This window comes from Nycticebus coucang, chromosome 3, assembly GCF_027406575.1.
Source record: "Nycticebus coucang isolate mNycCou1 chromosome 3, mNycCou1.pri, whole genome shotgun sequence".
NCBI lineage: Eukaryota > Metazoa > Chordata > Mammalia > Primates > Lorisidae > Nycticebus > Nycticebus coucang.
Window position 1 is genome coordinate 152561442 of NC_069782.1, and position 71882 is coordinate 152633323.

A 71882-nucleotide genomic window follows, 5' to 3' on the forward strand; every position below is an offset into this window, starting at 1 on the left:
CCTCTGCCACACACCCCCACCCAGGGCATGCACCCCACACCCTTCCCAGGCCAGGCAAAGTCCTTGTCCGTCCTTTACATCTGGAGTCCGCCCTTTCTCTGCACTCTCTCCGCCCTACCCCAGAGAGGTCCTTGTCTCCTCTCACCTAAATCAACCTAAGAGTCTTCCAGAGCCCATCTGGGAGGTCTGGGTGACTCATGCCCATAGGAGGGGACCCAGGACTGGGGAAGGTTAGCAAGGGTGTCTTCCAAGGTGCTCCAAGGAGGTGTCACCTCACTTCCTCCATCAGCTTCAGGGCTCTGGCGATGCATAGCACCCTCCCCCCTCCCACCCCCTGCACAGTCCCCTGACCTGGGCCACTGCCACATTTGCCCAGCCTCCCCTCCACAGCCTGGTCATGCACCAAGCTATCCTCCACCCTCACCCACCTCCCTACCATGGGGGCCGCTCACCAGTCCATCTCCCTTGGCTCTCTCCAACTTTTGCCTCTTCTAATCCCCAGGTCCTGCCCCAGGGACCCCTGTGACCGATCTTCAGCACCCACCTCCTGTACACACAGCCCCAGTCAGCCCTGCAATCCCAGGGCCTTGCTTACACTGGTGGTCATCTAATCACACAGCAGCCCCCTGTGATTGCCCACCCTGTGCTGGGCACTGCCTGGGGCACTTCACATGCATTATAAGTTCAAACCACCTCAACAGGTCATGTGTTTATTATCTCCATGCTATGGATAGGGAAACTGAGGCCCAGAATTGAGTTTTAAAAGCCACCAGCTACTAAATAATGGGTTTAGGCCGCTTGGCAGCAGGGCTGGTTCTACTTAGCTGTGCTGCCTCTTGGGCAGCTGGCCCTGGTGGGTGCCTGTGTGTGTGTGCGTACACAGGTGCACTCATGCCTGGAAGGGTATGATCTTGGGGGTGGCCACAAGCTGGGACATCTGTTTGTGCCTGAGGCCTCTACAGCACCAAGACACAGTTTACACCGGGCAGGCTGGCCCTCAGTAAACAGGTCGACCACTCCCCCATAGGGCGTAAACCCTGAATGGCAGCCACTTTGGTGATCACAGAGGCAAACAGAGCAGGCCCTGCTCCCCTGAGACCTCTTCCTGCCGCTCTCCAGGCCAGAGCTCACCCAATTTCACCCATGGCTCCAAAGCCCTAATGCCCAGAGAAGTGAATCAGAGACTGTTTTGCCCCCTGCACCGCTGGAGCCCAGCACAGGCGGCTCTCAGACAGCTCATGGGCCTTTTGCTCATGACGAGGGCTGGAAATGAGGCTTCCAGTCAATCGCTGAGTCTGCAGTGGCTGGCAGAGGAAACAAAACAGACATGTTCTCACCAAGAGGGTGTTCTTTCAGATAACTTGCGGTTAGGATGTTGTTTTAGGCCAAGGAAGCATAAATTTCAGGTCTTACCTTTTTATTTCTGTCATGAGCTCTGATCTCATAGAGGTGTGGGGCACGTGGGATGCCCCCAGCATTTGCACATCTAAACCTGCTCAGGGTAAGTGGGCAGGAGAGACCGTGCTGAACCAAACAGGCTCTCTCTGCACAGGGCTGTTTGGCCGCAGGGGCCAGTCAGGCCAGGAAGTTGGGTGCTGACAGCCCTGGGAGACCCAGATACAGGGATGGGCAGAAGGGCAGACACAGTCACAGGGAGATCCTGCCATAGATTCATGGGCAAACCCCAACGACGTCTCCAAACAATGTGCAGGTGATGGGGAGCGTTCATGGAGACCTACTGTGTACTAGGCCCTTGGTGCACACTGTTATTTAATCCTTGCAATAACTTGGGAGCTTGTCTGTATTTCACAGAGAAGAAAGCTGAAGTTCAGAATGGTGAGCTTACTAGCCCAAGGCCCTGCCTCCAGTGAGCAATGCTCTTGATTAGGCGTGCATTCAGCTGCAAGTAAAAGAAAACTCCAACCCATAGTGGCTTAAAAATGGACAGCAAACAATGTCAAATAAGTCTGGAGGTAGCCAGGGGCACATGGCAGGAAGTTTCTGTGATTCTAGGCTAGAACTGGACTTGCTTTCCCTGGGACCAAATAAAGTTGCAGTGCTTCACATGGCTTTGGTGCTCTGAGATGGGCCCTATGTGAGCCATGCTAAAGAGATAGCACCCACCCAGAAGGGCGACCACTGCAGAGCTGAAAAGGTTATACTCATGCTCCTTGAAGACACTTCCCACAGCTGTTCCTTGAGACCTTGCCTGTCCATCAAAGCCATTTGAACTGCAACTTCCCTAAAGTGCCCAGTTCCGCCATAAGCCCCTTCCCAGTCTGCTCCCCACATAGCAGCAAACAGACACAGCCCCACATGCACCATGAGTCTTCCTGGAAAGGTCTGTCCCCTGTTCTAGAGTACACCCCGTCAGAGCTCCACTGAGCTGGTCTGTAAAGAGGTGTCACTGAAAAGGCAGTTCAGACATGGGCTATGATGCCACCTGTGGGAAGGGCTGAGGTCATTGGGGGCATGTTTTCTCCTTTCTTTAAAAAGGTCGTACATGTAATACATAGTAGTTACTGAACTATTAAAATAAAGGTAAAGAAACATAATCCCACCATTTCATTCTGATGTATAGCCTTCCAGTCTTTTCTTTCTATACATACCTAGACCTAGACATAGATTTTCTGTCTCAACTCATTTTCTGTTGCTTATAACAGGATGTCTAAAACTGGGTAATTCATAAAGAAAAAGAATTTTTTATGGTTATATATAGAGGCTGAGAAGTCCAAGGTCAAGGGGCTGTATCTGGTGAGGGCCTTATTGTGGGGTGGGGACTATCTGCAGAGTCCTGGGGATGCAGCGCATCACACAGCAAGGGGACTGAGTGTGCTGGCTCAGGTCTCCCCTCCTCTTTTATAAAGCCACCAGGCCCAATCCTGCAACAACCCGTTAATCCAGCTATTTTCAACATAAGTGTGCTGTGAGAGGATCTTAGGTGTGCTGTGAAAATTTAAAGATCATTAATTAAATTATTTTCAAAAGACGTTCAAAGCACATTAAGCATATTCCTTTTTTTTTACTCTTTGTTTTGTTTTGATCAACATAATTTAAGTGTGCCGCGGAAGTTTAACTATAGGTTCAAGTGTGCCATGAGATAAAAATGGTTGAAAAACCCTGCATTCATCCATCAGTGGGTTAACCCATTTGTGAGGGTCTGCCTCTTACAGGCCCCTCTCCCAGTGCTGCCATATTGAGGATCAAAGTTAAATATGAATTTTGGAGGAGACAAATATTCAAGCCACAGCAAAAAAAAAATTTTTTTTTTGAGACAGAGTCTCACTATGTCACCTCCAGATAGAGTGCTATGGCATTGCAGCTCACAGCAACCTCAAACTCTTAGGCTTGGTTAAGCAATTCTCCTGAGTAGCTGCCACAATGCCCAGCTATTTTTTAAACCATAGCAATTCTTTAAAATGAAACTGAGAGGGGGGTGACACCCATAACTCAGTGGTTACAGCACCAGCCACATACCCTGGGGCTGGCAGGTTCAAACACAGGGGCCCAGGCCTGCCAAGTTACAATGACAACTACAAGAAAAAAAAATAGCCAGGTGTTGTGGCGGGCACCTGTAGTCCCAGCCACTCAGGAGGCTGAGGCAAGAGAATCACCTAAGCCCAGGAGTTGGAAGTTGCTGTGAGCTGTGATGCCATAGCACTCTACTGAGACTGTCACAAAAAAACAAAAAAATGAAACTGAAAGCCTACTACCTATTCTGTTTTGCTGCTTTACAAAAACATGAAAGATATTGCAAATATCTTTCTCTATCAGCAACTGTCCTGCACCAACGCTTCAGCGAGGGGATAGGGCTCTGCGGCCACATGCTCCGTGATTTACATAAACCACTCCCAATTGTTTGGCACATTTATTAACCATCTCACTACTTCGACCATACTCAAACAAGCGGCCTCATAGATACACCTCTGAACACATGTTGAATTGTTTCTCTTGGGTAAATTTCTAGATGTAGGATTGGGTCAGAGGGTAAGTACATTTCAAAGGCTCCAGTAAGTACCAGCAAATCGCCCTCCAGAACAATTAGCAAGGCTCGTCCTCCTCCCAGCAGTGGATGAGAGGGGGAAAGAAATCTGTTTAAGTATTAGCCATCTTCTTGAATCCTTCTTACCTAAAAAAAGAAAACCAGAATTCTCCCTCCAGGAGCCCTAGAGGGCTTAATGAATGTGTTAATTTCTTGTCTAAATTATTTGTGAAATCAAAACATCACCAAGACACATGTAGCAGGCTCTGAACATTGTGACAAGGGCCGGCAGGGGGTGTCGTCCCAGGAACCAGCGAGGAGGTACAGTCAGGCATAACAACAGTCTCCCACAGACCTGGCCACGCTGGGGGTCATTAACTTCGGAATATGGAGACTGTGATAAATTGAGGGCCCCACTGGGGATCTCCCAAGTTTCTAAAATGTGGGTCACATTTGTGGACCCAACCAACAGAGGCCCATTCTGGCCTGCCAGTGTGCCAAGATTATGACCTAATAATGTGCTTCTCAAGGGGCAAAGGGATCTAACTTCAAAAACCCAGATGGGCTGCCCCTAGGGTGTGGTGTCCTAGGCAAATATTTTTTAGGCTTCTGTCTATGCAAACAATTTGAGTCACCCCAAAATCAGTGGGTCAAACTCACATAATACCATGCCAGCCAGTGGGAACAATCCCCTTAGCAGGTAAACTGGACCCCAGGATGACCCCATAGGTGGGAGTCCCATAGCCCCTTGGGTCATCCACTTCACCCAACACATGTGGGAAGAACAGAGGGTAAAAGGGAAGAAACAGAGTCCAGGGCCCACAGCGATCCAAGTGCAGGCTTTGGGCTCCCTCCCCAGACAGCACAGTCAGCCACAGCTGTTCCCAAGCACTGGAGGGAGATTCATAGAGGCTCTGAGCCTGGGTAGGAGCACTACGTACAGAGGTCTAAGGGTCACATGGATGACAGGCTTCCCTAGGACACCCACGGTGGGTAAACCAACCACCCGTTATGTAGCAGGCAAGGCCAGGCCCAAGGACGAGCAATTGCCACATGGGTGGAGGTTTCCCTGGGGTCCTCCCTACCTCTGGGTACAGGAGGCTGACCTCTGTAGCAGCCATAAGCCAGGCACCCCCATTCCAAGATGTCCCCTCTGGGACAGATACTGGCTGTGTTGAAGCAGGGGCTGGCTCTGAAGCTATGAATTCAAAAGGCCCCTGGGCCAGAGAAAGCAATTAGGAGCCATGCAGCAGGGTTGGAGGGGAGGGCACTGGAGCGTCAGTCAAGGGAAATCAGACTCCATGTCATCATCTGTGACTCTCTTGTCAATGCAGATGGCTTGACAATTTCCAGTGGGGTGGGCAGTGGGTTCCCAGCAACTTCGGCTGTCAGAGGGCTCCCTCCTCAGTCAGGAGTTGAAAACAGGTGGACACCAGCCGTTAGCACTGGCATGGGAGGAGAGGTGCACGTCCAGCTAAAGACTGCCCATCTGAGGCCACTCGGAGCACTTAGCCTGCTGTGAAGAGATTATCTGCCCGGGACCTGCTGATTCAAGTCTAGCAAATGCAGAATCTGTGACGAGAAGAGCAAGGGGGAATATTGAAGATTCATACCATGTAGTCCAGCCTCCCATCTGCCCCTCCTTATGGAGGGGTGGGCTTTACCCGAGCCCCCTCACCTACCTAAGGACCATGGTTCCTGCCAGGAGCTGTGCTGAGGGCAAGACACAGTAGCTCTGGAAGGGATCACCTTGCCTCTCGAGTACTCAAGGAAACTGAAGCTTAGTAACTGAGGCTCAGAGAGGTTACCCAACCTGCCCAAGACCACACAGCTGCACGCAATTGCCCCTGGCATGTGAGCTTTGCGTCCACGCTCATGGTGCTCCCAGACCTGGGACTAGGCGTTTACATTGCACTGACTGTGACTTAAGCATAGGAGGCTCCTGGGAGAAATCAGTCACTCACCTAGGGGCTGACTAGACTATCTCTACATGTAAACCAAATTCCTCCAGGGCCAGGGGAAACCCATCTCCTTTGGGACCCTTTGCTGACATTAAGATCAGCTAAGTAAGCAGCCAGAACCCTGCGCCACTTCTGTGCACACACATGCAGCTTCTGTCCTGGCCTCCAAGAGGCCGCTGTCCTACACGCTCCCCGCTGCCCATGCCTCCTCCAGCCTGGCTCAGACCCGGACCAGCAGCGATCTGACTGCACGCACAGCCAGCAAGTGCCCCAAGGACAGCTGTTTCCACCTTCCTTTGCCTGGACTCTGGGGACCCTCCTGCCCACAGAAGCCGGCTGTGCTGCCCGCCCCTCTCTGCTCCCTGTGCCCCTGAATCTATTCGCTTCTTCCCTGGGCCCCAAACTCAGGGGCCCTGCTCTCCTCGTCTGGGGTCTCTTTCCCAACAGCCCTGGGGGAACCCAGCAGGAGGGGGCTGAGAGAGCAGGTGGATTGCTGCTCTGCTGAGTATTAGCCTTGGAAGCCTGGACGAGCGACCCAACCTCCCTGCCTGGAGTTTGTTCTAACCACACCAGGTTGTGATGGATAAATGAAATAACACGTGTGACGGGGCTTTGGCCCAGGGCAGGGACTCAACACCTCAAATTCTTGTTTCCCTTAATACGTGTCTCAAAGGAATGCAAAGAGGGTTAAATGGAATTACAAAGTTCCTAGCACAGTTCCTGGTTCCCACAGACGCTCAGTAATTCTTCCCACCACCCCAGCCTTCATGTTAGCTCTTGCTGTGAACAATGTGATGGGATAATTTCTGGGGCATGCCAGCCTGCCTTGGCAGCAGGGTGGGAGTGGGTGCCATGGGTGTGGGCTGCAGGTCAAGGCCAGGCCCTTGGCCCCTCCGGCCTCTCCCCAGCTGTAATCTGAGCGTCTGGGCTCGGGTGGCTCTGAGGCAGCCAGGCCCACAACCCCAGAGTGATGGCCGCCAGCCCGTTTTCCATCCCTGCCTGTCTTCTGAGAAGCCTCCCAAACCTACCTCCACCCTCACGCTGCTCTTTAATGGAAGCCTGTCTTGTCGACTCACTAGTGGTGCACTCTTACTAAAAATAAACGCAGGCGGCACAATCCCTGAGACAGGAAGCTCAGGTTAGAGGTCAAATTCCTCTCTCTGGCACCATCTAGAACTCCCAGCGCAGATCAGTAGGGTGGGGAGCCTCTGCCAGTCTCGTCGCTGGGCAGGGGGCCCAGGAGAGGCGGTGGACAGGTCTGCCATTTTCATGAGGACTGGCCACAAGGCGTCAGCCTTTTGTCCCCAGTGCTAGCTCTGCCTTGATTCATGTCCTCCTCATAGGCAGCTGCAACAAAAACCTTTTGGCTTCTGCCCAGTTTCCTCCACCACCTGAACCCACTGACAGCAAAATGGTCACCTCACTGGGGCCTTCATCAGGTTCTGATCTCCGAGGGGGCTCCCCCACCACGTTGTTGTGCAGAGGACAGAGGCTATGTTGGGGCATGGGAGTGGTGTCTGTCCATCCCTGAGCTTTGTCATCATCTGGTTCTGGCCACTCGCTGTTCAGTCCCCTTCTTCTAGAGGGCAACTGACCAAAGAGTTGATATATGGGTCTGGGAATCAAACAGAACTGGGTGTGAGGGCGGCGCCTGTGGCTCAGAGGAGTAGGGCGCTGGCCCCATATGCAGGAGGTGGTGGGCTCAAACCCAGGCCTGGCCAAAAACCGCAAAAAAAAAAAAAAAAAAAAAAAAGAACTGGGCATGAGTTCAGCCTCAACTCTGTCATCTGTAAAGTGAGACTCATGCAGTGAAGAGGTGGAGACCCACCTGGCGGGATAGTATGAGTGTGGCTCTGGGACAGAGAGAATGCGTCAGGGAGTTTTCCTTGTCATTGTTAATACTCTTACTACTAAAAGGTACTTGAAGGGCCCAGAAGGGGTATATTTCTTTTCCTCCTTGGATCCCAATTAGGAAGTTACACTTTAGGCAAAGGGGTATCCTCCCACCTTCGTCCCCATTGCCAAGAGCTGCAGAAAGGGAAGCAGAAGGCATTTCCAGTGATTTGTGCAGGTGGCAGGCACAGGACCAAGAGCACAGGGGAGAGCAGAGTGGAACCATCTCTGGGCAAGTTTACATAATTACTGATGAGGGCTAATGTGAAGCAGGACAGGATGGGGAACAAGTAGGGAGATGTTCAGAGTAAGGGCAGGGGCCTGCAGAAAGGGCCGTCCTGGCAGAGCAACCATGGCCGGAAGCAGAGGGATGCGTCTCAGAGCCCAGGTGGAGGCAGACAGCCCATATCTGCCTCAGCTCCGCTACACCAGCAGGATGACTGGGGCACTAGGCTGAGCCTCCTATTCGTTGTAAAAGCCGTGTGACAGCACAGCCTTTCCCACGGGGCGGGGATCAGGATTTGGTGAGCACAGGCATGGCAGTAAATGGAAAAGCCTCTTGCAGCTTCGATGGCAACCTCCTTCTGCAACCCCAAGTGGCCTTCTGTGGCCTCTTCTGCCCTTCCTGTCCTCCCTGCCACCCACCTGCACCACACAAGTTCCTGTCCTCCAACTTTCAGACTAGTATGACAGGGCAATTCTGAATTGTCACATTTCAACTGGTCATCCAATTCTCTTTCCATTACAATGCACAAACCCTGCCAGGGCCTGCCAGCATACCCCCAATGACATCAAACTCACTACCTTCCAAGGCAGTGTACGGCATCTCTGCAAAGTTCTTGCCCCCTATAGCTTCACCTGTGAGTTGAAGTTATTTCAGCTGCTTCCTAGATGCCAGACGGATACTTCTCCTCTAGATCAGGAGTCCCCAGAACGAGGTTTTTGTTAACCCAGAGCTCTGGAGCTGCCTTCTCGAAGCTTCAGCTTCCTCATCTGTCCAGTGCATCTCCCAGGTTCTGTCCAGTGTGAATGACCCCATGACTCACCCAAGGGACATGGAAATGGCTCCTGGATTCCATAGGGACATGGCCAGGGTTCAAGGACAATCAGAGCTATAAGGGCAGAGCTGAACTGCTCCATCTCCTAGTGAGCAGACCCTCCTGCCCAGGCGCCCACATCTCGTGATCTATAGCTCAGGAATACGAGCATAGCACAAAAAATGCTGCAGGCCCAGACCCGTGGCCTCACTTCACACATACGGCAAATGGAGCGTGTACGCGTCATATTACATTTTAATGGTCTGCTGCAGACTCTTTCCTGTGGCAGCAAAGGATTAACTCCTCGTTTTCTGGAGACTTCCAGAGTCTTCTAATTAAATGAATTAGGGAAGAAAGTGTGTGTGGGGGGGGGGGGTGGCCTATAAAGGTGGTGAAGACAGTGAGGTTCTGGAGTGTGTGGCTGATTTACATGCAATCTTCTGGGGGTTCCTTGGTCTACACCACCTGTTCATATGCAGGAATGACTTAGACTTTTAATCAGAGCCAGCTGGTTCTCCTTCCCTGCCCTCCCTCAAAGTCTAGCAGGAGATCAGCTTCACTCAGCACTGCCCGAGCCCAGGATTAATAATCCTCCCTCAGACAGGAAATCTCTGATCCCTGCTGTGAGGGGCATGGGCAGGTAAGCGGTAGACTCTCTTAAATGAATAGCTCGAGGGCCCCAAGGGAAGCCGGCAGCCATCTGCTCCTTCTGAGGTCCAGAGAGGAGAGGACACTCACACAGGCACACGAGTCAGTATAGAGCAGAGATCTGAGCCAGAGACAGATTATTGCCCCCCCCACCAAGTGTGCTCTTCCCTTGGGGGTACACACCCTGGCACCCTGAGCCCCACACAGAGGTGCGCTGGCAAAGGTCTGGGACACTGAGTTGTAGCACTTTCCCATTTCCGGGGTGTTAATATGCCCTCCGTGCCCATCTGTAAGCTGCCAATGAGAGGCCACCAGAGCCGAACCAGGAAGAGACGCTGGGTCCCCACCATCACGTGGCTTCTCCATCCACAGATGCAGTAGACAGAACCACCTCAAAAGCACAGTTATAATAAAAATCAGGCGGTGATATGTTTGGAGTGTTTATTACCTTTGGCTTTTAATATGATTTCTTTAATTAAGAGTTTATATAATTTATTTTTTAATAGTGGCTACATTTAACAACCAGCTTTCAAAAACCGCTAAAACATAACAATGGGCTCTTGTGAAGCAGTGTGGGTTGGCTTCAGCACACCATTGCTCCCACAGCAGAAAGTTGGTCACCTTATGTCACTTTTAAAAGTGACACACACCTGCCATTCGATCCTACAATTCCTCTACTAGGTATATATCCAGAAGACCAAAAATCACATTATAACAAAGATATTTGCACCAGAGCGTTTATTGCAGCCCAGTTCATAATTGCTAAGTCATGGAAGAAGCTCAAGTGCCCATCGACCCACGAATGGATTAATAAATTGTGGTACATGTATACCATGGAATATTATGCAGCCTTAAAGAAAGATGGAGACTTTACCTCTTTCATGTTTACATGGATGGAGCTGGAACATATTCTTAGCAAAGTATCTCAAGAATGGAAGGAAAAGTATCTAATGTACCCATCCCTACTATGAAACCAATTTATGGCTTTCACATGAAAGCTATAATCCAATTATACCCCAAGAATACGGGGAAAGGAGAGAGGGAGGAGAGAGGAGGAGGGAGGTGGGTGGAGGAAAGGGTGATTGGTGGGATTACACCTGCGGTGCATCTTACAAGGGTACATGTGAAATTTATTAAATGTAGAATATAAATGTCTTAACACAATAACTAAGAAAATGCCATGAAGGCTATGTTAACCAGTTTGATGAAAATGTTTCAAATTGTATATAAAACCAGCCCATTGTACCCCACGATTGCATTAATGTACACAGCTATGATTTAATAAAAAAATAAAATAAAATTTTTAAAAAGTCCAGACACATTAAGGAAATAACCACTGTACCAGTTTCCTGGACCCGGATAGGCTCAGCTATGGATAGGTACTGGCCCGGCCTAGAAGGAAACACCCCTTTCTCCAGCCTAACTGTTGGAAGATACCTTATATTCTCATTAGTCAGCCTAGGTAAGTGTCAGTCCTAATGCTCTAATATCTTCTGTTCCCTCTCCAGATGAGACTGGGTCCTTGAAGGCTATGCCCAGCACTCTGCAGGAAGGGACACTTGGGTTCTCACCACTCCTCCGTAAGGCGTGGGGCCTCTTCCATCTGATAATCTCTAATGTGGTCCTTTATCAAATCATGGCTCCATCCCACCTATCCAAGGGAACATGACGCCCCTGTGGCACCCCTGGCTTAGACTCTCTTTTGAGGGAGCTGTAAAAAGAAGAATGGGCGCCCTCCCTTAGGACGGGGAAGGGTCTCCACGATGAGATGAGACAGGATCAGACAGGTTCCAAGATAGACCTCAGTGATTCTAGCCTTCTGGTAGCAGCACACTGCATGGTTCCCTTCCAAACTGAGTAGGCTGGACTAGAATAATGTGAAAATAGCAGGGAGGACTTCTGAGTCTAGGTCATAAAAGACGCGAAAGACACCGGCTTCTACCTGCATTCTTTTGGATCACTGTCTGGAGAAGCCAGCCCCCATGTCCTGCGGACCCTCAAGTCTTGATGGAGACATCCGTGTGCCTCATGCCAGCAGCTGGCACTAATTCACTAAGGGAGTGAGATCTCAGCAGCATCTCAGCAGCACCCCAGCCTGACTCTGCAAAGTTGGGGACAGAGTGGATATAAAATAAGTCAAAGCATGATCAAGTTGGTGGTGTGCGGCTCACTGCTATTAGTAACACAGTAACAATAGCTTCAACAGGGTAGACTTTCGCATCTCTTAAGTAAATAAAGTCTAGTGGTAGATTGTCTGTTTCTCTTATGACCCTCCATCAGGCCAGTGACCCAGGCTCCTTCTACTTTGTTACTTTATCATTACTAGCATAAAACTTCCCCTTCCCGGTCCGAGGTGGCTACTTGGGCTCCAGCCATCATGCCTGCTTTTAGCCAAAAGAAGAAGGAAGAAATAATGTATATCTTCCTTTAGAGAAAACAAATGTTGGTTACACACACCCCTTCTGCTTACTGGCCACAACTTAGTCAGATGGCCAAGGATTTTTTTCATGGCTGTCTTGTGTCCAGATAAACCTTGGGGATTCCAATATTAAGAAAGGAGAGAATGGGTTTTGGTGGGTAATTAGCAGTTTCCCAGGGCCTGTTTTTTTCAGCCAACAGATACCCTAATGCGTCAGTCTCTTTGCTGCCCTTGGCAGTTGGCTGAGAGGGTGTTCCTTCCACCACACTTCATCTGAATCATGTCCCATTCTTATTCTCTAACCCTGCATTCTATTTACTTGTTTCCTTCTTAGTTATCTGTCTCTCCCACTGAAAGACAGAATCCATGAAGGCAGGGACTTTGGCCCTGCTTTGAATTCCCAGCTCCTGAATATTTGCTGAATTAATGAATGAAGAAGCCAAGTATAGACCCCTCCTCTTTTCCTAATGGGCAACAATAACAAGTTCACACAGGTGCACCTGATCAGGAAACAACGATTCAAACATTCACACAGGTGCACCTGATCAGGAAACAACGATTCAAACATTTGCCAGACTATGGGGCCTGGACTGAGACCATTTTGGAGGCATCCCCTTGCTCAGAACAGTGTGAGAAAAGGCAGTGCCCACCTGATACCTGCTTCTGCACACACACCCAGCTAGACTTCTAATGAATCACTCCACCTTGTCTGCCATATGGAAAGATGCTGGACATTCTTACGAAGAAAATAAACAAGCCCAGACAAGGCCACTGTTCTCAAAGCTCTTTAACTTTCCCTGGGGAGCTGGAGTCTATGTCTTCACAGCCCCTGCAGCCCCACGAGATAGGCAAAACATAATCCATCGTGTCACACAAGTGGTCTGAGGGTTTTTGTTTTTACCAAACTGATTTAGAAGTCATGGAGACATAAACACAAAAGATGTTCAGAGAGGTGCAGACACAAACCACATTTTACAACAGGGAAAAGGAACCCCAGCAGGTGTCGGTGAAAAGTAATGATTGCAGGAGTAACCAGAAGCTGTGATGTTCCGGCACCAGCCAACACTAGAAACGTGAGTGATTCTCAAGGAAGATGAATAAGGAAATAAATACAATTCATAGACCACAGAAATACAAAAGACAGAGATACATGAAAAAACTATTCAATTCCATTAGCTACCAAATAAGCTATTTTTGCTTTCAAATTGGCAAATTTGGGGATTTTGTTTATTGTTTTGTTTTTTGAGACAGTCTCACTTTGTCACTGTGGGTAGAGTGCCATGGTGGCGTAGCTCACAGAAATCTCAAACTCTTGGGCTCAAGCTATTCACCCACATCAGCCTCCCAGAGTTCTGGGATTACAGGCGTCAGCCCCACAGCGCTCAGCCTCTGGCAAATCTTTTGTTTAAATAATACTCAGTGCTGGGGGCGGTGCCTGTGGCTCAAAGGAGTAGGGTGCTGGCCCCATATGCCAGAGGTGGCGGGTTCAAATCCAGCCCCAGCCAAAACTGCAAAATAATAATAATAATGATAATAATACTCAGTGCTGGCAAATGTGCAGCAAGATGGTCAATATGTGCAGCCACATATTTGTACACACTTCTGGTAGAGTGCAAATTTTCACGTTTTTCTGGAAAGCAGTTTGGAAATGTGCATCCAAAACCTCAAAAGTGGGCACAGCACATGTGATTCAGTAGTTCCGCTGCTGACAAGCTGTCCTAAAACATTCATTCATTTATTCAAAAAATAATTTTTGATTGCCTGCTGTATGCCTGTTCACTATGTTCAATACTAAATATCTGTGGGGGGATTTTTAAAAAAACATATTTCCTGCACCTGTGGAGTTTATAATTTAATGGACAAACAGTAAGCAAACAAACAAGCAAATAAGCGTATGTCATAAGCACTGCGAAGAATGACGTTGTGTCAGCTTGGTGCCAGGACAATTACCGATGATCATGAACAGGTTTCCCTGAGAGGGTGATATTTGAAGCAGCCATGAGAAGAGTCCCGGGGTTTCATGAAAAGCAAACCGCATGTGCGAGTGTCCTGACTTTGGGAAGAACTTGCAAGGTTGGAGGAACAAGAGAGGGGGCTGGCGTGTAGCCATCAAGGGGACACAGGTACAGCACAGAGGAGTCAGAACCCTGAAGGAAAGCTCCGATGTCAGCTGTGGACAATGGGGAGCATTTGAAAGTGCTTGAGCAGGGGAGTGACAGCATCACGGCTATACATCAGGAAGCTCAGTCTAGGCATTCTATGAATTCAAAGAGGCAAAGAAAACCAGACTGGAAGGCAGGGAGCTTCTGGGGAAAGTCATCGCCATCCATGGATAGGGCTCTATGTGGGGTAGATAGAAGGCACATTTTAAGGTAAAATCACAAGATTTGGCCCTTGAGCAGCTAGAAAATGGGAGGAACTGGAGATGTTACCTGAGTGCCTGGGAGAACAGCAGGATGAAGAGGTTTGGGGGAAAGGTGGAGAGTCTCACTTTAAACATCAGAGTTGCAGCCCCCATCTTCCTTTCAGGGACCCTTTCCAGGTCACCCTGTGGCACATGGGACTCTCAATCCCCCTTGACAAGCTCACCCAGGACAAAACCAAGCTTTTCAAAGTTCAATCCAAAGGAAAGACTGAGAATAAAATGGGGAAACAATTTCCTTTCCTCCTCCCCCCCATTTCTGTCTTTCCACAATTCCAATGTGAAATATTTTCCTCAAGGAAATTTTTTTCTGGTAAACTTTTACATCAGGAACACATCCCCCATTCTTCTTTTCTGGTTTAGAAAAAAGCAACTTTTTTCTAGGTTTATATCAAAATATTCTTTTCATCGATGTTCATAAGCCCAGGGTGGGGAATCCCAGCTTCCCTTAGCACCTGTCACAAAGGGTCACCTGGCATTTGTTAGCAGGCCTTTCTCAGAGCTCATTCCCTCACCAGTAACTCCGTCTTTTAAAAAGGAAGCTGGGGGGGGAAGGGGGGGCGGCGCCTGTGGCTCAAAGGAATAGGGCGCCAGCCCAGTATGCTGGAGGAGGAAGGTTCAAGCCCAGCCCCGGCCAAAAACTGCAAATAAAATAAAATTAATAAAATAAAAGAAAGCTGGCAGGAATTCCCTCAGGATGAAACAAGCAGAAGAAAGGATTCCTTGAGACAGAGGTGACACCCAAGGGGCCCTCCTGTCCTCTCTGGCGTCTGTGGGGTAGAGCGAGACTACCAGACCTGATTGCCTATCGCTGTTTCTCCTCACATGAAACAGGGTGTTTAATGCAATGCTCATTTCTCTGCAGTCTAACGTGGGCCCAAGGAGGCAGTTTGCAGTACAGACATGCCAGTGCCGGGAATAGAAATGAAGGCATTGTGTCCCAGGGCTGGACCCACATGAAGCACACTTCAGAAAACAAACACAGCTCTCTGGGAATGCCAGTGCGGGCGACAGTGGAACCAGGCTTCCTAAAGTGTGTTCACTGCGAGGTCATGAATTCTGCAAAACACAAGTGAGGTTGACTCGGGCCATTTTCGGCCATGAAAACTTTTCCTCATAGAGGAAAACTGTTCCAAATGAACCAACTCCATGACTCAATTCTAAAACTGTCTGCTTGAGTCCTATTGAAATGGGTGGTATTGGGACTGCATAATAAATCAGTTTGTGAAAATATAATTTCCTGTCAGCTGTTCTAAATAAGGTTCTTTTAAAGCCCATTGTATAGTCTGCAGAGGAAACGATCCCCTCTTCTATTCGGATATGAGGTTTTTTCCCCTGGTGATTTTAAATCTTGTGTGTGGATGGATGTAGGGTAAGAAAATGAGATGTTTACAACAGACTGAGAAACAGGTTTTTAATACTGTGAAACCCTTCTTATCACAAATTCAGGAGACTGTAGGAAGATCTCATTAAACTCCAAAATTCACACCCCCTGTGTCTGCTTCAGAACGGGTAAGGATGCCCATTTAAAGAAAGGAAATCTTCCTACTCCAGCTGCCAAGCTGGCTACAAAGTCTTTAATAGAATTCTTTTCCATAGAAAGAAATGCAGGCCTCCCCCAACAGAGGCCTAGCCAGCAGAGTACTTCTCCAAAACCACATAAAAGGAAAGTAAAATGTGTTATTTTCCGGGGAGTACCCTGAAGCAGTGGAAACAGCTCTTTTCTTTTGTTTTTAATTATGTGATATTTTAAACATAAAGTATAGAAAAATAATGTAACACACTATCCTCTGTCAAGATCAAACATTTGCTGTTTGCTTTAACTCTCTCCCTCTCAAGCGTTCTCTCTCTCTCTCTATAATGACTTAAAACCACCTAAAATCACCCCATCTCCATCCCTTTCCTCTTCCTCAGAAGGAACCCCTGCTCTAAAATGGTGTGGGTTAGTCACAACCTGATTTTAGTCTGTTTACTACAATACGAATCTATAGACTATTGTGTTGTGTGTTTTAAATTTTTCATTTAAATGGTAATCATCCTGCGTGTATCTTCTTGAGACTTTTTTTTTCTCTCAAAATTACATTTTGGATGAAGCAACCATCTTCTTGACTAAAGACAGTCATCATCATAAAGATGTCAGTTCTACCTAACTTAATTTACAGATGGAATCCAATTCCAATTTTTAAAATACTACCAGGTTTATTTCTGAAGCTAAGCAAGTTGATTATGAAGTTTATTTGACAGAACAAAAAAGCAAAGCTCGCCACCAGAACCCGGAAGAAGGGCCATCTGGGGCCAGCACCAGCAGACATTAACACATACTGTAAGGCCCGTAATTAGGGGGTTGGTGCTGGCTCGTGAATAAACATATAGGCCGATGGGACAGAAAAAAAATCCAGAAATAGATCCAACTGCATCTGGAAAGTTATTATATGAGAAAGGAAGCTTTACAAATCTGTGTGGGGAGTTGTTTTTTTTTTAAATAAGTGGCATCAAGATAATTGGACAGCCATTTGAAAAAAAATCAACCCTGGAGCTCGCACCACACACTGGGGTAAAATCCAAAATGGATCAGACATGTAATTGTAAAAATTGAACCCCTGTGGGTGCTACAGAAAACTGTGGGTAAAGGCTGATACAACCTGAGTAACACAACCTTAGTGATACAACCTGAGTGTGAGAAAAATTATCTTACCCAGAAGCAATGAGGGAAAAGGCTATTATGTTTGAGTACAATAAAATAAACCCTTTCACGTGGCGAAACCACCCTAAGCTAAGTAAGAGGACAAATGTATGTGAGTGGAGATCCCCAGGGCCCTGTCTCAGGGACATCAGGGGAAGTCTGGACCAGTCCAGGGTCAACAGGCAGCTGTGTTCACTTTCTAGACTGGCAGCTGAAGAGGGCCTAGCTGAGCCCAGGGCCCATTACCATGACTGGAATAGGGCTCCACCACTTACCAGCCATGGGAGTGGGGATGGTTTAGACCAGGCGTCCTCAAACTTTTTAAACAGGGGGCCAATTCACTGTCCCTCAGACCGTTAGAGAGCCGGACTATAGTTTAAAAAAAAAAAAAACTATGAACAAATTCCTATGCACACTGCACATATCTTATTTTGAAGTAAAAAAAAAAAATGGTAACAAATACAATCACACCGCCTCATGTGGCCCATGGGCCGCAGTTTGAGGACCCCTGGTTTAGACTCTCTGGACCAGTGTTTTTTAGCCTTTTTTATCTCATGGCGTATTTGAACCTATAAACTTACATGGCACACTTAAATTATGTTGATCAAAAAAAAAAAAGAATATACTTAACTATGCTTTGAACTTCTTTTTTAAAATAATTTAAATAATAATTTTAAAAAATTTTCATGACACACCAGTCATGGCTCTGGACTGTGGATTTCTCACGTGCAGAGAAGGGATAATACTAGGACCCATTCCTGGGGCCATTGAGAGGAATAAATGAGTTTCTTTGTATAAAATGCTTTGAACGTATCTGAAACATTCTAGAGTCTTGATTAATGTTCACTCTTACTTTCCAAGGCTCCCGGCTTCCTTTAAAACCAAAGCCGAGGCAGGAAGATGTCTACAGGGGGAAGGGCAGCCATGGGCAAACACAGGAGTCTCATCCTCCAGCAGCTCCAGTCTAGAGGGTGTGGGGAGGATGCCTAGGAGCCCTCCTTTTAAAATTCATGTGAAATGTCAGGAGGTTCCCTTTTCCTTGAAAGTCAGATGGCCCCAGGATGCAAGTTTGGGACCATCATTCTTGAATCCAAATGAGGACTTGTAGCCTACAGCTTAATATGAAAAGCAGAGAAAAGGATGAAGGAAAAACTATGACTCTGGACCACACGGCCACTGCCTGGAGCTGGGAGGACAGGTCCGTGCACAGCCAGCTCACTGCTGTCCAACACAGCTGTATCTCAGGGACTCCCAGTCACAGAGCACTGGCACCTTGTGTTTGAGCAGCCCCAGTCCCGAGAACGGGAGGAAGTCAGAGGATCCCACTCGGCACAGGTGCGCGTGGGGAATGGAGAAGCTTTCCTGGGAAGCTGATGGGTTTGGGATGCTGGTGGGATCATAGAAGGAGGAGGGAGAGGAGGAGGGGAGCTGAGTAGGCAGCAGCACCTGTGCAAGGTAATTTTCTGGAGACATTTTGGAGCCAGATTATGCAAGGGAATGGGGCAGAGGGGCGTTTTGAAAGCTACTCCAAGGCTGGGTCTGATCCTAAAGGAAATGGGATGTCACAGGAAATTCTGGAAGAGGGGATTCATGGACATAAAGTAGTAGAAAGTTAATCTACTCCCAGAGACCAAATGTGAGATGAGTTTGAAGTGGCGCATTGCGCACCCTGCACTCATCAAGAACGAACAGGCAGGACTGGGTGCCTCTGTGGATTTGAGAAGGGGGCAGGCAGAGGTGGCCACCCTAAGAGACCAGCCACGTGACTGCACGTCCAAATGACCTGGATCACAGTTACCTCCAGGCTTTAGGCGCCCTGCATAACAGCTTACCAAGCAACTTATTCTCGAAGTTGTACATGGAGCACGTTATTATTCATATTTTATAGATGAGACAGCTGAGGTAAGAAGAATTTAGCATCAATTTCCTGCACCCAGCAGCTCAATAGCACAGTACTTAGGAGACCAGGAGCTGGGATTAAAGACCGGCTGTGTAATTCCTTGCTGTGCGACCTTGGGCAACTTTTCCCTTCTCTCTCTCTAAGCCTCCACCAGGAAAGATCAAATTCATTCCATAACACAGGCAAAATGGTCAGGAAGTGCCAGGCACACAGGAAGCTCTGAACAACAATTGCAATTGTGATTATTGTTATTACCAATTTTATTCATGCTGAAAGAACAATGCCCAATCCTGAGGTCAGAACTCCCACCATCACCTGCTAGCTGGATGTCCTTCAGAAATACCTGGGCCCTCTGAGCCAGTGACCTCCCACTGAGCAGGAGGTAACCCCTGCCACCACCTCACAGTTTCTGGTGGTGAAATCCAAGGATCACTGAATGGTAGGGGCTGTTCTTTCTAATCCCCAGAGATGAACTTGTAAAGCTAAACCCAGGTTAACATCTAACTCCAGATTTCCCGGCACCCAGTAGGGAATTGGAATTCATGACTGAGCTGGAAGCAAATCAGACAACTTTCCTATTTGTTCTGCACCAGGAAGAAAGTGAATACCACTCAAACAGACCCAGCCAGGGCTCAGGGCTTTGCTGGGTGCCAACCTTCTTCCATCGGGGCTCACTTCTGTTTAAGTGGATGCAGATTCCAGACTTTAAATAGAAATGATAAATTATTGACTATCACGGTGATTGATTCTCAGACTATCTGCTGACCACCAAATTGTTCCGATTGTCTCCCGAATGAAAATTCCATAAGTCATTAGCATGAGCTCGCACTGGCATCCATCACGCTAATGATGCAGCTGCAATCACTCCCTGACACTAATTACCTATTCTGACTAATTTTGAATGTGGAGTTTTGCTAATGACTGAGACCTACTGCAAAATGCCCCATTTTCTCCAAGTGTCCCATAATCTATGGCATCTTTATGCCCACATCGTGATTATTAATACCACACCCGAGCCTGCCTCCTCACCGGGTGTTGGCCACCTTTAAACAGAGAGCTCTTTATCCCAGGCTTCTTGACATAAACATCATTTTATCTGGTGAGTTCCCTGAAAATGAACTTCTGAGGAAGCAGACTCTGCGTGGATAGATTTCCAACTCGCAGAGATGATCATGAAAAATGTTTATGTCATGAATCTTTCCTGGCTAAGGAGACTGAAGGTGCTGGGGCTGTGCTTGGCTATTTCATGCACCTTGCTGTATGTGCCCTCACCATAACCCTGTGATACCATCATCGGCCCATTTTACAGACAAAATAACTAGGATCCGGCACCCAGTAGGGAATTGGAATTCACGACTGAACTGGATGCAAATCAGACAACTTTCCTATTTGTTCTGCACCAGGAAGAAAGTGAATACCACTCAAACAGACCCAGCCAGGGCTCAGGGCTTTTCTGGGTGCCAACCTTCTTCCATCAGGGCTCACTTCTGGAGGTTTTAAGTGACCAGTGGTGCACAGCTCACAAACAGTGAGTAAAAGAAGAGTGGGGGCCAGATGCAGTGGCTCACACCTGTAATCCTAGTGCTCTGGGAGGACAAGGCAGGTAGATTGCCTGAGCTCACAGGTTCAAGACCACCCTGAGCCAGAGAAAGACTTCATCTCTAAAAATAGCCGGCATTGAGGCAGGCACCTGTAGTCCCAGCTACTTGAGAGACTGAAGCAAGAGAATCGCTTGAGCCCAAGAGTTTGAGGTTGCTGTGAGCTATGATGCCACAGCACTCTACTGAGGGTAAAAATAATTGGGGTTGTGGCAGGCCATGAATAGAATATGGTGAAAATAATGGGATGTTATTTTGGAGACTCAGTTACAAAAGACTCTGTCTTCTTTGCTCCCTTTTCCTCATTCTCTGCTCACTCACTCACTCTGAGCTGCCCCATGGAAAGGACTCCATGGCAAGAAACCAAAGGTGGCCTCTGGCCAACAGTTGGTGAGGATCTGAGGCCCTCACTCCAGCAGCCCGAGAGAAACCAAATCCCACCAATACCCACATGCGTGGCCTTGGAATAGGATCCTCCCTCAGTGGAGCCTTCAGATGAGAACACAGCCCACACCAGCATCTTGATTCCAGCCTGTGAGAGGCCTTGAGTCACAGGATCCAGGTTCTTCACCCACAGAAACTGTGAGGTAGTAAATGTGTGTGTGACTGTATGTACCTATGTTTGGGGGTCATTTGTTTTCCAGCAAAAGATAACAAATACAAGGATAAAACACAGATCGGAATGATACCAAAGCCCTTTTTTGTTTGCTTCTCCCTCTGTGTTTTTTTAAAACCACAACACTGATATCATATAAACATGATACAATCTTCTGTATTAATTAATTCTTTGTTTAGATTCAAACAAAAGACATACACTGAAAATTGGAAGCTTCTCTTTTCCTTCTCCTAACCATCTACTTCCTCCCTGGGGGAGCATTGTTTACAGTTTTGTGTGTCCTTCCTGATCTTTCCTATATACAAAATTTTATGAAAACATAAATAGAGTTCTCTATACACATTTTTTTGGTAATTTTTTTTTTTTTTTTTTGCTTGATAGTATATGCTGGCCATCTCACTAGGCGGGTACGTAAAAACAGCTTTCCTTCTTTCTTTTCAGTGACTACGGAACATCCAGGAGGATGATTTGCTATTATTATCATTATTATTAGTTTTTTTTTTTTTTTTTGGAGGTGCATGCAGTCCCTATTCATGGCAGGGCCGCACACACACGTGCTCATGCTCCTCAAACTTGGTGATCTCTTCTTCTAGCAGGTTGGTCCCCATCTTGTCATCCTCCACCGCACACTGCATCTGCAGCTTACAAATGCCATAGCCCACGGGCATGAGCTTGGACGCCCCCCAGACCAGCCCATCCAGCTGGATGGAGCACACACAGGCCTCTAGCTGGGCCATATCTGTCTCATCACCCCAAGCCTTGACCTCCAGCAGGACTGAGGACGTGACCACCAGTGCTGGCTTCTTGGCCTTCTTTTCTGTTTACTGCCTCAGCTGCAACTCCCAAAGCCGGCCTGCCTCTTTGTCCTTTTCCTCGTTTTCACTGCCAAACGGGTTGATATCATCATCCCGGTCATCCTCGGCTAATGTGGCCACCTTCTTTTTTTTGTTTTCTTTTCTGAGACAGAGTCTCAAGCTGTCGCCCTGGGTAGAGTGCCATGGCGTCATAGGTCACAGCAACCTCCAACTCAGGCTCAAGCGATTCTCTTGCCTCAGTTTTTCTATTTTTAATAGAGATGAGGTCTCACTTTTTGCTCAGGTTTGAACTCTGTGAGCAAAGCGATCTACCTGCCTCGGCCTCCCAGAGTGCTGGCCTCCTTCTTGGTTGGAGGCTCCACCTGGCTCACTGGAGACAGGTGCTGGGTCTGTGGGCTGTGGCCCGGTGGCTGGGTGAGCTCTTCTCTGGCATGCTCACCCAGGCCTCCAGCCTGGAGAGAGCCTGCTGCAGGTTCCATACCACCCCTTGCAGGCTCAAGTTCTCCACATCCAGGCTGGTGATCCGGGGATGAGCTGTGGTCTCCACAGGGACCACTGGAGGGCCCAGGGCCTAAGCTTTCAGCCAGGGATCTCTGATGTTCTCTCTGGCTCTCACAATGTCTGAGAGAATCGCGCTGGCACCATGCTCCTGTGAGCAGCCAACCACAGGCCCATTCATCTGCTCATAGAATTTCCTTTCTGCATCATCATACTTGAATTTGTCAAACCAGATCTTCTCATGGACTAAGGAGTTCATAGCCATTTTTCTGATGTCAGCCAAGGAGGGGGACCAGCAACGAGATGCATCAGAGGAAAGGAAGGGCCTCACACCAGAAATGAAGCTCTGTGAGATTTGCTATTATTTATTTAAACACCTTCCCTGCTGATGAACATTTGTTTCTAATATAATCGCAACAAATAGGTGTATAAGAATTTTTGCAAAAGAGATTCCTAAAAATGTAATTGCTAGTTCAAAGAGATATGTTTTTAAAAATTTGGGACATGTCTTTTCTGATACATCATATTGCATCCTCGAATTAAAATAAAAATAATCACAGGTGTCATCACTGTAGTGAGACGAGTGGGATGGGCCCTGTCTAACTCTCAGATAGTAAACCCATGGAAGGCTCAGGGGACAGAGGCTGGGAGTCCCAAAACCAAAGACAACATAATTCACAGGCTCAGCCCCCTTTCTCTCTTTCTATAGCTTGGAGCATTTTTTAAATTATCTTTCCTCTTGATTTTCGTTTTAAGCAGAAAAAATATATATTACTAGAAACCCAAAGGAAGAGTAGGCAGAGAGATCCCAGGTCCAGCTCTGCTCGCACACACTGTGGAGTGCTGGCCAAGCCATTTCCCTGCCTGGCCTCCATTTATCAGCTCACTGAGGGGTTGGACAAGGCAGCCCCCAGCTCCTCCTGCATGAGTTTATAGACATGGTTCAGGAAAGCCACGAGGAATTGGCCTTCTCTGGTGTGGGCTATGGGACCTTGGGCAAGTCTGTCCTGCTCTCAGGCAGGGAGATAAAGTAAAAGCTCTTTGACAGATATATATTTAATTCACACCTTTATTAGGCACCTGGTGAACCAGGCTTCAGCATCACAAAGTTGATTAATAGGACCCCTACCCGAAAAAGGGTCAGAGACCAGGGAAAAGGCAGGTTCCCCATCAAAGTAAGGTACAGAAGGTGCAGGGCTGGATGAGCAGGCACTGAGCTCTCTGTTGAAATCCCTGCATTGGCTCAGAGCCAAACACAAGGAAGTATCATTATCTTATCCAATTTTCGGGTATCTTCCCTTTGAATGTGTAATCAAAATGGCTTTGATGTTGATTCTGAAAGAAAAGCCTCAGAGAGAGTCTGCGGGAGGGAACTTTGTCAAATCCACTCAGAGTCTACAGCACAACAGGCGTGAGTGTGCCGAGCAGGTGTGGTCTCCTGGAAGAGGCTGCAGATTGATTTTCTGTTCTAGACAACATGGAGATGAGATATTTCCTAATGAAGTTGCAAAAGCAAAAATCCTACCAGCAACAAAATCATGAAAACAGCATTCTCTGCAAAGGAAATGTAGAGTCTTGAGATTTGCTTAAACTTTGAGAAAATGGCCTGAATGCAAAGTACAGTAAATATTCCAGCAGTGAACTCAGTGTCTCCAAAGTCTTCCTGCAGCCAGCAGCATCAGCACCACTGGGAGGTGGTTAGAAATACAGACTCTCAGGCCCCTCTCAGAGCTACAGAATTGGACTCTCATTTGAACAAGATCCCCAGATGATTCCTTTTTTTTTTTTTTTTTTTTTTTATTTTGGCCGGGGCTAGGTTTGAACCCACCACCTCCGGCATATGGGACCGGCGCCCTACTCCTTGAGCCACAGGCGCCGCCCATCAGATGATTCCTTTTAAGGTTTTAGTCCTCAGCATCCTAGTTGACAGACGTAGGAACCTTTGCCTGACTCAGGACTGTGAGACCTTTGGTGAACTAGCGATCTGGAATTTCCTTATTAATTACCCTCTGGAAGTTAGTGGCAAGCACTGGGCCTAATGCTTCTGGACTCAGCCACTAGGCCTAAGCAATGATAAAGAGAGGATGAGGGGAGCTGACCCAGCCATGGAGGTGGCCACAGAGGGACAGCCACCACGTAAGAAGAGTTATGGCAAGTTCAAGCTTGGTGAGGGCAGACTGAGACTCTTAGACTGAGCTTGCAGACTCTGGGAGAAGGCCCAAGGCAGGCCCAGCTGTTGTCTGTTCTAACCCCTTCATTCCTCACCCATAGCTACTTCAACTCCCTATGCAACAGCCACATGAAGACCACAGGGCACCAGAGCAATCAGGAGGCGCTCACGTCATCACATCCTCCCAGGTCAGAAACCCATGAAGCCAAATAGGCATCAGCTACAGCCAATAGGAAGCCCAGGTATGACTGAAAACACCCACTCCTCTCCCAGGTGTACTCCCCCTTCCTGGTCTTCTCTGGGCAGAGACTAACACCCTTCTTCCTCCTCTTGCTCCTCATCTCTTGACTGGAGAACGCCCTTGGATGCCCAGCAAACTCTGAAACAAGACACATGCTTAGGGCTGCAACTGTCACTCATTCATTCAGTTCCACAGATATTCACTGAACGGCGGCAGCTACAGAGGTCGCTGTAGTCACTGCCTTGCACCAGACACGTGCTCTGTGTGTTGTCTCCTAACTCTCTCCTAGTTTCTCCCTCTTAGAAACTGAGGGTGAAGTATTGGACCTAAACTCACCACTCACCCCCTCAGCCTCCTGCCAGAAACAACACAGACACGAAACTTGTTGGCAAGGAATCTCACTGCCAAATATGAATTAAAGTATTTATCTTCTCTACAGCTGGGCAACCCCCAACAGCCCTCAGGAAAAAGCAGCTAATGCATGGGATTGAGGCCCAGGAGAGGGTCCCTGCAGTGCACGCCTGGCGTCTAGAGTGGCCCAGACAATGGAACAGATGCTGCTGAGTCCACTCACTCACCCAGGCTCAAGGACAAGGATGGCTGGCTTGTCAACCTGCCTGGCTGCAGGCAGGCAGAGTGTGGCCATGAAGACATACCACCTTTCAAAACGATGACCGTGCCTGCTGGCATCATGTGACCCAAAGGAGGTGAGACTCTTCCTACCAGATCAGCAACTCCGCATCTGTGGGAAAGAGCTGCACATGGGTGGAGAGAGCCCATACTCCTTCCTTTGTGTCCCCTTCTCTAAGGGGCAAGACAGAGCTATGTTGGGGATAACAGAAGCCCTGGAAGACAGTGCCAAGCCCTGTACAGAGCACGGGGCATGGCTAGTGAGCAAGTTAGCCCTGTTGTCAACTTCTAGAACCCAATGTGTATTAGCAGACGAAGGCAGTTCAGGTCGGTGACAAGGCTTCCCCAAAAGTCTATGGAAATTTGAGCAGCATGGATGGAGGTGCATAGGCCAGCCACAGGCATGCTGGCCACACTCTGTGGGTTCTGTTTGGGTCCTTCTGGGAGGACAAAACTCTGATGGTAAAACTGACATTGGGGTCTTTCCACAGAAAGATCAGGATAGCTAGTGGTGACAAATCTATGCTCAACTTGGCCTACAAGAAAAAAATGATTTGGGGAGGGCGGGAGCTTCTCTAAATGCTAGAAGGGCTATCCTTGGGGGAAGAGGGGTGGCGAGCTAGGAGCCCTGGGATGAATCCAGAAATACCGTATGAGTTCCTGCAGCTGCTATAACAAGTTACCACACAGTTGGTTGCTTAAAACAATAAAAGCTTATTTTTCTCACAGTTTTGGAGATCAGAAGGCCAAAATCAATATCACAGAGCCAAAATCAAGATGTCAGCAGACCTGCATGCCTGTCAGACACTCTAGGGAAGAGCCCACTCCTTGCCTCCTCCAGCTTCTGCTGCTGTTGCCTTCCCGGCTCCATTGCTCCCATCTCTGCCTCTGCAGCCACATCCCCTTCCCTCTGCCTTCAACCTCCCTTTGTCTCTCGTTAAGGACACTGGTGATGGCAACAGAGTGCACCTTATCTCTATATCATTAACTTAATCACATTAAGTGATTAGCCAAAGACATTAGCCAAAGGCTCTGTCCGAATAAGGTAACATTTACAGGTTCCAGGGATTAAGACTGTTGTCTTTGAGGAGCCCATTTACAGCCCAGGACAAACACCAATTTGGAACCTAGACAAAGGGCCTCCCTCCGAGGTCAGAATGGGCTGCTCTTGAGCAGTGAGCCCTGCTACAGATGGACTCAGCCTCCCACCTGGATCCCAGCGCCATTCTTCTCTGGGTGCCAAAGGCTGCGTCATACAGCCCTGTGGTTCTCTGCCTAAGGACGTCCCTGCTGCTGTAAGGACAGCTTAGCTCATGGCTGCACAGGCCAGGAGAGCGGAAGGCTCAAAGACACCAGAGGCAGCCCAAGCCACGTCAGAGGATAAATAGCCCAACTTTGGTGCTTTTTGGTGGGATAACTCTGGGGCTCAGAGCTCTTCAGTGTAAGTTGCTTACACCCAGAACCCAGCTTGATAATGTACTTTTTACTGGTTTCTTTACTTTTTCTCTCTCACCCCACTACTGACATTTCTGGATTAAACCTCCTAAGAGGTTACCTACCAAGGTCTGCTTCTGAAGGATCCGATCCAAGACAGCTTGTGTGAGATGTGATCCTGAAATTGGATCCTTTGCCAGCTTGGTGACAAAAGGGCACCACTGTTGGGTGTTCTGGGCATCACCATTGCTAAGACTCTCAGCTTGTCATGTTGGGATGGGGTACAAGTGAAGGTAGGCTACACTGGCTGGTGCAATAGCTCTAGCCCTGGAGGACCATGGGGCAATGACAATTATAAGGATTTCCAGCTGTCATTAACTGCCATCAAAACCCTGAGGGAAGAAATTGGCAGGCTCAGGCTAGCCACCTAGAACTCAGGGCATGGGGTGAAAGTGAGGTGTCCTCCAGAACAACATCGGTGATATCCTCACCCTGTAAGCCCAGGGGCAGAATGTAAAGAGGCACCTTGACAAATCAGTGACAGAATGAACTTGACCTGCAGCCCGAGAAGATCTGAACAGCACAAGGGATGGACTGGAGACACTCATGGTGTCTCTAGAGAAACAAAACCAGAAGGAGACGCAGACATCTATACACTGAGAGAGACAGAGAGAAAGACAGGGAGAGAGAAACAGCTCATGTTTCCATGGGGGTTGGTGATTTGCAAGGCAGGGCAGCAGGCTGGACAGTCAGGCAGGATGTTTCAGTCTTGAGACAGAATTTCTTCTTCAGGAAACCCCAGGTTTTGCGATTAAGATTTTCTACTAACTGAATGAGGCCCACCCACAATATTGAGGTGTATCTCCTTTACTTAAAGCCAACTGACTAAAGGTGTTAACCACATCCACAAAACACCTTCACAGCAAACCTAGATTTGTGTTTGATCAAATATCCTGCTGCTATGGCCTGGTCAAGCTGATTCGTGAGACTGAGCCTCTCTGCCCGGGGCATTTACCTTTACACCCCAATAACTGCTGACTTCCAGCACCCAGGAATCTGCGCTGGTCGGCTCACATGCCACAACAAAATACCACAGACAGGGTGACTTAAATAATTGTATTTGTTTTTCATGGTTCCAGAGATAGCAGAGATCAAGGTGCCGGCTGATTTGGCTCCTGATGAAGGCCCAATTTCTTGTTCACAAATAGCACATTCTCACCGTGTCCTTGTGTGGAGGACAGAGCAAGGGAGCTTCCTCCATTTCTTCTAATAAGGTCACTAATCCTATTCATGAGGACTCCACCCTCATGATGTAATCACCTCCCAAAGGCCCCACCTCCCAATTCCATCACATTGGGATTAGGGCCCCAACACGAGCATTTGGGGCTGGGGTAGAGAATCACACATTTGGTCCATTACTGCACAAGGGACTTTTGTTCTGCTCCAGGAACACATGAGAGCAGCTCCAGCCACAAGTGCTGGACGGGCCTCAACTGATCACTGCACAGAGAATTGGTGGACGGAGTCTCATCTTCAATGTGAGAATGACAACAGCTCCCCCCTCCCAGAGTTGTAGCGAGGATTAATACACAAGGCTCATCTAGGAACAGACCACAGCACAGTGCCTGGTGCATTGGAAGAGCTCACATTCGATACTACAGAAGGATGGATGTAAAACTCCACAGAGAACTTCAAAATTACTACCAGGAACCATGCTTTTTATTTATAAGGCTTTCTAATGCACAAATACAGCTAGTCTTCTCCCCCCAAAAATCCATGCAACATTCTGAAAATGTCAAGACTGATAATACCCTTGGTGAGAGCATCAGCAGAGGCAGCTATCAAAACCCAGCCTCCCGTTCCCATGTCATCTGCATGGAGAGCCAGCAGCAAGAAGGCGAAATTTGTTGGCAAGGCCCCTGAAGGGTTGATAAAGCAGGGGAGGCCTGGCAGAGAGACCTGTTTAATTCCCACTTTCCAAGGGGTTGTTATTCAACTCACCCTCCTCCCTTCAGTCCAAGATTAAATCACCAGCTGCCATAATCGGCTTCCAGAAGGCCCACAGATCAGCAGCCACCCCCCTGAGCCCAGAGCTGCCCCACGGTGATTCACACCCAGGGATCAGCAGGCAAGTTTAATTAGTCCTCGAGGTCTTTCCCTGCTAGCAATCCTTCCTCTCCGCCCCGGTTCCCAAGTGCCTTGAGATCTGTCTCTATTAACATCTAGGAGGAATGACTCCAGTTTGAGGTTCATGTTCATGAGCTGCTGAGACCAGTTGGAGGCAAGCTGCTGGCGATGACACAAGACCTGCAGTTGGCTGTGAAATTAATGAATTTTCCTTCCTTAACACCTCCCCCCCACCCACCCCCAGCCTGTGTAATCTACCTCACCCGGTAAACAATCAGGAGCCCAAAAGACACGTTATTGCAGTAAACACCCAGGGTGTTCTAGTTAATAAGGCATCATGAATTCTGCACTTTATCTGGAGGAACACATTTTTAAAAAACATGCTTACAAATAAAGCCACACAGAACAGGACTGTACCTTTCCAGAGAAGTTGGGAGGCTGAGCTATACCTCTCAGGGCTTCGGCAGAGAACTCATTGATTGAATCAAGGCTTTGCACGAACCAGAGGGTCACCCAAGATGGTAGGGCTGGGGGGCGACACGGCACTACTGTGGCCGATCACACTCCCCAGTTGTTTTGAAACTGCTGGGCACAGCCAAGTTTCCCCAGGCAGCACAAAGCCCCCAGTCTGAAAAGAGTCCGGGGTAGGGTGGGGATGCTTGGATTGGCCCCCATGCCAGCTACTTCACTGGGTGTTCTGTCCAAGATAGGGGGACATGAGGGCAATCCCAACCAGGCCAGTGGAGGCCAGGAGAAGAACAAGAAGGAAATTCATTTATTAGGGCCGAATTCGCACTGTAAGGCATTAATCCTTCCCTTTTAAAATTCTTTCCTTACCTGACTTTGCTAATAAAGATAAATTGTTCCCTCCCTAGATACTTAATCTGTATCAGGCACTGGGGACAGCATTTCAATACTCCCTCCCTTTCACCCCTTGGCAGACCCTGTGGACTTGCCACCTGGAAGGCACCCAGAGCTGCCTTCTCTCTGTCTTCCCCTGCTAAAGGGTCTTGGGAGTCCATTGTCCAGACTTAGCTGAAGTTAGGGTTGATCATCCAGTGTGATCTTGGCCAAACATGTAAGCCAAAAGCCTTAGGGCAATTCCCCCTTTCTGAACACAGAGTCCCTTATTCTTTCTAACTGGAGCACAGACCAGGGGCTGGAGGTAGAGCAGCCATTTTGAGGCTATGAGGCGGCAGGCTAGTGGACAGAGCCAAGAATGGGGGGGGGTAAAGAGACAAGGATGGGTTCCCATTAGAAAGACCTGTTATAATAATTATAATAACCCCAGACCCGTCTACTCTGGACTTCTGGCTAGGTGACCTAAAAAACAAAACTGTTTTCATCTATGGCAGCTGAGTTTTCTGTTACCCCTAGTAACGAGCATTTCTAACCAACATATCCACGTTCTCCAGGTGAGAAAAGTCAGAATGGCGAGGTGACCTGCTGAAGCTGTGTGGGAGCGAGTGGTAGGTCTAAGAATCACTGAGAGTTTGTGCTCTTATCACTCAGCTCTCCCCACTGCAACCGTGTGCGTGCAACAGGAATCACACGCTTATAATGTGCAAGTGTTTTTGACTGTCAGATTTCTCCAGTGCATTAACCCAAGAACAAGGCTCAGATAATCCACGTGTATAACAGATAGCCATAATTAAGACTAATGATAACATTAATAATAATAATAGCTAACCTATCTCACTTAACCATGGTGGTCATTAATTTTACCCAAGGAAACAGGCTCAGAATGAGTGAGTAACTTGCCCAAGATCCCACAGCCAGTGAATGACTGTGCTGAATGTCCAACCAGCAGCCTGGAGCTCCTGTGGGGCAGGAGTGAGTCTCGGCAGCTGAGGGTACACAGCTCCAGTGCCTCAGTAACAAAACTCGTCTGACGGTCTCGGGGGAACTGCCTCCCCTGTTACCCAGGATGACAGGGGCTCTCCCTCTGGAAGAGGCGCAGAGGGAGGGAAGGAAGAGTACAGAAGGTGTGACACAGCTCTCTGTGGTCCCTTGCTACGCTCTTCTCCTGAGGCCGACAGACTGCTGCCTCACTCATTTGCTTTCCATTCATCTTAACTGTCAGCCTGGGTGCCAGTCTGGCTTCCCCAAAGTTGAGGCGCTAACAAGAACAGGCAATGCGCTGATGCCGACCGCAGAGGTGTTTATTTCCCTCTGAAAGAGAAAAACAAGGAGCCCCCCCACCCCGCTTCTCCTCCCTCTCCCAGCCACTCGCCCTCCCATTACATTTTTAATATTCTATCACTTAAAAATCACTTCTGCAGGGCCATGAACGTGTGCAGCGTAGAGCTGGGAGGACCCCGACTGCCACCCGATTCAAGCTTTTCTTGCCAGAGCCGCACCGCACGGCCTTGGAGAAATCAGCGCTCTGCCTCCCTTCCCTGAACTGGAAGCTTCTCTCCATGAAACAGAAAACAATGGATCAAAAAGCCAACAGGGAGGAGTTTGAAGACAGCCAGAGAGGACAAGCAGCAGGGAGAGACAGTACTGAGGCTCCAGAGTTCTGGAAGGTCAGCTGGCATCTCCTGCCTTTTCAGGGTTCGGCCCCAAAGAGTGAGTGGCCCGGTGCTGGTGGGTGGCACCATCACGCTGGCTGTGGGCCCTCCAGGGGGGCAGGGGGCAGCACAGCTCATGGGCTCCAGCGGGCTGGGCTGCCCATGCCCCAACTCTGGCACATCCTCCTGCAGCCGGGGCGCCCTCCCTGCCTCAGCTGCCCCACCTGGAAGATGAGGGTCACGATAGATAGCACGTGTCCCAAGGACTGGAAGATACGCACGCTACTTACTTACAACCTTACAGGGGAAAGAAAATGGACACTCTTGATGCTAACAAGAGGAAGAAGGGAGAAATCGCCGCCCTCCTTTGTAAGGATGGAAACTGAGCTCAGTGAGTTGTTTGCAGTCACACAGCTAATAAAGAACACCCCTGCAACTCAGACCCGGTTGCCCGGCTCAAGTCTCCTACACGTCAGAGTTGCTATATAGAGGAACAGGTCCAGGGCTCCTGGCCATCTCTGAGAAGGTCCTAAGGGCTCAGCTTAAGACTCCAGAAGGAGGAAGGACTTTCCAGGAAACTTCCTCTTCCCTGCTGGCCCCTGCCCTGCTCCACTGCAGAAGCTCAAGCCCTCTCCTGCCTAGTATTTTTAGGAACCTGGAGAATTACCTGTGGGTTATGCAACCCTCACTGCCCCAGAGCCTGTTCTCTATAATGTAACAGAGGCTCTTTGTATAAAGAGGGACATTTCAGACACAAAGTCTTAACTCTGCTGCCTGAGGAGATGGGACAGAACAGCTGAGTCTGCAGGTGGGGGCTGACCTAGCTGAGGTATGCTAGAATGGCAAGGGGGGACAGCCTTCAGCCAAGCTGAGGACAGGTACCTGTCACCACCTAGAGGTTACCTCGCTGCCATGAGAGGATGCCCCAAATGTGGTGTGACACTCCACCTGCACAGTGCCACGTGGATGGCAGGAGGCCAGGGACAGGCTCAAAGGGCTGAAGAGAGCCTTGTGGAGGAGCTCGCCCAGTTTCTGATACACACCTCAGCCAGGGCCAGGCCAGGGGTGCCACAAAGGGGGTTCCCACAGGACATTTGGGGACATCAGAACAGCATGTGAAACAGGGATGCACAGCCTGAGCTGAGAGCTGTGGGACTTTGGGAGGATGCATTTAGCTGCAAATGGCGGAACTCCAAATCAACTCCCTAAGCCAGACCTGGGGGGATTTGACAGGCTATTGTGACAGAACCACCAGGAGCACTTGTCTCGGGCATCACTGGATCCGGAGTCTGAAATGACCGATGCCCCTGAGCCTCCCTCTGTCGTTGATCCCTCGTTCTCTGCTCCTTGACCCTCCTACTGGGACAAGCTGTGTTCTTGCAGCAGGAACCCAGCAGTTGACAGGCCTTTGGTGTCCCCTGCCATCCCATGTGTCCAGTGACAATGGGTACCCCCACGGATGCCAGCCAGAGCACCCCATAGTGGCACAGAGGGAGGACGAAGCCTGTGACCAGGACTACCCCATGTGATGATCCTGTGGCCAAGTGGACGCCTTGATCTTTGTCCTCCCACTGCATCCTCCAGGCCAGTGGCCTCTGCGTTTCGGCCCAGAGGCCCGTCCTTCCCCTGTGTCCCTGTCCTCTCCCCAGGTCTCTCTCACTGCCCCTCCTCCATTCTGTCTCTCCCACCATCTCCCTGTCTTCCGAGTATTGCTCACGTTGCCTTCTGGATTAACTCGGAGATGACACAAATATAACTTAACTCGGGAAAACGATCCACAGAGGGAACCACGGCTGCTCCTGGTGAGAGAAGCTGCAATTAGTGACGTGGGATATGGACAGAAAAGCTATTGAAGAAACAAATCTTCGCTGTGAGATTCTAAATGCAAAAGAATTGATCCCTGTGAAAATAATTTCAGCAAAATGGAAATGGAAACATCGGAAATAGCCTGACTGTGCTGTTCAGAAAACTGATAAAGGGATTAAATTGGTTTAATGGAGTTCCCACCAGATCTCTGATACTTTCTAGATGAAAACTCATCCCTGTTGGATAATTCTGATTAAAATGCTTACATTCTAAATGACTTTAGGGTCAAAATGTCCCTATGACCAAGAAATTGGGGTTTTATAATCTGTACCCCAGTGAAGTAGGGGATGAGATAAAATAATGCCCCCAAGACACAGGCATGGGCTAGAGAGTTCCAGAAACACACAGGAGAGGGAAGGAGCTGGAGGCACAGGGCAAACCACCAAATAGGAGTTTCCCTGCCCACCCATGCCCAGCAGGCAGCCAGGCCCAGGGGGCAGGCTCAGGGCCCCCTCCTTGCCCTCCACCAGCTCTGCATCCTGCCCACCATGTCATGGCCCAAAGCCCCCCACAGAAGTCTCACCAGCTTCATGGGTTCCAGACAGGATCAGAAAGGAAAGTGGTATCTTTCTCTAAACAATTATTGTTTTTGTATCTAAACATAAATATAATGCAGCACAAGGCAGAATTCTGGAAGTGAGAGAGAGAAGCACCAGCTGCAGCTCTGGGAATACATGTCCGTGCGTGGCTGGAAGGAAGGGCGGGAAACCTGCAGGCGAGATAGCCCCATCGGAAGACACAGCCAGGGACAGGGCTCCATTCCAGCTGCTGAACTCACCACATGGCCTTGAGCATGTCCCTCTAGGCTGCTCCGGGCTTAGTTGCCACCTGGGACTTCGTAGGACCAAGGGTGTGGAGGCAAGACAGGGCCGCCTGGGGTTTTTTCCATCAGTCAGTACCCTCCACCTTGCTTTACTCTTAACAGAATAAGAGAAACCACCCAGGGGCTGCCGTGAGGTGGAATGAGTGGTTTCCAGGCCTGAGCTTGTGACCGCCTGCACCCTACCTGGTAAGGACTCTTCTTCCCATTTGAGGCCAGAGGGAATGAGTTAGGAGACCAAGATCTCATAGCTGGAACAGAATAGAACTGGGACCCTGGAGCGACTCAACCACATGGGCGAGAGGGGAAGGGAGGGGAGGGTGGGAGGGGAGGAGGAGGGAAGGGAAGGGCAGAGAGGAGGTAAAGGAGGGAAAGGGGAGGGAGGAAGTCAGGGGTAGGGAAGGGAGGGGAAGGGCAGGGGAAAGGGGAGGGAGGACGTCAGGGAAGTCATGGAAGGGAGGGGAAGGGCAGGGAAAAGAGGAGGGGAGGGAGAAGAGAGGGGAAGGGGAGGGAGGAAGTGGGGAGGGGAGGAGAGGAGGCGAAGGGAGAGACAGGGTGGAATATGAAAAAGTTCAGGTCACCCATATTCAGGGGACCTTGACACCTTATTAGGCAAAAGGTGGAGGAGACGGGATGGGAGAGGAAAGGAGGTGAGAGGAGGGAACAGGTGTTCAGGGCTCTGTTCACTGAGGCGAGGAACCACTTGGCCCTGTCACCAGCTGAGTCACTCCTTGGGGACCATGGTGTTCCTTCCCAAGGAGCCCCTAGGTCAGCAGCATTGTGTTCATCCTTCCACCAATTCCAACGCCCAAGTCTCAGGAAGGAATGAGGTGAGTCATTTTTGACTAGGGAAACCTCATACTCAAGAAGGACCTGCTTCTCTTCCAGTTTCCAGCTGTAAGAATCAGAGTCTGTGGTCACCCCCAGGGCTGCCAGGGAGCTGGGTGCTGGCACCCATGCACGCCCTCCAGGACTCGCCCCTCAGGACTCCCATCAAAGACACGTCAGCGCCCAGCCTCCCGACATTTGTCCTCCCCAGTCAGGAAGCTGCTCTCCTCTGCCTTTCAGAAGCAAAGCAAGAACAGCTGCTATTTCTGAAAGGGCATTTTTGTAAAACGATCCCTGGTTTCCTTCAGGAATTTCATCCCCAAAGCCCCATTGGTCCTGTAGTTTCGGAAGGAGTTAGCACTCATCCAACAGGGCAGCCGGAAGAGCTGGTTATGTCGCCTGTTTCTCCTGCCCAGGAGGCCGCTGCTGTTCCACTGCCCCGCTCCTTCTCACGTCCCCAAACAGCCTGCCCAAGTCTCTTTTCAGCAGAATGTCTTAGCCTTGCTTCTATCAGAAGATTCCTGGGGGTCAAAGATGCAGGGGAGTTGGTGTCTGCCCTTACAGTCCTGGGAGGCCCTCGGGCAGCATCCCTGATGTCCCACGGCCCCCTGGGTGCTGTGCCATATTGAAGGTTTGAGGCGAGTCGACCAGTAGTCTAGGAGAGGCAGAGTGCAGGGCCAGAGTGCAGGGCTAGGCCACCCAGAAAGTATCTCAAGAATGGAAGAAAAAGTACCCGATGTACTCAGCCCTACTATGAAACCAATTTATAGCTTTCTTATGAAAGCTATAACCCAATTATAGCCCAAGAAGAAGGGGAAAGGGGAGAGGGAGGGGAGAGGGGAGGGTGGGAGGAGGGAGAGTGATTGGTGGGAACACACCTACAGTGCATCTTACAAGGGTACATGTGAAATTTACTAGGTGTAGAATATAAATGTCTTAACACAATAACTAAGATAATGCCGTGAAGGCTATGTTAACCAGTTTGATGAAAATATTTCAAATTGTATATAAAAGCAGCATATTGTACCCCATGACTGCATTAATGTACACAGCTAAGATTTAATTAAAAAAAAAAAAGATTCACCCTGTGTCCTGCTGAGATGAGGGTATTTGCACGGAGCATGAACAATGAGTCTGAGTCCCCCAGGGGTCCTGGAAGGGGACAGCCAGACAAAGTCTGGGGTATTTGGAGGTCCCCCAGGGAGTTTAGTTTATCAGAGGGGGGTACAGGTGTGTATTTGCAGGAATTACCCCAACACCATTTGCAAGGGCTCAGGTTGCCCACAATCAGAGACCTGGGCACCTTCCTAGGCAGGAGCTGAAACAGTGACTGTGCTCGGGGCCCTGCCCCCACCTTCCTGGGCAACCAAGATTTGCCCATTTTCAGAGCTTCATACCAGTCACAGTGAACACTTCCGGTGCGCCCTTTATGCCCAGCACTGCTGCAGGCTCAGAAGTCACAGCACTTGTAGGTTGGGCCTACCAGGGGATTCAGGAGACCCTGCAGTGACTTTTGGATGACTCACTCTTCTGTCCAGTACCAGCACATCCCATCCCAGCCTTGGATGACGGCAAACCCTGGGGTCAGAGAGGATTTGGGAAGATGATGACGCTGCAGCAGCCACTACATCCCCGGCTGACGTGCGCTGAAACTCCTGCATGCCAGGCTTTGTGCAAAGCACCGTGGCCGTGCTGGCCAGCTTCTCTCTCAGTCCTCTGAGCTGAGAACCACTTTATCCTCATTTCACAGCTGAGGGACCTGAAGCCAAGAGCAATTAGCTTTCTTTCCTGGAGTCTCAAGGCTGGGCCAGGAGTCCCACCTGGGCAATGTGAGTCCACACAATGGCCAGCCACGCAACCATCCTGCAACCATGTGGCAGGCAGACGATGAGGACATGGTGAGACCTGTACTCCCTGACCAGCCTCCTTTTCTTAAAGATGTCCAGACTTTGGGCAGAACTTCCTTGCTGTCTTTCCTGCACTGGTGACATTTGACACCTGACTTGGGGGCTTTCAAGGTCAGCAAAACTGGTAACACTTCTGTGAATTCCCATTGTTCAAGGCCAGCCCAGAACATGCAGGCAAAGTGCAAGAAGGGATTCCAGGGTCTCGCTAAGTCTCCTTCCAGGAATGTTCTGGAATTTCTGGAATAGGAGGAGACAAGTGAGGGGCATTCCTGATGTAGACAGAAGTGTCCACTGGCAGGGACAAACACAGCCCCAAGAGGTCATGCAGAACCAGGCTCCTGGGTCAGCAGGAGCGACCTGCACACCCGTGACAGTGAAGGCAGCCCTGGCCTTCCTGCATCTCCACCAGTAGGGCCTGAGGTGGACCGAGAAGTCTGCTTAACTGAAGCGGACAGGGATACTCAGGGGACCCACCTCCGGATGGGGCTGTCGCCAAAGGCTCTGACCACCACTTTGCAGTTTCACCCTCCTCCTTTCTGATGGGTGGTCAGGGATTCTATCTCCTATTGCGTCCTCTTCCTCATGTGCTGCTCCTACCAGCCCTTCCTCTAAATACTCCGGTAACACACACACACACACACTCCTGCTAGAGCCCCAGCTCCGTATATCCAGTGGAAAAAGTAATTTTCCTGGGCAAAGCTTATTTCCCAGGAAGGAGGCCCAGACTTCTGTCAGTGAGAAGGGAGTGAGACACCACCACGTGCTCAGCGTGATCTAGGACCCCGAGGCTTGATGAGAGTAAGTAGCGCTGAAAACCAGGTGGGTTGGAGGAGCTCTGGCTCTGTCCACAGTGCAGTGGACCCCTCAGTCCCCATCCATGTCTGGGACGCTGTCAAAGCAGAGAAGTGATTCCTGCACCAGCATCACAAGGTAGGATCAGGCTGCGGATTTAATGCAGCCTGAAGGGGGGAACAACTCTCTCTTCCCATGTCCCCCAGACCCTGGAATCTGCTCCACAGAAGCAAGATGCTGAGTGAGCACCAGTGGAGGCCAGAGACACAGCCCCAGAGCAGCTCCCAGCCTGGGCAAAGCCAGCCTGCCTGGGCCACTGCCTCCACCCAAGGCCCCACAGGCTGTGGGCAGACCCCGACGCTGGCCTCATGCCAGTGATGCTCCTGTGGAGGCAAGACAGAGTGGAATTTGTAAGTGACAGCCACCTCCCTGGGATCACTCTCTGAGTCAGAAGCCTCCAGAAGCACAAAGTGTCCCCTAAATTCACGTTTCCTTTCTTGGAGGCATTGGCTTATTTGTGTGCAGCCTGAAGACATTTAGTTTGTTCTGAAAAGCACAGCACCCAGCTTTATTGAGAGGGATCGCAAACTTTGCAGACACAAACATCTCAGATGTCAGACTCCTACGTCCATAAGACTAGGTTCTAGTGTTTCTCTCTGAAATCAAATCAGCAATGTATGTAAATGAGTTGCGAGAATTCATCAGGCTGATGTATCTAATTTTGGAGGCAAACCTGAAGGAAACGACCCTTCATCTCCTGACCCTGGGGCTGTCACACAATACTCCATCTGGAGTGTCATTAGCCTTGCAGGAAGGCCTCTGACAGCCCCAAAGGAGCATGAACACAAATGATCTGCACAGAAGTCCTGGGACATTATTCTCCAAGGTCATTTCAAGGCTTAGTAGACCACCCAAAGCTTAGAGTCAAGGAAGCATGACATGCATGCAGGGGCACCATGCACAGGCCATCAAGCCCAGCAGGAGCTCTGGTCTCGGCAGAAGCGGGATAGGGCCTGGGTTATGACAGTGTCCTTACAGCATGTGTGGTAACAGGCTGTGGAATTAAGAGTTTGTCACCTTATTGAGCATCTCCATGGCTGAGGCAGCCAGGGACAGAGCTTGCTTGCGACAGAGGGAAGCTCAGATGAGCAGTAAGGCTTCATCAACTCCTGCCTCTCCTGGGGCCAGTACAATGTCTTCAGAATGGTACATTTTACTATATGAACCCCAGTTCATCCCTGTGCTACTCTGGAGCTAGCGTTTTATAGCTGACTTTGTAAAGATGACTAGATGAGGTGTTTGTTTGCTTGTTTGTTTGTTTTTTCAAGACTGTCACCTGGGCTAAAGCGCCATGGCCTCAGCCTACCTCCCAGCAACCTCAGACTGCTGGATTCAAATGATCCTCTGCCTCAGCCTCCCAAGTAGCTGGGACTACAGGTGCCTGCCATAATGCCTGGCTAATTTTGTCTATTTTTAGTAGAGATGCGTCTTGCTTTGCTCAGGCTGGTCTCAAACTCCTGAGCTCAAGGAGGAATCCTCCCACCCTGGTCTCCTAGAGTGGCAGGAGCCACTGTGCCTAGCCTGAGATGAGTTTCTTAGTCACCAAAGCAGCCAGGTAGGTGCAGGACTGGATTTTTATAATTGAGGACCACAAGGAGCTCTCCTTGCCTCCAGATGGCTCTTTTCAGGCTGTTGGAAGCTGGAATATTCCTGCATGTAGGCTCTGAGGGCTTGCAGCTAGAGTACACAGAGCTCGGGGCACACAGGCCTACATCCATGTCCCAGCTCTGCCTCAAAATACCTCGCGGGCCAAGATAAGCTGCTCACTCTCTATGACTCGGTTTTCTCAACTGGAAAATGGAGCGGTGATGCCCATTTGGGGACCAATTGAAGGACTGGCAAAAGTGTGAGCAGCACACAGTAGGAGCGCAGCAGAAGAAGCCCAGAACCAGGGGGCAGTGGCCTCAGAAGGAGAAGCTCTCTGCAGGCCCAGACACTCACTGTCTCACTATGTGCTCACTGGCTTGGTCTGGGTTTCGCACCCAGTGGCAGATTGGATCATCCTGCAGTGACCATTTGTCTTGCCCCCCACCCCATGGGGCCCAAGCACTTTCTTACCCATTCATGTTGGGCTTGGCCATGGGACTCGTTCTGGCCAAGGGGATTGCAATAGGTGCGACAGGCTTCCTGTTCTGCACCTAGGCCCTAGAGCAAAAGGTCTCCTCCCACTCCCCCTGGGGGTGCTGCCCCCACCTTGAGGAAAGCAGCCTCAGTGAGAGCCTGCCTCTCATCCTGGACTCAGAACTGATCCACCCTCTGCCCCAAGCAACTGCCCCACCACAAACAGTGCAGACCCTGGATCAGGAGCGTGAAGTTCTGTGGGGGAGGATGCGGGGCTGGTGAAGGGACAGTTTTGCAACATGTTGTCATGATAACTAACTGGAGGGTCAGGCACGCACCCTATTTATGTCCTCAGCGGCTGACCGCTGTCCACATCTCTCCTCTAAGGCTGCTCAGCTCACAGCACTCCTGGCAGCTCCTCACCCTGGGGCATTTCTCCCTGTCCTGACCCCACTCCAGTCCCTCCAGCCCCATCCCAGACCCTGCACCCTCCTGCTCCCCCATCTCTGGCCCCACACCCCCAGCCTCTGCACCGCTGGGCCCATTCACACCACCTACCACAGGACCTGGTCTCAGAGCGAACATCCTGGCAGGGAGCAGGGACAGGGACCCCCAGAGGGCAGGCAGTGGACTAGGCACACCATACGTGCTCCTTCACAAATACTGGGAGTGGCGGGGCAGGATTTGAACCCAGGGCCTCCTCACCCCAGAATAAGAGCACATTTTACCAGGCCAGGCAGTGAATGAAGCTCAGATTCCTCTAGGCAAGCAGATTTGCACAAGAATAGAGAACCCTCGGGTTGGAAGGGAAGTAGGCAGTTCCAAAACCCAGTTCCAATAAATAGGAGGTGAACTATATGCAAATGGCCATTTTTGTGAATCAAAACAATCAATTCAAATATTGGCAGTTGCACAAGTTTACCAGGTCCATGGCTGTTGAACACACAAACTCAATTCTACCTTAATCGGCCAACATCCTATTTGTGTTTCACTCTGTGGTTCATGAAGAGGGACCTTCAAATGCCTCCAACATTCTAAAATGGCCTGTGCACATTCCCGGGACCCCCATAGAAAGTGGCATTGCTTTGTGCTGCAGCCAGTTCACTGTCAAGAGTGTGGATTGCGTGCCAGCCCTCTGCCTGCCCTGGAAGTAAACAAACGAGTAAATAAACAGAATAAAAGCAAACACACCAAACATCTCCACGGTCTCGGCTTTCTTTACTAACAGTTTCATAAGGTGTCCCAGAATTCCTGGCAAGTCTGGATTCCATCAAACATATGACCCATCAGTCTCTGATTTTGAAATCTACCATTTTCCCTTTCTTAAGTACCAAGATAGTCACCATTCTGTTCTGTTGAATTTTTTAAGACCTTCCCCACACAAATTCCTTCCTGCTGGCCCACCCCCAGGCCTATGGACTTTCACGCGGGCTGAAGGCCCTGAAGCTTTCCCTGTCCCATTCTGGTTTAGCCCAGGCCCACTCCTATTTCACCCTTGACATGTCTTTATGAGCAAAACAAGAGACGAGGGTAGAAACCACCACTGACCAGTCACGTGCCTTTTGCCAGGTACCGAGCTGGCCCGAGATGTGTTGCTATTTCCATGAACCACCACAAGACCCTGGGAGAAACAGGTGCAGTTTATCTGGGCCTGTTGGACTCCAAGCCCATCCCCATCCTTACAAGGAAGCAGAAGTTACCAGAACTTGATGGCTTTTCTGCAAATGTGCTTTGGTTCCTTCTGTCTAACAAGTCTAAGTCAGATGCCCCACCCCACCCCCCTGCACCCCGCTCCAGGCCCACCCACATGGAAGTAGGTGGGAGTGGTGCAGTTTAGTGGTCCAGAGCAGTCTGCTCCTTAGGGTCATGGTCACGCAGGTCATACTGCCAGAGCGTCCCTCCTGGTCCAGCTCCCTAAATGCTCTTCCTGCCTGCATTCTGTACCAGGAGCAGAACATCCAAAATTAAACTGCCAGAAATAGATCTGCTTGGGCCAGAGTGGCCAGGCGAGCTCCGGTCCTTGTGAAACACAGCTACAGTCTGGCTCACCCTACAGGGAACTAACGGGGGCTAATTATGGGCAGCTCAGACTAAAGGCTGAGGATGAGATGAGCCACGTGCTTGGGCAGAAATGAGTTTCTGTCCTCCGCCTGCCAGCTCTGCCTCACCCTGCAGACGTGCTGCTGCTTTGCATTCCCCCCAGCCTTCCCAGCGTCCTGTGGCTCTAGCAGGACTGAAGATCAGGGTCTTGCTGCCACGCACTCAAGCAGCACTGTGATCCCTGAAGCACATTGACAGCATCTCCCCCATGGGAACTGCAGATGCTGAGCCGCAGACATCACAGTGCTCCTTCCACAGGGGCCTGCCCACATCTTACCGGCAGAAAGAGGCGCTGGCAACAAGGCTGGAGAGGGGCTGGAGAATGACCACGACCCAAGGGTGACACCCCAAACCAGCAGGGCAAGGCTGGGGTACACAAATGTGTGCTTTCAGAAGGCCACCCTGTCTGTAGGGTGGAGGAGGTATGATAGGGAGCAGAGAGGCAAAGGCCAGCCTGGAGGCCATGCTGGGCTCCCCACTCCAGTGTGGGAGATATCCCCACTCCAGGCCAGCTTCCCCAGCTCTGCCAGGCCATAAGGCAGGTGGCCTCACTTCCGCAGTGCTGCTAGGCAGGCCAGTTGCCATGCCCATTTGTGGGGGATCCAGCACCCCAAAAGCTAAGCATTTACATCTGCAGGGCCCCACAGCTATGGGAGAACATTGATGGAAAGTGGGTAAGGACAGAGAAGAGGATGTGGGAAGGAGTTTTGATGGAGGGCGCCCTCCCACCCGCTATAAATGACAGAGGGGAACGCAGAGCTTGGTAGAGCAATGGGGCTTTACACCATCTTTTCCCTGTGTACCCAGACCACGACCCAGCCTCAAGAGCATGCGACCTGTGCAGATGCATGGGGCCCCCTCAGAGGGGCTATGCCCTTAGCTTAAAGCCCTCTTGCTGCCATCTTGAAATTTTTAATAATTCTATCTTAACTTGTGTTTTATAGGTAAAGTCCGGATGGCCCAGCAGAGCCCAGAGAAGGCACACGCAAGTTGCACGTGGATCATGGGCCCAGCTGCCTCATGCTCACCTGTGGCTCGGTACACACCTACCCTACACCTGGGGCCTGGTGCTCAGTAAGGCTCCACACTTGGTTTACCACTCTGTTGCCACCATCTTGAAAGTATGTCTTTGAATTTTATCTTTGAACTTGTATCTGCTGTTCCTTGCTGCTCTGTAAACAGGGAATTCTGGTGAACCCAGGGTGTGAGTGAGCTCAGTGGGACCTCAGCACACACAAGGATCCATGTAGCACTGCCAAGCAAGGTGGGTGCTGGCAGCTCAGAGAGACCAGACTGTCCACTGAAACCAGAACGGGCTTCAAACGCAGAAGGAAAACAGCAGCATCTGGAAACACTCATGACCCATGAGCCATGTCTTGCCCTTTCTTACTGGTGTTATTTCCGCATGTTACCAAACACCCTGGAGGGTGGCCCAGCAGGCAGGAAAGACGGGCAACCCTAGTTCCTTTTCCTTTCAGCTCTTCCTTGCTCATCACTAAGGCCAAGGCAGAGGGTGTTGGTAGAATGCGCTTGTATCAAGAAGTAGAATAAAAACAGTTGGGGGTCTCCATTGCTCTGGTAAGAATGAAATACATCGGAATGCAAGAAATGAGATGTCATTTCAGGGATTCTGCATATGGCTTAAACGCTCTTATATTTCCATTTAAAATTGGCGTTACACAATGTGAAGATGAATGGTAAAATTCATGCTAACAATTTAAATTTGTAATTTTTCTTTATTTAGACCATCATTAAATAACAAATTTAAAATACCATGACAGTTGAGAGAGACTGGAAGAAAGGAAAACTTCATATTTTAGTACCTTTAAAGAAAAAGCCCTTTTCTCCTACTTTGAACAAGAAGCCCCAGTATTTTCATCTTGCACTGAGCCCTGGGAGTTATGTGTCCCTTCCTGCCTGGCCAGCTCCTATTGACCTTTCAAGGCTCTCCTTAGACACCGCCTCCTCCGGGAGACCCTCTCTAACCCCAAGGAGGTGTTAGGTGTCCCTCCTGCCTGTGTCTGCACACCCAGGCACTCCATCCCTGTTTGTGGAACAAATGAATGGATGAATAAAAATAAGCCCCGTATGCCAAACACCATTCTCAGTATTTCTCAGTAGGTCGACTGATTAAACAAAGAGTGCTGAGAGGCCCACACTGCAGGTGGCACTGCCCTGACCAGCAAGCTTTCACCATGTCAGCACTTGTGGTCCAACAAGCCTTGGGCACTCAGCCACAGCGTGCCGCTGGCCTTTCCTGCAGACACACATGCTGACCAGATGGCAAGCTCCTTGAGGGCTGGAACATGGGTCCCAAGCGTGGCCCAGGGTTATGCACAAATTCTGTACTCTTGACTGTTAATGACTGAGTTCACGAAAAATGAACCTAAGAGAAGACAAGGTGACCAAGATGGGTTAGAACCTGAATGGTCCATTTCAAACCAAGCTGCAGATCAGCCATCTCTTCAGGATGTACAAACGTTTGAAGAAAGAAAATGACTTACTATACTTTAAAACACACTTTTGGGAAATGTCACTATCGTTTTTCACAAGATTAAAACATAGGAACCAGCGTGGGGGCATTTGGCAAAGCCAGCCTCAGATGCAGACAATGGAATGTCCGTCAGCTTAGAGGCTGGCCGTCTGGAGATGGAGATACCCATTCCCAGGTGGGTCTCTGCAAATTGTGATGCCAATATGTTCCTCTTTGGGATTTTTCCCTTTGATGGGTGTGTAACTCCTTATTTCTTCTTCCTGGGCACAGAGGAAGACCACATCTTCCAGCCAGCCTTGCAGGGAGCTTGAGGCCATGTCTTTGGGCCTTGACCAAAGAGATGTTGACAAAAGTGGCACTTACAGGACTGACCATAAAGTCATGTACACGGTTGTCCATGGCAACCCTGAAGACCCTGTGTTGAAAAAGGTAATGTCATAAGACAGAAGGAGGCTAGAATCCCTGGGTCATCACAGGACTCAGACTGTGACACAAGTGAGAAAACTTCATTGTGTTTAGACACTGAGATGTGGAGAGTGTTTGCTGTGGAAGCTAGCATTATCTTATACAGAGTATAAGTAATGCAAGGAATTGAAAAGGTAACCAATATTGGGGCGGCGCCTGTGGCTCAAAGGAGTAGGGCACTGGCCCCATATGCCGGAGGTGGTGGGTTCAAACCCAGCACCAGCCAGAAACTGCAAAAAAAAAAAAAAAAAAAAGTAAAGGAAACCAATATTATACAAACACATAGAAGGTTATTTTTCTGCATAACAAGAAGTCTGAGAATAGGCAGTCCAAGAGTAGACAGTTGCCTCACGACCATGGGCTCTTTCTGTTTTTCTGCTCAGCCAATCTTAGTGCCCTGGCTTTTGTCCTCACTTGTTGATGCATAGTCACAAGGTGGCTGCTGTACCTCTGCCATTTCATTTACATCCCAGGCAGGAAGAAGGAGGCAAAGGACTGGCACCTTCATATTCTTCCTTCCTTTTATCAAATCACTTTCTCCAAAACCACTGCAATTAAGAGAGATCAAAGAGATGCCTGGATGGAGCCTTTGGCCTTTAAATTTCTGGGTCTGGGGCTCAACTCAGTCAACCCCAGAAACCCCTTTTATCATTTTGTCCAAGGGGCTGGTTCACAGTAAAATGTTAAAAGGCCAGTAATCAACCAGGTAGCAGCAGAATGTTAATAACTCATTCACACGGCACAGAACTTTCCCAAGATGTGATTGATTCGCTAGGACAGTTCCTTTCTTCTCTAAGATACCACTGATTACCTCCAATTGGTCATCTCAAACTAGCAGAGCTATCTAAAAATTAGGCCACTCAGTGCTTACAATGGTGCAGTGAAATGGGCTTGATCACAGGTTCCTGCGGGAGGGGAACTGCTGCCCAGCATTTGGAAAGCGGCCTGTCAGTGAGTATGAAGAGCTTGAAACACACACAAATCCTGGAATCTAATAATTCCACTTCTGGGAATGTCTTCTAAGGAAATAATTTGAATACTGAAAAGGCTTTATGTACCAAGTTATTCCTGGCAGGATTATTTATAATAGTGAAAAGCTAGAGACGGCTAACATAGCCAGTTCTTGGGGAACAGCCATTGAATTGTATGTATACATATATATCCCATACACATATATTCCATATAGAATATAGTCTATGAAATGGAGGTGAGAAAGAGATAGAAAGATAGATAGCTATATGATATATATGATGGGTGGTGGATGGAAGGATGGACAGAGAGAAAAGGAATGACAAATGGTGGTTGATGGATGAATGGATGGATGACTTTGGCTCAGTGAATAGTATATATTCATAAAATATCATGATTGCAAAGGGTTTATAACGGGAGAATGTGCTTGGATCAAAGACATGAGTTAAAATAATGCACACAATCTGATTATTAGTATATGAAAAAGCTGAAATGAAAAGCTCTGAAATGCACCCGTGATGGGTGAAGCGTGGACGATTTTTGATCCTTTTTTCCACTTTATGCATTTTTAATTTTTTCTTTTATAAGCTTATACTGTTTTTATAATAAAAATCATTCAGAAAAATATGAGGGTTGCTGGGTGAGTATGGAAATTGGATGGGGCTGAGGGACAGTTTGTACAGCTGGGGCAGCCTTTGGAGAACTTCCCATGCCCCGATCCTGGCCTCCTCTCTGGGGCCAGTGATCCCTGTGCAGCCAGAGCAGGCAGGGGCTTCTCTTTCTCCCCTCCGCTCCCCCCGCACCCACCCTCAAGGGGAGCCAGCTTCTCTGTCTGTTGTCCTGGCCCAAAGTCCCTCTTCCATGGGCTCAGCTGTGGGTCCTGACTTTCCGAGGTATGGTCACTTCTGGTCACTTTGTTCACTGGTCAGCCTTGGCCATTCCTCCAACTCCAAACCATCCCTTAGGGTGGTCCTCCTGCAGAGACACACCGTGTTTTGTTGACTTTGGTCATTCTGTACTCAAACGGTGGTGGCCTTTAGTGAATCCGCTCCAGATTCTGGGAGGATTTTTAAAGTCCCTGTTGTACCCCATAGGGAAAACATCTCAGGCTTCCTTTTAATTTCTTTCAAAATTAGATAGCTAAGATTCACCCATATGTCTGTTCCCTGCTGTTAGTTTCAGTGCTCTCTAATGTCCTCATGCATAAAGACACCACAATATATTTATCTGTTTCTTTTGGTGGAATTTAAGCTGTTTCTAATATCTTGCCACCAGGAGCAATGTCACTATGAATGTTCTCACACACACCTGGAGAGGAATTTCTGGCTTGTGAGGTCTGGGAAGGCACAACTTTACAAGGCGATGCCAAGCTGTTTTCCAAAATAGCAATAAAATTTCAGGAGAAAAAAAAAGAAAGACCAAAAAAGATTATACAAACTCTCTGTACTATTTTCTTCATTTTTCTATAAATCTAAAATTGTTCTAAAAACTAAAGTCTATTTTTTAAAACTGTATACAGCATAATACTCTTTTTTGAAGTAAAATATAAATAAAATTTAAAATACATCTCAAGACGATAATGAAGTGTGATCAAACGGAAAGCAAAGCAGCGGTGAACACAGGACTTACAGAGCCTGTCCCCAGGTCATTGTCAGGGGTCCTACTTTCTTATTAGATGAGAACATACTAGTGTTTATTAGAGAAAAATAAAAGAAGGGAAGGAGGAAGGAAGGAAAGAAAAGGGTCCTGCATGGACCAACACTGAGAAAGGGTCGTAAACGAGGATTATGTGTACCCCAGTTCTACATACCCAAGGCCCGTCAAACAATGGGGGGGATCTGGGAGGCGTGCACTGGCTTACCAGAAGGAGGAAGCACTTTTTCAGATAGGCAGCCAGGTGTGCTCAAAAGCCAGATGGGCAGATGCCAGTGCCACAGGTCCAGGACTGCCATTACCCACCATGCCTGTGGTTAGCTACAGGCTCTCTCCAGAGCTCAGTGTTCTCATCTGCGAAATGGGGAGCAAGGTCTCAGTGAGATAATGCCTAGAAAGAGCTCAGAAAGGGGACATGCCTCTTGCAGGGAAGCACTTGCTAACTGTTATTATCCACCCCCATGTACCCGCATGCGCATGCACATGTGCATGTGTGTGTATTTTTGATTCCTTGATCTCTGCCCAGATACCTGCCCAGGACCAGGTTCTCCAAGTCAGGATGAGCCTGGCCCAGCCAGCCGCCTGGAGCCCAGAGCCCTGCCCTAGTGGGGCCTGAGGTCCTAACATCTCCCGCTCCAGCGTCACCACCCACCAAGACACATACAGCCCCTCCCTATTAGGATACAGGGCTCTAATCTCATCGGCCTTTCTTAATCCCATCTGGCCTCCCTGTGGGCCCACTTGCCTCACCTGGACCATCACCATCACCTGCACCTGCTCCCCCCACTGTCTGCTCTCTGAGCCCCGAGTCTGTCCTTCAGGGTCCCACTGTCCCCATGCAGTGAGGCCCCAGTGTCCTGGTTGGCACTCAAGACCTGCACCCTGCCCAGCTCCATCTGGCCTGACCCCTGCCCCCAGGCACCAAAGTACAGACCCTCCCTTCCCCAGTTCCCTGCTGCCTTGCCCTCCTGAGGCTCAGTGCACGCTGCCCCCACATGGAAACCCTTCTCCTCCCCTCTCTGCTTCTAGAGAACTCAGAGGCCCTGCCAAGTCTGCCCTCCCTGAGAGCTCTTCTCCTCACTTCTGGGCCCCCTCACCTCAATGCTCCCCACCCCCAGCCTGAACATGCCTAGTTTGGGGGGGCTCTTAACAGCATCTTTCTCTCTCTCTCTCTCTATCTCCATCCATGGTAACCTTGAGGGCAGAACCTGCTGGGCCCAATCAAATCCCAATGCCACCCTCAGAAAGTACCCTTCAAATAAACAAAAGACTTGTTCCCTTTAAAGGACAAAGATGTTTGACTTCCCATTGCAATTACATTTTCCCTTTTCTGATTCCAAGTCTTGCTCTGCCTGTCGGGAGGAAAGACCAGTGGAAAACATCTGCCTGCTGAGTTGACACAGGTGGGGACGGAGGGCGGAAAGAAATCGGGTGTCTCCTGTTTACCACAGAGGCTGCACTTGGGAAGAAAAGTGCTGCCCCAGCAGGAGGGACAAGCAGAGCCAGCTGACCCAGCAGACGGCCATCAGGTGGGGACCAGGGGTCTGCAGGCCCCAGGACTGCTCTGGCCACAGGAAGAGCCGACCTGGGCCAGGCTGGCCGTTTGCCCAGATACCCTTACTGCCCCATTTGTCAAGAGGAGGTGGACAAAGGGTTTCCTGGGCAAGTCCCTTTTGTGTTCCCCAGTAAGAGAAGCTGAGAGCAATGTTCCTGTCAGTGGACAGCTGCACTTTTAAAAGAATAATAGAAAGTTTACGTAAGGACAGTGCCTGTTCTGAAATTACCTTACTAAGTGAGAGACTGTTGAGAAAGGACGTGGAGCAGAGGCCTATGCTGAGTTTCAACTCCCTGTCAGAGACAGGGGGAACCGGAGTCAGCCCTCGGAGGGTTGTCTTATGAACAGGGTGAGGCCAGCCCTCCTGGAATGGAGAGGATCAGACCCACAACTCCCCAGTGACCCCTGACGTGTCCTCAACACGCCCAGCCAACCTGTCCCAAGTGCCCTGGCATGTTCTCTCGTACACCAACCTATCCCCCAAGAGTCCTGTCAACTTGTCCTCATGTGCCCTACACCAACCAGTTTCCTTCCCCCTCTGACCAGTTAGTGGCAGGGCCTTGGGGGTTCTCCAGAGGCCTCCCTGGCTCCACAGCTCCGTGGAGAGCAGGGCTGGGCAGGACTAGTGCACGCACGGGTCATGCTCCATTTGCAAGTGGAAAAATGGGATGGGGGGAAACTCACCCAAGGCCACCCAAAGCCAGTACCAGTGATGGCTTTTGGGTTTTTCAGCCATGCTGAGACCCGAAGGGGCTCCTCTCATAGCTGAGCCGAGAGCCCACCTTGGCCTCACTTCAGGTCAGGAGTAGCCAAAAATCTCGCCTGCCTCACTCCGGCGGACGGACCTTACTGGTGGTGACTGTTGGCCATTATTTACTGACACTGCTGACCAAGCTCTGTTAGGAAGCACCGGGCCTGCGTCATTGTGTCGCCCCTTCACAATAATCCTGAGAAGGGAGAAACATCATATACCTTTCACAGATCGAGAAACTGAGGTCTAGAGAGGTTAGGGGGCCTTGCCATGACCACTTAAAGTCAAGCTGACACTCAAGCCCAGGCAACGAGAGCATTCAGACGTACTTCCCTCGTCCTGGTATCAGTAGAATTGATCTTCACACCCCACTCATCTAAGGTCAGGGAAACACTTGCAGTGTTAAGGCTCTAGAGACAGATGACAGACTGGCCCTGTGACTCAGCCAAATTGCCTCACCTCTCTGTGCTTCAGTCCCTTCATCTATAAAATGGACATTGTAAGAGAAATGACCTCACAGCATCGCTATAAGGATTAAATTAGCTATAACATGTGCAGACAGGAGTCCTGGACCCTAAAGAAGTCTATGTCCTAATGCCCAGAACATGTGAACATGTTACCTTACATGGCAGAAGGGACTTTGTAGATGTGACGAAGTTAACGACCTAGAGTTGGGAAGAATATTGTAGATTATCTGATGGGTCCTTATAAGAGGAAGGCTGTGGGGGTCAGAGAAGAGGTGTGAAGACAAGCAGAGGTCAGAGAGAGGCAGGGCCATGCGCCGAGGGGAGCAGTCAGCCCCTAAGAAGCAGGAGACACAGGGACTCGAATTCTTCCCACAGTCTCGGGAAGGAACTGTCTTTCTGACACCTTGACTTTAGCCTGATGAGACTAATTTTGGATTTCTAGCCTTCAGAATCGCAAGATAAATCTAGTTGTGTTAAACCAGTTTGTTTGTGCTGATTCCTTACTACGGCCATAAGAAACTGACACAAGGCCCTGGCGTTACTGTTATTATTATATTAACTCCATGAGCGCTGATGGGGGCAGGCCTTGTGCTGTACACCCACAGGTGATGATGAGTCAGAGACGGAGATGCCGCCCCAGGTGCTACGGATGGATGAGCTAAGACAGTGCAGTGGGGGGCATAGCTCTTCCCTTCCGTGCTCCCTCCAGGGCCTGGCCTGGCCCCACCACCACCCAGCAGACCCAGGACCCAAGCCAAAGCCCCACCCAGCACTTCCTTGCTCTCAGGCTCTGCTAAGTGGCAGCCTCCACATTGTCTCCTGGCCTTCCAGGGTCCCCTTCCTTGGCTGGACTGAGCTCTCCCTCATCACGCAGCCATCCTCCATTTGACCTTGACTGAGCAACAGCCAGTGGGGATCCAGTGAAGGGGTCTGCTTTCAGGTCCAGCTGTGCCCTGGGACGTGGGCCAGGCATCCCCACTCCTTGCCCAGAGGCTGCTCTCAGGTCTGAAGGATGAGTGGGTGCAGACAGATGCAGGGGTTTCTGCAGGAAGCTGCATACATGGCAGGCCCAGGAGCTGCCTAGACAGACGGGGTGCCTGGGGCCCAAGCCGGGATGTGCACCTGAAGGTCGCTGCCCAGGAAGCTGGCTCAGCTGCAGGACAAGGACAGGAGTATGTTTTCAGGCCAAACAGAATGTCCCTGAGCCAAGTTCAATGGCTTCCTGAGTTTGGGGACAAGGGATGTAGCTCCTCGTCATTGGGAATGTCACTACCCAATAACATTCTCCCCAATAGAAAAACAGCAGATAAATCCAGCCTCCATCAACCCTGAAATGACCTTGGAGATACTGTGTTCAGCTCTCTCTGTGCTGGAAGAGGCCCTGAGTGAAGCTGTCCCCAGTCCCCCAGCCTTCCTTCCAGACTTCAAGGAGACTCCCTGCGAGTCCAGGGCCAAGTGCAGCCCCAGACTGAGGGACCTGATCCTAGGGCGGAGAGCCCCCTCCACCCCCATGCCTCAGTTTCCTCATCTGCAAAGTGGAGCTCTGAGCAGCCCCTTCCTCATAAAGAACCACAGAAAATTGATGAGCTTTTTTTGTTAATGACTAGAACAGTGGCTGGTACAGTGTAGTGCACACTTTTAAAATGTGCTAGAGACTCTATCATTATGACCATCTTTATAATTATAATTCTCTAGTTCCCACATGGGGGCCTTCCCATTCCTCAACACGCCCACCTTGCTCTGGCCTCTGCAGTGGGAACCGGGTCACTGAGGTCACTGTGCTAGCTATGCACAAGTCTCCATCACCCCAGAGGCCAGCAGTCTGGGAAGTGGACTCCCATGACCTCCACCTCCAGGTATTCATTGAAAGTGGGCTGGTCTCAGTGACTCATTTCTCATGAACACACAGCAGAAGTAATGGGACACCTCTTCAACATTAGGTTATAAAAAGGCTGAGGCTCACTCCTGGATCTCCCAGTGCCGGGAGGCAGCTCCGTAAACAGGCCCTTGGGAGTAACCTCTCCAACCACATCTTGAGATGGCTGGAGCCCAGCCAATACCTTGACTAAATCCTGGTAAGAAACCCTAAACCTGACCCTCTTGGGCTGCTCCCAGGTTCCAGACCCACTGAAACTGTGAGATGATAAATGTGTGGCTGTAAAAGGGCCCCTAAGTGGTAATTTGGTCTGCAGCTAAAGATGCCTAATACAGGTCAAGACCCAAGTGAAATGCCACCTCCTCCATGGAGCCTTTCAAAGTATAGATCAATTCTCACACGTCTCTGGAATTTCAGTTTATAAGACAGGGCTGTCCCCCTGGAATATAAAGATAGGCCTTAATCACCCAGGCCCAGCACAGAGCCTGAGTCTCAGCTGGATAATCATGGTTTATTCAAAGAATGAGTAAGTTCAGCAGCATCCACACAGCTGGCTGTTGTCTCATACCACTGACCTGCTGGCATGGCAAGGGGGCCTGGCCACATGCTGGCCGGCCAGGGCTGGGACCCAGTCCTCCCATCTGCCCCAGAGGAGGTGACGATGCTTTCCAGAACCTCACCAGCCACACTTTGCCTCCAACCCCAGCCAGCAGACCCAGCCACACCAGGACAAGGCCCAGAAGGGCAGGAAGGAGGGCACTCCCAGCCTTGTGTATTGTCTCTGCACTTGGCCTCCTCACAAGGGAGAATGCTCCACACCCCAGAACAGCAGTGAGAGTGAGCGAGTGAGCAGTGGGTGGGCAGATGGACAGACACAGCCTGAAGTCCTCCCAAACACACCAGGCGGGTGGCCAGAGGCTCACACACAGCACAGCTTCCTGGCATAGGCGCTGGGCTAGGGACTGAGAGTCCCCACTTCTAAGGTCTACTCCCAAGGGACCCTGGGCAGGTCCCCTCACCCCGTGTGCCCCAGGAGGCACCCAGAGCAGGGCCTTTTCACACAAGACCTTGCAGGTGGAGAGAGGGAGGTGGATGAAAGTGGAGCAGCTTGTTCAATCTACACAGAGTGATGGAGCCAGGCCTCTCTCCACATCTGGCAGGTCCCCAGCACTGAACCGGGCAGGCTCACCAGGCTGGCTTGATGGCCCAGCTAGAGCAGATTCCATAGTGACTCCCGCAAAACACATGCCCATGTCCCAGCAGAAGCTATGGACGTGACCTTATTTGGAAAAATGGTCTTTGCAGATATAATTTAAGGATCTTGAGATGAGATCATCCAAGTTTAGGGTGGGCTCTAAATCAGTGACACGTGTCCTAACAAGAGTCAGAAGAGAAGACCACAGTGGAGAGGCCATGTGAAGATGGACACAGAGATGGGAGCGGTATGGCCACAAGTCAAGGACGGCAGGGATCATTCAAGGCTATTAAGGCTGGGGGAAGGAGGGAACGACTATCCCCAGAGAGAGGGTGGCCCTGCTGGCACCTGGACTATGGCCTTTGGGACTCCGAACTGTGAGAGAATAGATTCCTGTTATTTCAAGCCACCAGCTTTGTGGGAATTTGTTGCAGAAGTACTGGAAAAATAAGACAACAGCTTAGAAAACAGCTTAGAAAATGGCGATTCCTACGGCCCACTGGGGTGGCCTGAAGTGGCCTGCTCCCACTCCAGTCTCCAAGGACCAGGAGGTCACATGGGAAGCCTGACCCCACACCACAGGGAGCATCAGAGGCATCAGTGGCTTCCTCACCCCTATTTCTGGTGGCCGTGATGCTTATTTGGACCATTTTTCCAAATAAGGTCACATCCACAGCTTCTGCTGGGACATGGGCACGTCTTCATCTCACTTCATTGATGAAAGATTTTACCCCCTTAGCTTAAAGCGAGTATTTAACCCCATCAGAGGGACGGCTGCCTCAGGGTACTTCAGGCTTGGCAGAACTTTGCCACCCATGTGTGAACTGGGGACACGGTTCAGTGATGGGTAGGACGGTGAGTCCCCTGGACTCCAGGCAGAACTCCCACCCAGGGTCTCCCTCTGCACAGCCTTATCCCTCTTGACCTCCCGTGGTTGGGTGATCTCCACATGCCATCAGCACCCTCCTCATATATTAACTGGGGTGATCTTAGAACCCCAAGTTCGTGAGAACTTCTTGAGCCCTGAAATTATTTTATTCAACTTCCTGTGCCCTTGGAAGGGGTGGCTGGTGGTGTGCTTTGCCTTGTTTTGTTTCTTCCAGCTGGCCTTGGCATTGTTTTCTTCTATTTTAAAGAGGAAAAATACATGGAACTGAAAAGTCTTGATGCAATGTGTTTATAAATTTGAACTTGCTTCACCTTGTGGCAGATACAGCAGACACACCACCAGCCTACCCGAGAGGCCCCAGGGAGCTGCAGCAGTGGAGACAGCAGACACCACACACCTGGGGAAGGGTGGGCTCAGGTGATTCCAGCGGGGGCAGAGATGAAATCACACGGGAAATCCTCCTCCCAGGTCTCAGCCTTTGAAATGCAAACTGAGCCTGGACTGCTGGTGTCCAGTCCAAACCCAGACAACCCACTACAGCAGCTAAGCAGCCTTCCTACAGCTCCTGAACTTGGGAACCCCACCACCCTGCATGGCCAGCCTCTCGGTACCATTGCTGTTTTTGCTCGCCAATTTCAGAATATAACCTTTTCAGATCTTAGCAGTTTGGGTGTTTATATCAGTAGATGGGGTGCTCTTTGGTGCTCTCCCGCGGAGGCTGCTGTGTACACACTGTGTGCAGCCCCCTCCAAGGCAGGTTCTGGGGCTTTGTTGCCAGCTCATCCTCCTCACTCTGCAGACCTGCAGCCCTGAGGCTCAGAGGGGCTGTGACCTTCACCGAGGACACACAGCAGAGGGGGAAACCAGGACATGACTGCAGTTCTGCCAGGTCCCAGCTCTGACAGGACATGTCATATTTCAGACCATCAGGGTTAGAGGTCAGTAGGTCATGGCTCCTCAGAAGCCCGCACACCTGACTGTTACTCATGCCTAGACAGTTGCCAACCTGCCCAAGCCAGCACAGCCAGGCCTATGCCCCCTCTTCCTGCACGCCCAGCATCAGCCTGCACAGACCAGACAGTGGCCCCTCTAAACACCCCCCCATGCTCTCCATGGCTCCTCTCACCTCTGTGGGAGCTCAGGCCTCCCCCTTTGCCAGGGCCGCTGCCTCCTTGTCCCCAGCCCCATCTCCTGGCTGAGTCCTTCTCATCTCTACCTCGAAGGCAGGACTCCCCTCCACACTCTCCCCTGCCCTCCAGCCCAGGTTAAATGAGCTCCAACGCTGAGTTGGCCCCATATATAAATTCTCCATCGAGAATTTCTTTCTTTTTGGGCCAGAGGACTGATCACTCTCAGCTTCTGACCCAGATGAGGAACAACTTGGCATCAGAACTCTCAGCTTAGAGACGCACTTCTGCTGGTTCCCAGATGTGCAAGCCCCCCGCGGGCCTGGGCTGCAGTTGAAAGTTCTCTGTGTTCCTAGACGGCATTGCCAGATCCACGAACATCATGGCCCCATTACTCCCCAAGCCCCATCTAAGCCTCAGTGGCCTCCCAGCAGCCAAAGCCAAGCTCCTCACCCGTAGCCCAGCCCTTCCCACAGCCCCTCTGTGCACACTCAGAGGTGCACAGCCCCTCACCTCCAACAACGCCCTGGGCCCACACCCCACGTAGACACAGGGACCCAGGAACAGGGAGGGGCTGTGGCTCAGTCAAAGTGGAGGATCAGGCCCCCCAGAAGGGAGGAGGAGGATGAGGGCATAGAAAACAGGAAGACTGGAGGGGGAAGGGAAGATGAAAGGATGAAAGGAGGGAATGAAGGGAGGAAAGGAGAAGAAAGGATGGAAGGAAAGGGGAGAGAGGGAAGGAAGTGAAGAGGGAAGGGGAGAAGGCGGGCGGGAGGAGCACGAACAAGCACGCCCATGCCCACCGTTTTTGCCAGTCGATCCCCTGGAACAACCTTTGTTCATCCCCAGCGGTGAGTTTTCTCTGGGCTCTGCAGATCCAGTAAAGAAAAGAGCAAAGTCACTGACCCCAGGAAGGGGACTTGGCTGGGCTGGGCTGCCCCAGAGGCAGCAGTCAGCTTTGTCTATCTGCCCACCCATTTTTCTGTCAGTTTTGACCTTTCTATGAAGGCAACAGGGCTGGTTCCTAGATGCTGAGGTTTGGGGTGGTTGTTTTGCCCCAGAACTAAAGACTCAGATCAAAAAAGACCACAGGAACTTGCTAAGGGGCTGGTCCAACTCAGACAAGCTCCAGCCTCACGGCAGACGGACAAAGTACCACAGGGACGGACACGGTCATCCAAAGTGGAGAATTTAAGGTGACTGTGAGGAACACATATTGGGACACTGAACATTTCTTTGCCTTTGTAAAAAACACTGCCGTCTTTGATCCCCCACAGAGAGGCTAAGTGGGAAAGTGGCAATGGATCATCACCTCTCCCCACTCCTGAGAGAACTTTCCAGAACCTCCACCGCCCCTTCATGTGTGCGTGCCAGCAGGGGAACTCTCCTTCAAAGCCGGTGTTGACAGAACATGCCAGGGCGGGACAGGACTGGTTAAAGAGTGGGTGAGTTAATAGAAGATTCCATCCTCAGCATCCCCAGCCAGCTTCTCAGCAATCCCAGCTGGGTTCTGAGATTTTACCCACTACCGTGGGCTTCTCAGAACGTGACCCAGTGGGAGGCCACAGGGAATGTTAACATTTAGCCAGAGCCTTCTCGGGGCTGAGCCACCCCTTATAACTCTCCAAGCTTGTCCTCAGCACCTCTCCCCTTGGCCTCAGTTCAATCTCTCTGTGAATCTCAGAGAGTCCTAACTGGTTTGCATCTGGGACTAAGTGCCCTTTGGGTGGCCTAGGAGCCCCTGGGTTCCAGTTGGGCACGGGCCTGGGGTGCAAAATTTAAGAGGCATCAAATAAGTAATATTTGGATGTAATATTTCAAAAAATCAAAATGAACACACAAAAATAATGATGGAAAAAGCATCAATATTTTAAATAAAAACAGGAGCCTCCAGTTGCAACAAAAGGCTTGCCAAGGGACGATTCCTTAGGCCAGGTGAGCAGGCTAGAGGCCCGCGAGACAGCCCTGGCTTCTCTTCTCATAGCAGCTGTCCTCAAAGGTTGGGGGAGGCCTCTGCAGAATTCTTAGCATCTCAGCATGGGGGTGGGGGCGGGGTCCCAGGGAGCACTTGGTCCCAGCACTTCTTTTTTTTTTTTCTATTAAATCATAGCTGTGTACATTAATGCAATCATAGGGTACAATGTGGTCCCAGCACTTCTTAACGCATCTACTGTGGTCTGAATATTTGTGTCCCCCTAAATTCATATTGAAATCTAATCCCCAATGTGATGCTATTAAGAGGTGGGGCCTTCTGTGGGGTGGTTAGGCCCTGAGGTCAGGGTCCTCATGAATGAGATCAGTGCCATTATAAAAGGAACACCAGAGAGCACCTCTGCCCCTTCTACCCTGTAAGGACATGTGAAAAGGCACCTTATATGAACCAGAAAGCAAGTCCTCACCTGACGCCGAATCTCCAACACTTTGATCTTGGACTTCCTAGACTCCATAACTCTAAGAAACAAACTTCTGTTGCTTATAAACTACTTAGTTTATGGTATCTTCTCTCAGTGGCCCGAGTGCACTAAGGGAGCGTCTATGTTGACAGATCTGTGTGGGGCGTTGATGGTCTTCCTCTCTGTTTTTTATTTTCTAATCCATCAGGTTGTATCAACTTTTGTAAAGTACAATAAAAACAAGTTTTTAGGAGCTGGAACATATTCTTCTTAGCAAAGTATCTCAAGAATGGGGGGAAACGTATCCAATGTACTCAATACTACTATGAAATCAGTATGTAATCACCTACGCATTCATCTGAATGGCAAAACTTAACTATAGTCCAGAAAGTAGAAGGGAAGAGAATAGAGAGGGGAGGGGAGGGGAGACATGGGAGGAGGGAGGTATTCGGGGGGACCTCACCTAATGTGCATGATGCAATGGTACATTTCAAAACTATTAAGAAATGAATATAATTGTGATTGGGTGTGTTACTTAGTTCAATGTAAGCATTTCACATTGTATATCAAATCAGTTCACTGAACCCCATAAAGGCATCAATGTACAAAGTTATGATTTAGTAAAAAAAAAACAAATAGTTTTTAGAACAATGACATCAAAAAGAAATTTCAAAATATAGTCCAACTTTTGTATTGTATTTATTTCATAATTATATCATATTTTAATTTATTTTATTCAATAGACATGATTACTCTTTAAATGGCTATAACACATCTAAAGGCCTGATCTAAACGTCTATACTCACCTTGGTTGTGACCATTCCCTGGAACAGACTGGTCCTCAGGTCACAGATACAGATCTGGTTTGGGTCCCACTCGGCCCAGCTCCCCTTCCAGAAATCTGGTGGCTTAAGCCTCAACCGTTGGAGCAGGCTGTGGGGAGGACCTCCATGCTGAGATGCTGAGGATTCTGCAGAAGCCTCCCACGACCTTTGAGAACAGCTGGCCATGAGGCTGACTGGGGGATGACCATGGGGCTGATTGTGAGGATGATCGTGGGGATAACCATGGGGATGACCATGGATAGGCTGGCCATGAGGCTGGCTGTGGGACTGGCTGTGGCAGAACTCGGGGCATCCATGGGATCTGCACCCACCTCTCCCCACATCCCCTGTCCTGCATTTCCATCTCTCTTCATACACAAATCATCAATTCCTGGTCCACAAGAGACCCATTAGCACCTGGTGGCTGTCCCATGGAGGTAGCTATGTGATTGAGCCCATGTACTTCACAGGACCAAGGGCCCAAAGGACTCAGTACAAAGGGGAGTCAGACACTGTCACCTCCATCTCAGCTGAGACTCCTGCCAAGGAGGCTTAGGATCTGGGCCCCCTCCTCTGTCACCCCACAGTTCCACTTAGCACCACCAGGCAGTGTCCCCAAGGGCCCAGCCTGCCCTGCAGGGAGACTCTGCTTCTTCTGGAACAAAATGCTCAGCTTGAGAACCCAAGAGACCCTCCTTAGAGCATCAGATGCCAACAAGGGAGCAATGGACACAAAAACACTACTCCTGGGTGGCGCCTGTGGCTCAAAGGAGTAGGGCGCCAGCTCCATATGCCAGAGGTGGCGGGTTCAAACCCAGCCCCAGCCAAAAAAAAAAAAAACCCACTATTAAGTGTCATCATTCTCAGAGCGCTTAACATGCATAGGCAGTATGCCCAGTGCCAAAAATAGTGGTCTGATTCCGTCCTCACTGCTGTGAGATGGGTGTTGTCATCAACCCCATTTTACAGATGAGGAAAGTGAGGCTTAATTTGAGCAAGTGAGCAATTTGATCAAGGGCCCAGAGACAGTGAGAGACAGAGCTGGACCCTCCCAGCCCCCACCTCAGTTTCCCACCCAATATGGAACATCTACTCAAGAGACAAGCCACGTGGGGCTGACAGGGGAAGCCCAGGCTCAGGTAGAAAATGTCACATGTGCCTTACCAGTATGACTCTTCCCCAGGAATGGTGGCCTCAGCCACCTGGTGACCTCTCTGTCATTGTGGTGCTGGCCACCACCACCACCCCTTCCTGCTCTCCTGGGCGTGGGAGGAGGTAGTACCCAGGAGGATTCAGATTCCTGACCCAAACCACAGGCTCCCACCAGGACCTGGGAATGGACCTCATGGGGTCTAGTCTGAAGGCAAAGCTGTTTAGTGGGGCTATGCCAGGCAGGAGGGAACAGGACACCAGGCAAGATGAGCAAGGCAGCCAGGGCCAGGGTGGGCAAGCCCCAGACACAGGCCAAGGCCCCTCGTGAGGGAAGAATGAAAGGGAGGGATACACAAGTTTAAATCAGCAACCAAAGAAGTGCATAAGCAAGTGACAGTATACTCCTAATGGGATAGGAGCGGCACACGGTCAGATGGCCAGGGCCTCTGTGCCACCCCTTTCTACCCTCTCTGACCTCACTTCCTTCCTGATGTTGTCTCTTGCTCTTTTTTCTTGACCAATACCTTGGGGGGAGTTATTCACCTTATACGGTTAGGCCCAGATATCTCACATGTTCACAGCCCACGGAGGGGGCAGGAGAACCCATAACGTTGTATGATGGGCCTTGTGTTGTTTCTGTGATGCTTCCTGTGACACTTGCAGCCACCCTTAACTTGTTATGTTGCAGTAAGTTCTTACTCAGCATCCCATCTGTTTATGTGACTGTTTTTGTATCTTCTCTGCTCATATCTCACTTTCTTACCTATGTTAACATTCTATGACACTTATGGTTACTCTTGTTATTGTTACAGTACGAGGACTGATGATTAAATCTGTGAACTTGCCACCATGCACTTACATTGGTAGCACTGTACAAACAGCTCAGTAAGTTTTCATAACCTTGGTATATCAGTGCTTCACAGCTGTGTTCATGTCAACATGTGGCAGTGTCTTCCTGAGAGGTGTTCATTATTGTGTGTTTTGTGTGCCATCACAAGAATGTCAGAGCTTGAATTAGAGCAAGGAACAAACACTAAATTTCCCATTAAACTTGAGAGTGGAAATGAAATCAGAAACATGTTAGTCCAAGTTTGTGGTGATAATGCTATAACAAAAATGGCAGTGTACAACTGGATTAAACTTTTTCTGAGGGGAGAAAAAGCATCGCTAATAAGGAGAGATCAGGGTGGCCAGAAACAAGAACTGAAGAAAATATTGCAAAAATTCATTGAATTGTGTGTCAAAATCATTGGCCAACTGTGAGAAGCATGGCAGACCAAGTAAACATCAATAGAGAAACAGTCTAAAATTTTTTAACTAAAAATCTTGGCAAAAAGAAAGGTATGTGGGGCAGTGCCTGTGGCTCAGAGGAGTAGGGCACCGGCCCCATATGCCAGAAGTGGTGGGTTCAAACCCAGCCCCAGCCAAAAACTGCAAAAAAAAAAAAAAAAGAAAGAAAGAAAAGAAAGGTATGTGCAAAAAATAGTCCCAAAGGAGCTCACCAATGGGCAAAAGCTAAGAGGTCACAGGGCACTGTCTTTTGGGGAGTTTTTAGCCAGTAAGCAAATAATTTTATGGGAACACCTTCCCTACTCACCTGATCTAATTACGTTTTTCTTTACCCAAAGATAAAGGAAGTACTGAAAGTAAGATATTTTGATGACATTAAGGGCATTAAAGGTAATACACTTGTACAATGACAGTTCTTATGGCCATTCCAAAAAAAAGAGCTCCAAAATTGCTTCGAAGGGTAGACTGGGACTGGCAGTGGAACCAGGCTCTGGTATCAGTGCATAACTTCCCAAAGGGAATACTTCGAAGGTGACCACAGCGATATTCACCAGTGAGATACGTACCACTTTTTCTAGGATGAGTTCATGAATTTTATTGTCAACCTTATTATATAAGTACAGGCAATTAAAGGCCTCTGATCAATTTTGGTGGGACCAAACCTCCCATGGGAGGGCTGGCTAAGCAGCAGCACCAGAGGGAAGGACATAGCTGGGACAGAGCCACTGAACTGTCCCCTCAAAGGGAGGAAAACAAAGGCAAGGAATGAACCAAGATTGTCCCAGAGGACAGAAAACCACTGTCAGTGCACACCCAGCCCATTATGCCCCAATACACAGCAGGTGCAGGGTAGAACAGTATTTAAAAATAATAATTCCCCAGACCTCTCACTGTGTTTACAAAATCCAGCCAGCTGTCCAGGGAGGAAGGAAAAGTCCTGCAGGATATTACAGTTGTACCCCACAAGAACTGCTCAGGAAATAAAAAGCATCTGAACACTGGCTCTGGGCCAGGATGAGACTAGACTCCTGAGCCTTGCAGACGGGTACCTGGCCTCTGCGGACAGCTGAACCAGTAGTGGCACGGCCTACTAGCCCCTGATTCTTGGTTTCTTTATGCACAGCACTTGACTATGAAGACAAGATTAGATGAGCTATAAGGGAGTGCTTGGCAAGCTGTAAAGTACTTTGCAAATTGTAAAATATCTCCAATAAATATAGGAGACAATTTTTCCTTAAGAAACACATCTCTACTCATTCCTAAGGAATCACCGTCTCAAAGACAACATTGAAGACTAAAATGAAATACAACACACCAAAAGCAGGGCAAAACCAGAGTCTTCGCACCCTTAGAAACTCTAAATAACCTGAATTCAGTTTTCAGACTGAGTTTTCCAGCTGTGTGACCTTTGGTAAGTCATTTTCCTCATTTGTAAATCAAGAAAGTGAACTGAAAAACCTCCAAGCTTCTTTCAAGGCCAACCTTTTATGAATATGTACTCTGGATTTTATGAATCCTCGATAAGCCTCTGAGAAACATGTATTAAGCAGTGATCCCCATAAAATCACCATGAGCTAGCTAAAATTGCTTTACAAATTTGCAAAGCAAATTCACTTCTTCTGCCCACTTCTGTCTGTTGAAGTATTGTCTACCACTGATCTCAAGAATCAAAATAATGTAATAAATGTAAATTAACAGATAGATGCTGGATGTTGTGTTCCACAAGCAGAGAACATACCTTTTTCTCAAGTTGTGGATAAGAGCATTTGCAAAAACTTACCACATACTTACCTGTCCAAAAGATAACTTCTCTAAATTACAAAGAGCAGAAATTGCACAAACCATTTTCTCAACCAACAAAAACTAGACTAGGGTGCTAAAACTCTGAAGCACCCAAAAGAAGAAGATGGATCCATCTGAAGACTAACATAGTCTTCCTACTGGCTTCAAATAGTAAGTAATAAATACAACATAAAATTAGCATTTGGCTTGGCACCTGTAGCTCTGCGGCTAGGGCACCAGCCACATATACCAAGGCTGGCGAGTTTGGGCCTGGGCTTGCTAAACAACAATGACAACTACAACAAAAAAATAGCCGAGCTTTGTGGCAGGCAGCTGCAGTCCCAGCTACTTCAGGCTGAGGCAAGAGAATTCCTTAAGCTCCAAAATTTGAGGTTGCTGTGAGCTGTAATGCGACAGCACTCTACCAAGGGTGACATAGTGAGACTCTGTCTCAAAAAAAAAAAAAATTAGAATATGATTTGTCAAAACTTACTGTGCACTACCAAAGCTGCATTAGGAGGTAAATTCACAATGTAAAGATGATCATTAAATAAAACAATTCAGTTTTCTCTTCCGGGATGATAGCATGAGCACCTCCATGGGCCACGCCCCAGTGAAACAAGCAAAACTGGCAAAAACTATTTTTATAAAAATGAATGAACAACTATTGAAAGTCTCTGGAAACTGTCTTAAGTGCATATGTGGGTCACTATAAGAGTTTTGAGCAGACTATGTTACGGTCCATTGTTTCACTTCCAAGAAATGCAATAGTTAACAGCATCCTTTCTGATTCACTTATGCAAGTTTCAACTTGCTTGGCTTATCAGTCTTGCTGGAGAGGTTCATTTGTTTCCTTCCCTTTCCAAGTGGATTTTACACCTTTTTATTTTTGTGGCTCTCAAAACTTTTCTAACAACCCAGCTACAACAAATGAAGAAACATTTATTGGAGAAAATCTCCTAAAACTTGGTAAGAACAGTGAGAGTCTGTGACATGTCAGCAATAGCCCCCTCTTTCTTCCTACTCCAGCTCAGCTTGACAGAAGCTTCACTCCAAGTGAGTGTGGCTGAGAAACTGGGACTCTCTTCCCCCCGTCTCCCAATCGAGGCTTATCATAACTTACCAGGAGATACAGGCCACTGTTATTTCTCATCCCCTTCACGTTGAAAAGGCTAGATTTCCAATTAGTCTAGCTAAAAAGTTGGCGTTTTCTTTCTCCCAGCCACTACCCAAAGGACAGAGGCTTGGCAGGCCAAGAATACTGGGTTCCCAACCACCCCCACCTCAACTCACTCATAGGGCAGTGGTTCCAGGGAGAGGCAAGCTGGGAAGACTAGCATCTACCACCCAGCCAGTGCCCAGAGTTGTAGCACAAGGAGCTCAACCAGGAGGAGAAAGGAGAGCTCCACAGTTCTCCCCAAACTGACTTTATTTGAAACAGAATGTGGGGAAGTTCAGGCTTAAGGGAACACTCAAAAACCATAACTCCTCTTAATTAAGAGAAACAAGCAAAACAAAACACCAGCAGATTCACCAGAGAGAACCAAGGAAAGAGAGCCAATAAGAGCCCTCCTGAGGTTCAAACAAACCTCAAAAAAGCCTGGCCTCAAAATCCATCTCTGACTGGATTTAATGGATCAGACTGCGGAGCAATTTATGCCCAGGGCTTTTTTCAAAAACAATAGAGCAATGATCAGGTAATTAGCAGAGTCTAATGAGCTGGGTGTATTACCAAAGGAAGCAGGCTGCTTAACAGAGAGATTAGGAAAAGAGCCTAAGAGAGTCCTGCCAAACCAGTCCTCCCAGAGCGACTAGGCATGTGCCTGAGATTCTGCCTTCTGAGGATAAGGAAAAATACCCTAAAAGTTCTTCAGGAGGAGTGTGCAAACTCTGTGAAATAACTTGAAAAGGCTTATTCTGAGCCGAGTATGTATGACCAGCCTGGAGCACATGGCCTCAAGCACTCCTGAGAAAATGTGCCCTGGGCAGCTTGGTTACAATTTGGTTTTATACATTCATGGAGACAGGAATTATATGTAAAGTCCTAAATCCTTTTGCTCCACGGATGGAGCAAAAAGGTGGGACATCTTAAAGGGGGCGTGGCTTATAGGTTATAGGTGGGCATAAAGATTCTTTGATTTGTAAGTGGTTAAAGAAGTAAAACTTAGTCTAAGGGCTTGGAAAGTTTTAACTTCACATAAGGATGTCTGTTAATAAGAGACAAACCACCAGACATTTACCAGAAGTCAAGTGATCTGTTAAGTAAGTTGAAGGCCTGCAGGTGTGGTTTAAGTCTTATCTGGTATGGCCTTAAGCCTGATAGTGAATTAGTATTTTATTGTTACAAAGAGTAGGGGCTTGTCATGTCTGACCTCACTTCTCATGGCTGGCAACCCAGCTGTAAGGTTTTTCTCAATTCCCTTATCCAAGAAGAGGTCCATTCCGTCTGGTGGGCAGGGGTTGGGGAGAGCCTTAAGATTTTATTTTAGTTCACAAAGCGTTAATGATGGTGACGGATGGACAACTCTGTGAATATACTAAAAATGATTGAAGTGTACTCTTTAAATGAATGAATCATATGTGTGAATTACACCTCAACAAAATTGTTAACAAAAAACATAGAAAATAAATGTTGAATGTCATGCTGTCCTATTTTTGAAAAGAAATTACCTACATATTCATCTCAATATTAGCTGAAAGAATTCAGTCTTAAGAAAGAAAATGACAATAAAAATAAATGAACCAGGCATAGAAAATACAATGAAATTGATTAATAAATTTATTTTTTAAAGGTCTCTCCTTTCTTTTTTTGCAACAGTCCACATTTCTCCAAAATACCTCTAAGTGTTCCCTGAAAAAACCTCCTAGCCAAAGACCTTCTCTTATTTGACTCTTTAGTCTTTGAATGAAAAAGGAATTTCCACTGGGAGCCTCTGGGAGAGTGTCCCTTCCCTGGTTTCCTGAAGTTTTCTGCCCCTGAGTAATTTCCTATTGTCAAGGGGCCCTATGCCCAATGGCCTTTTGGGTTTTGCAGCCCACACCCAGGTGTGTTGCACACACAGGTCCCTGGCAGCCATGAGAGGCACCACTGGCTAATCCCCAGTCCTGGGAAGGAGCCCCGTTATTTGAACTAGGCCGCCAACACCACTGTGTGATCAGAGAGACAGGGAAGCCACCTGCCTGAGGGAGAATCCTCTCACTCGGGAACCTGAGTCTATTAAGCTCTGCCACTTACTAGCTAGGTGACCTGGGCGGGTGCTATGGCCTCTCTGAGCCTCAGTCTCCTTATCTGTGCAATGGACATGCAGATCACTACTGTGAGGATTAAGTCAAGTACTATGCGGGATGTGCTTGGCGCTATTTCCTCTTCCTCAACTGTCACTAGCCAAAGGCTCCTTCTGATCGCCTGTCCTCTCCCTCAGCTGCTTTCACTCCAAACTGATTCATTCCCATGCTTAGAAATGGCCCAGGCTTGGAGAAACCTCAGGGTCTCCAATTAAAGGCTTCTTATTCTGACTCAAAATAAACTAAAATTAAACCGAAGGAGAATGACCCAGAACATAACAAGCACATCCCGTGAGAATGGGCTGGGACTGCTGGGATCCTGCCTCTTTGGTTCACCCCCTGGGTAATGGACCCCAACACACTGTGGCCATGGCTGAACTTGTAGATGGTGACAGATACCAGGAGGACCAGCCTTGACAAAACACAGACATCTCTGGTGTTTATAAACCCAGCAGCTAGGAATCTTCTCCAAAAGCCTAATTGGGTCACTTCTCTCCTTCAGCATGAATTTCCAATACAAATATTTGGAAATAACCCTTTTTGCCAAGTTGAAGGGTAGAGTTGGGGGGAAATTATCCTTTATCCAACCTAAGACCCAGCAAACAGTCCCACCCATCATTCTCTGTGGGGAACTGCCTCATTCAACAGGGCACTGGTGCAGCGAACTGTTTAGCAGAGCTAAAGGCCTCTGAGAGCCGGTCCAGGTATGCTGCCCTAGCAAAGACCCCAAAGCCTGGAAAGGATGAGGGGAGGAGGAGGAAGATTGAGTGGAGTCACAGGATGAACAGAAGAGCAAGAGGCTCAGACCAGGCCTCTGGGAGGAGAAGGAAGGCAGCTGTCCTCCCCAGGGAAGGCCTCGTTCCCGTCTGAGGGATTTGAGTCCCATAGTCATCCCATGTCCTCACATTCCTTTACTTCAGTATGAAAGGATAGGTCTTTAGGCATGTGGGAAGGAGGGAAAACGCTCCCTTTCCCCAAAAAGTTTGCTGAAAGATTAACTCACAATTAAGGCAGATTAATGAGAGAAAGGGGTTATTTACCCTGCACAGAGAGAATCAGAGTGTCACTCAACATCCCAGTGAGGTCCAGAAATTTACATACTCTCCTTTTAGTGGAGAAGGATGAAGAATATAGACAATTCTGTTTAGGGACAATAAATGGTTGCTGGGGAGGATGAGTAGATACTTGGGAGGGTGAATGGATGGGGAAAACAGACTGAGCTACAAATCAGCCAATGATCAGGGCCAGGTCTAGTTGCATTCTTGATCTTCTTTCCTGCAACATATTGAGATAATAGGGAGGAGAAAGGAAGTCCGTATTTTTGTTTTGTTTTGTTTTGTTTTGTTTTGTTTTTGGTAGGTCTGGTTTTATGCAGATAAAGAGAAAACCCCCTCCAAAGCCTGTTAATCTCCTAGGCCTTTAATTCAAAATACTCTTTACATCAAGGAGGCATATTTGGGGATGAAATTTGCTGGCACCTGCACAGCCAAGAGCCTGTGTCAAGGCCAGAGGGCAACAGACACTCATTCAGCATAACACAGCATAAAGGTATTGATGGGGGAAGGTGGGGTCCCCGCAGGATGTGACCTCTCTGCCTCTAGGGGCTCACTGGGGGCTCCTCCCTCCAGAAGGTTGAAGTCCTAACCCTGATACCTTATTTGGAGATGGGGTCGCTGACTGCAGATGTAATTAGCAAAGATGAGGCTGTGTTTGGGTAGGGTGGGGCCTCAATCCATAACAAGTGTCCTATAAGAAGAGGGATGAGGACAGAAAAAGACACAGGGAGAACTCCCATGAGAACAGAGGTACAGATGGCAGGTGCAGGTGGAAGACTGTCACCTGCCACTGAAAGACTTGGGGCAGGACCCCCCCACTCTGCCCTGAGCTCTGACGACCCCCCAATCAACCGCAAGAGACGGCGCTTGATGCAAAACGCAAGAGGATTTTATTCCAGCATGCTGGGACTTGACTCACAACTCTTTTAGGAGCCGAGAAGTCAAGCCCTGAACAGCAGTTTTTACAAGCTTATAAAGGCAAAAACCATAAAGTAGGGAGGGGCAGCAGACATAGCAGGGGCTTTAGGGAGGGGTAGCAGACACAGCAGGGGCTTTAGGGAGGGGTAGCAGATATAGGGGCTTTTCCAGATAAGAAGAACTCTGGTTCATTACTCATCTATCTTAAGACAAGATCAGCAGTCAAACATTTGCTTAGTTTTTTTCTTTCAGAACCAGTTACCGGTTATCTGCTTCAGCTCGGGGCTATTTCCTAGGACAGTTACAAAAGGTCACATTCTTATGGTAGGGGGCGAGGGGTGCTGCTACATATCTGGTTCCCCCCCCCTTTGGATTTGGTAGTACTTTCCTTCACCACAGAGAGCTAGAGGGAAGCACGGAAGGGTTCCGCCGCACCCTGGAGTCAGAGAAGCACTGCCCAGCCCCCAGCTCAGACTCAGAGAGAGAGAATGAATTTCTGTTACTTTAAGACCCTTTGTTTGTGGTGCTTTGTTATAGCTGCCATCAGAAACTAACATGGGGTCCAAGCCCAGAAGCATAACCCCACCCCCATTAGGCCCACCGTGTCCATGTATCATGGGGTCAGACCTGAAATGGACCTAAGAATCCACTCTGAGGAAGAGGGGTCGCCTGCCTGGGTGGCCATCAGGAATTGCAAAGGGTGAGCAAGGCCTAGGCATGTGCAGGAGAAGAAGGGAGTGGGCACAAGTGAGGACAGGGTGGGCACTATCTCCTGGCCAGTCCCCAACCTGGGTAGGGGGCTGGGGGGTGAGCAGAGAGAGGCTGAGATCCTCTCAGGCTGTGGACTCAGGAATGGTGGCATTAGAATGACATCAAGTCTCCTCTCTGCTCTTCATGAAAACCCCGGAGTCCCTGCCGAAGGGAAGGAAGGAAAGCCCCAGACACATAACACACCTCTGACAGCCCCCAGCGTCCCGCCGCGCCACCATCAGTGACCCCCACCCGCCGACAGTCACCCCGGATCCACACCACTCTCTCATTAGGCGGCAACATCTCTGAATCCAGACACTTCCAGTTATTCCTACTTTCCCAGCAGTGAAAGAAAAAAATAACTTGAATCTGAAAAGCAGAGGGAGGAATTAAGGAAACATCTCAGCCCCGGGCATCTTTTTTTTTTTCCAACCACTAACTGAGCAATGAATAATTTATAGTCAGGAATGTTTGTGGGGGGTAAAATGTTGACAAGTTGAGAACATCTCTCACAGCCTGAGGAGAGCCCTTCTCTCAGAAGCGGGCTGGGGGGCGGGGGTCAGTTCTTGAAGATGCTGGTGAAGGTCAGTTTCCTTTTCTCTTCCGGAAATTGGTGGGAGCCGAAACAGACTTCACTTCAACACGAACTTGGGCTGAATGATATCCCAGACAAGAATTAAATCATCAGGTTGTAAAGCGAGAAATAAACACCCAAGCCAGGAAGGGACCCTCAGCGCCTGCGGCAGAGTGGAGGGTAGCAGGTTTCTCAGGGAGTTGGTATCCAGGCAGGAGTCAAAGATCAGGTCAGACTCACCTGAGCAAGGAGTAAGTCAATCTGGGAGAACATTCATTGAGAAGCCCCAAGCAAATCCCCGAGATTGCATAGCTGAAGCTTCTTTGTCCTGAAAAAGTACGCAGCCTTGTTTCATAGACCCAGTTCCCAGGATGGCACTGCAAGGGTGATGTCCATGACACCAAGTATCCTGGCAACCGCAAGGTCAAGCTTGCATCCATCACCTGCATGTCCTGAGCTAAGTTTTTTTGCAAAGACCCTGTCCCATAGTCCTTGTCCCAGCTCTTGGGCCAGTGCTACTGAAGCTGACCCCTTTGTGTCCCAGCCTCTCCTCCGCCCCCCACACCCGCAGGAGGGCCACTGGGAACTGGAGCTCGGGGCAGTCCTAAAACTCTGCTAAAGGTCACAGAGGGAAGAGGTGGTGGAAGCCAGCCACGAACTGTGTCTCGTCCTGGCTTCCTGGCCACGCCATGCCTCCCTGGTCTCCGGAGCTGACCTCGTTTCCAGACCACAGCAGGTATTGAGTTCTGCCTCCTCACATTCTCATCCCCTCCACCGTCCCCACCTCCTCACAGCCCCTGGATGACCAAGGTTAGAGTGGCAGGAGCAGGACAGAGCCAGAACGGGGACGGAGGGAAAGTTACAGGGCTGGGCCAAGGCACCTCGGGGCCGTCTAGGAGCCCACTGGGGTCGGCAAGCAGCGACCGGGCTCTGGGGATGGTTTCCAGCGGGCTGCTTCTTGACATTGGTCTCTTTCTGCACACTCTTCCAGTTCTTTTCAGGACAATATATCAGGGTTGTGTGACTTGGGGAGCTCAGTAGATATGGGGAAACTGGTGTCTTCATCTCCCTCCAGTCTGAGGGTTTAGGGGTAGAGTCTAGGTGCAGGTCCGTAAGAAGGAGAGGAGGCCAGTCCAGGGACTAAAGAGAGGCTTTCTAGAAAAGAAGAGAGAAAGCACAGAGTCTGACTAAGCCTGCTCTCACACAGTCTCAAGAGGCTTTTATTACCCCTGATCCGTGTAACTGGGATGCAGGAGGGGTCAGCAGGGGGAGGGGAGTCTTTCCTGTCTTCAGTATGAAACCGCAGGAGGGAGTTCGTGAGGGGTGTAGGGGAGAGCTGCTCTTCTGCAGAGCGACTGATCTTCACCCCAAGGGCTTATCTCTATGCCAGGCAGGACCAGGGTCGGTAATTGTTTGTTCTGATGTTTCCTGGGTACACTGGCTTTGAAGCATTCCAGGTGTGTAGGGAGGAGGTTGCCATGGCCATGCAGTTTGGTTTCTGGCCTGGTTGCTCTCACAAGCTGTCTCCCAAAATGGCTGTACTCTTGTCAGGGCTGTGAGGATTCCTCCCTATCAGTCATTCTGATGCAACCTGGGTTTAAAAGCCCCAAACTGCAGGTAAAGCAACTATCCAACCCCAACTTTCTAACACAGCCCTTGTTTCATAGAAGTCAGCAATAAAGGTCAAGTATACTAAAATGGAAATTGTTCAATTTTTCTACCTGTTAAGTCCTTACTTGCAAATTCATTTATATATTTAAAAAATCTGTTGACTGATCTCGTGCTCCAGTTTGGGGATTTTGCAAAGTTTCATTATTATATATTTGATTGTTAAAAAGAAGAAAGAGAAGGTTATCTTCAAAAGGATTTCCAAACCGAACTGTCATAATGGTTCTTCCAAAATAATTTACATTGCTCTTATTCATTCATTGCCTATAACTTCATCTCATGCATAATGGCTTCAGAGTCTAAGGAACCAGCTGGAGAATTAGGCCCAGAGATCTGATCTCCTGTTCGACCCAGTGGCCTGAACATGATTAGCATCCTTGCTGGTCCTGGTCGCGCTTTGAGATTTAATATGGTCTTCCCTGCTAGACAAACTGCACACGACAGCAAGGGCTGTGTCTGGGTTACCTCATCATCCCCTGCTGAGCACAGGTCCCAGCACGTAGCAGGCGCTCAGAGCCAAGGCCCCTGTGGCCCCTGTGGCTCCTGTGCAGGGCTTCCTGAACACCCACTTGTCACATAACAGGGCAACACACCCTTGCCAACACATACAACTCTCAGAGAGAAGAGCCCCGGGGTGCACAAGCCTACCATGCCCCTCCAGGCAGTTCAGCACACAGAGCACACCCCCTCAAAGGCAGAAGTCACCCAGCAGCACAATGGCCAGTAAAT

At 49.2% G+C, this 71882-nt stretch overlaps 1 long non-coding RNA gene and 1 pseudogene across 2 annotated transcripts in view; both read right to left on the minus strand.

Moving 5' to 3' along the window:
• Positions 1–21686: 21686 nt before the first annotated feature.
• On the minus strand, positions 21687–22737 carry LOC128581145 (elongation factor 1-delta-like; annotated as a pseudogene).
• Positions 22738–68121: 45384 nt separating this feature from the next.
• The window catches only part of LOC128581922 (uncharacterized), an 11831-nt gene continuing 8070 nt past the window's right edge, over positions 68122–71882 (minus strand). For both annotated transcript variants that reach the window (XR_008378945.1, XR_008378944.1), the window contains one exon: positions 68122–70640. This is a non-coding gene — a long non-coding RNA (uncharacterized LOC128581922). The remainder of the gene's footprint in view (positions 70641–71882) is intronic.